This window comes from Schistocerca gregaria, chromosome 3, assembly GCF_023897955.1.
Source record: "Schistocerca gregaria isolate iqSchGreg1 chromosome 3, iqSchGreg1.2, whole genome shotgun sequence".
Taxonomy (NCBI): domain Eukaryota; kingdom Metazoa; phylum Arthropoda; class Insecta; order Orthoptera; family Acrididae; genus Schistocerca; species Schistocerca gregaria.
In genome coordinates, this window is record NC_064922.1 from 182,768,593 (window position 1) to 182,840,681 (window position 72,089).

The window sequence follows — 72,089 nt, forward strand, 5'->3', positions numbered from 1 at the left end:
TGATAGGAATGAGCCAGGATAAATTCAGTTCTGCAATAACTTTCAGGTGATAATAGCGAATACTTTTTAAGTGCATTCATCAAAATCGATGTTTTTTGAAAGCCTGCAGCTGTGTCATTCATGATTTAAATAATGAAATACTGCACCAATTACTTTTTTTTCTTCAAGCTAAGAACAGCGCGTCTCGAGGATTTATTCTCATTGTTAATTGCATTTCTTTACATAAGTAACTGTGTAAAAAATAGAAATGTTCTTTTCAATGAGAATAAGTTCTTGAAACGCGTCACCCTAAGCTTGAAAAAAAAATATTTAACTGGTAAAGTGTTTCATTATATATATACAGCCATGGCCACACCCATTGCCAATGAACACTTGTCAAGAATTTAGCGTATGATGTCAAGTCACACAATTACAACAACTTGCGAGCTCACACTCACAATGTAACATACATAAATACAACTCCTTAAACTAAATTAAACCAGTTATAAGAAAATGACAAGAAGAAAACATCCATGAATATCATATGTCCAGAGTGACCCCTTGCCTGAAGTTTAATCGCACGAGATAAGCGATCTATCAAATATAGTTTGCCTTGCATTTATTCAGTTTCCTACACCTCAGGTAAATGCAGAAATCCCGCAAACTCCGCAATTCCTATTCCACACCTCGTTACAACATTCAGCCTCTCTTTCACTCCGGCCAATTGTTCGCTAATACTGATCAAAAGTACGGTGAGCAGTGTATCCCGATAAACACATCCTCACCATTCGAAGGTCGAAAGCCGGTCGCTGTGGCCGAGCGATTCTAGGCGCTTCACTCCGAAACCGCGCTGTTGCTACGGTAACAGGTTCGAATCCTGCCTCGGGCATGGATGTCTGTGATGTCTTTAGGTTAGTTAGGTTAAAGTAGTTCTAGAGGACTGATGACCTCAGATGTTCAGTCCCATGGTGCCTAGGGCCATTTGAACAATTTGTGGAAGTCGAAACTTGCTGACCAAGAGACCTCTTCATGTTCAGCTGAGTCCCACAGCTGGCTACCGCAACGCCCTCATTCAGGCGTGGACGGTGAGGACTCGCGCAGCAGAAGCGCAATGCTGCGCAGTTGGCTACCGCGCCGGGAAATTTAACCGGTGGCACGGAAGGTGAGCTGATAACGGCACAGGTCTCACACTTCTTCATAGTTGTATTTTGTGTTGCAAGTAAAAAAAAAGAATATCGTTATTTATGTACGGAACAGGAACACATATATCTAAATAATAGAAAAAAAGCAGATTGATTTTTTCTGCAAGTCCCTTACACTATTATGTTTAAAGCAAAAACATTATGACGACTGCCCGCCGCGACGTCGGATGCCACCGGGTCGCTCTGCTATCATGTGGAGCGGTAGCAAAACTACACTACTGGCCATTAAAATTGCTACACCAATAACAAATGCAGATGATAAAAGGGTATTCATTGGACAAATATATTATACTAGAACTGCCATGTGATTACATTTTCACACAATTTGGGTACATCCTGAGAAATCAGTACCCAGAACAAACACCTCTGGCCGTAATAACGGCCTTGATACGCCTGGGCATTGAGTCAAACAGAGCTTAGATGGCGTGTATAAGTACAGCTGCCCATGCAGCACGATACCACAGTTCATCAAGAGTAGTGACTGGCGTATTGTGACGAGCCAGTTGCTCGGCCACCATTGACCAGACGTTTTCAATTGGTGACAGATCTGGAGAATGTGCTGGCCAGAGCAGCAGTCGAACATTTTCCGTATCCAGAAAGGCCCGTACAGGACCTGCAACACGCGGTCGTGCATTATCCTGCTGAAATGTAGGGTTTTGCAGGGATCGAATCAAGGGTAGAGCCACGGATCGTAACACATCTGAAATGTAAGGTATGCTGTTCAAAGTGCCGTCAATGCGAACAAGAGGTGGCACCCCATACCATCACGCCGGGTGATACGCCAGTATGGCGATGACGAATACACGGTTCAAATGTGCGTTCACCGCGATGACGCCAAACACGGATGCGACCATCGTGATGCTGTAAACAGAACCTGGATTCATCCGAAAAAATGACGCTTTGCCATTCGTGCACCCAGATTCGTCTTTGAGTACACCATCGCAGGCGCACCTGTCTGTGACGCACCGTCAAAAGTAACCGCAGCCATGGTCTCCGAGTTGATAGTCCATGCTGCTGCAAACGTCGTTGAACTGATCGTGCAGATGGTTGTCTTGCAAATGTCCCCATCTGTGACGAGACGTGGCTACACGATCCATTACAGCCATGTGGATAAGAAGCCTGTCATCTCGACTGCTAGTGATACGAGGCCGTTGGGATCCAGCACAGCGTTCCGTATTACCCTCCTGAACCCACCGACTCCATATTCTTCCAACAGTCATAGTATCTGTACCAACGCGAGCAGCAGTCACCGCAATCACTATAGGCTACAACCAGACGTCCAGGACTCTTCGCAGGACGTGGGATACAAAGGTTTGTTTGCTTTGTAAAGTACGATACATGATGATTTGTGGTATCTCTGTCGAAAGAGCACAATGTTGGGTCACACACAAGTGTTTAGGGGCACACTGCTCATCACACGTTGTTGAACATGGAGGTCCGCTGCAGACCACCCCTACGTGCTCAGATGTTGACCCAACGACATCGTCAGTTACGATTGCGATGGGCACGGGACCATCGAGAGTCGACCGTCGATCGATGGAAACATGTCGGCTCTGCGGGCGTATCACATTTTTGAAAGGATGCTCGAAATATACGAGGCACAAATTAGTTTATTTGATTTTCTCTTATCACTCTTGGCTACAAGAAATCTGTAGCTGATTTTTATACATCACATTTTAGTTTTAGGATATGATTTGTTTCTGTGTGTGCAGAGAAAGTCGGGCGCCTGCGCTTGAAGGAGCGGGACTAAACATTTCTTTCGTAATGAGAATGCTTAAGGTCCTACGTAAAGCATGCCAGAAATCTTCAGTATGATACAGTGCGAAGGTCTACACAGCTGCAGCAAGAGCCAGGTAGATTCTTTAGGGTTATGAAACGTCCCCCTTAGAAAAATTAACAATGACAGTGCTGGAAAAACTCTTACGTTATTTGATTTTCGAACAGCTGAGCAAAACTGAACATACTCAGACAGTTTTCTCTTAACTTATTCTGATCATCACTAAACTGACACACAATATTTTTTTTTTTTTAGCGCAACGCAATCTGACTTTCAATAATCCCTAAAAAAGAAAGTCCCTGACTAACAATAACCTATACCTTTCATGAATCACTTACCGCACAAAAATCTTCGTTACTCGAACTACTGCAATACAGCGAACGCCAATACTGCCAGCTAAATAAAAGATTCAAACTACTGAAGGCACTAACTACTGATAGGCATAGTTAGCAAATGAAAGATTTTGATAGAGAACAAACAATGCATTTACCTTAATAATGTTCAAAAGTCATCATATATATACAGGGTGTTACAAAAAGGTATGGCCAAACTTTCAGGAAACATTCCTCACACACAAAGAAAGAAAATATGTTATGCGGACATGTGTCCGGAAACGCTTACTTTCCATGTTAGAGCTCATTTTATTACTTCTCTTCAGATCACATTAATCATGGAATGGAAACACACAGCGACAGAACGTACCAGCGTGACTTCAAGCACTTTGTTACAGGAAATGTTCAAAATGTCCTCCGTTAGCGAGGATACATGCATCCACCCTCAGTCGCATGGAATCCCTGATGCGCTGATGCAGCCTGGAGAATGGCGTATTGTATCACAGCCGTGTACGAGCACAAAGAGTCTCTGCATTTGGTACCGGGGTTGCGTAGACAAGAGCTTTCAAATGCCCCCACAAATGAAAGTCAAGAGGCTTGAGGTCAGGAGAGCGTGGAGGGCATGGAATTGGTCCGCCTCTACCAATCCATCGCTCACCGAATCTGTTGTTGAGAAGCGTACGAACACTTCGACTGAAATGTGCAGGAGCTCCATCGTGCATGAACCACATACTGTGTCGTACTTGTAAAGGCACATGTTCTAGCAGCACAGGTAGAGTATCCAGTATGAAATCATGATAACGTGCTCACTGAGCGTAGGTGGAAGAACATGGGGCCCAATCAAGACATTACCAACAATGGCTGCCCAAACTTTCACAGAAAACCTGTGTTGATGACGTGATTTCACAACTGCGTGCAGATTCTCGTTAGTCCACACATGTTGAATGTGAAATTTTACAATTTGATCACGTTGGAATGAAGCCTCATCCGTAAAGAGAACATTTGCACTGAAATGAGGATTGACACATTGTTGGATGAACCATTCGCAGAGGTGTATCCGTGGAGGCCAATCAGCTGCTGATAGTGCCTGCACTCGCTGCACATGGTACGGAAACAGCTGGTTCTCCCGTAGCACTCTCCATACAGTGACGTGGTCAACATTACCTTGTACAGTAGCAACTTCTCTGACGCTGACATTAGAGTTATCGTCAACTGCACGAAGAAATGCCTCGTCCATTGCAGGTGTCCTCGTCGTTCTAGGTCTTCCCCAGTCGCGAGTCATAGGCTGGAATGTTCCGTGCTCCCTAACACGCCGATCAATTGCTTCGAACGTCTTCCTGTCGGGACACCTTCGTTCTGGAAATCTGTCTCGATACAAACGTACTGCGCTACGGCTATTGCCCTGTGCTAATCCATACATCAAATGGGCCTCTGCCAACTAAGCATTTGCAAACATTACACTGACTGCAAAACCACGTTCTTGATGAACACTAACTAACCTGTTGATGCTACGTACAGATGTGCTTGATGCTAGTACTGTAGAGCAATGAGTCGCGTGTCAACACAAGCACCGAAGTCAGCATTACGTCCCTTCAGTTGGGCCAACTGGCGGTGAACCGAGGAAGTACAGTACATACTGACGAAACTAAAATCAGCTGTCTAACATGGAAATTAAGCGTTTCCGGGCACATGCCCACATAACATCTTTTCTTTATTTGTGTGTGAGGAATGTTTCCTGAAAGTTTGGCCGTACCTTTTTGTAACACCCTGTATATATATATCAGTTCATGACATCCAGTCTTACAAATTTCCTTTTTCTGACGGACACATGTCCAGATCGTCTGCTCTCAAAACTCCACCATCTCTCTCCCCACATCCACCACTGCTGGCGGCTCACCTCCAACTGCCCAACGTTACGCGTTATTCACATCTAACTGCCCAACACTACACAAGCGAATATTCGAACAACGAGTCCAACCAGCTACAGACTGCACACAGCAAAGTCAGTGATTTTCATACAGAGCGCTACGTAGCGTTACCAACATAAAAACCTAAACAGCCTACTTACACGGTATATGAGTCAGAGGAATTTTGAAAAAAGACTTTTGTTTATTTAGATTCGAGTAATCAGTCATTATCAGAAGGTGAAAGTTTACCAACGAAAAACTAGCAATAACTCACTCTCAGAGTCGTGAATGTGGTCTTGCGGTTAATCTCCCGAATTTTCCAGTTCTGCTCTCCTCCTTCTCCACGAGCCCGCAAGTCAAAAAACGTCGAGTATGGAGCCACTAATGTGTCTACCCGAATTCATGCAACTTCCCTTTCACGTAGGAGAGTGCGTACATCCTTTTTGGCAGACGAGTTCTCTGCGGTTTGGAGAACATCAAATGTGTTGGAGGGTTCTCATTCTCGTTTTAAAACCCTGTTTGAATCGGCTCACCATACTACAATTTTTTGTTAGTAGCTTGAGGAAAGTACAAACAGGCTCTTGCCTTCCGCTAAATAATTTCCGCTTTTGTTCCGTACGAAAAACCGACAATAAATCCAAATAAACATAAATAGTGATCTAAAAAAAATTGTGTAGTAGCAAAATATTTACAGGGGTAGACTGCATTTGTTTCGTAACGAGTTTAAAAGTTACCGGTAACTTAAAAAATCTTCTGAATAAAACTGCTTCCAAATCATGCTCGTCTTTATACACTTAATTTTGTTTAAGCACTTTTTATTCATCGTTCTGTCAATTGCGTATTTAATATGATAACTTTTCTTCTTAAATTTTTGTAATAAAGGTGCAGTAGTACTATTTAGGTTGACATTGCTAGACTACTGAAATACAGCTTACTGGTGTGTTGCGTGGAGTGCCCAGGAGAAAGTCACAGTTATGCAACTAGATGCGGAGTTCGCGTATAGAGGTGAGGCCAGATCCGGGCAAGTTACGGAGTTTGTGTGTTGAGCAGATAAAGTTTGCGGAGCTCGTGTGAGCCTTCCGTACAAAACTACACCAGAAACAGACTTCGGCTTGGCGGCTAGTTGCAGTAAGTCAGGACTTCAGTTCGCTACTGCGTACTACGGAGTCACGATAGCTACGTTTCACTTACAGTCGACTTTTGCAGGTAACTTCAGGATTCTTTGAACGTTACACTGAGGTTTCAGACAGCAGAGAGATTATCCGAATTTGAACATAGCGTCATTATTCCAACTGAAAGTGTATTTGAAACCAAGGTCTTACATTCTCTGATCATGTATGTTGCATACAGAGGGCATCGTATCACGACGAGAACCGTAATTCCTTTTCGACAGCCACAAAAATGTTGCTGCTACGCGATACCACACAAAGGATATCAAATATACATATGCGTGTAACAAATGTTACTATCTCTAATGACATTGCCGTTTTGCACGTATATTTAACAGTATGAGAGTTTGTTTTGACTAACTGTACTAAAACACCTCTGGCTTCACGTACCGAGAGCAGGCTAATTTGTGTAAGTAGCTTAAACATTTTTGAGTTTGTATATGATTATGCCGCAAACGATTTGTGACTGCACTATGCGACTGATAATCGCTAATGGTGCTAGTAGTGGACGCCACTGATGTTCAAATAAAAACACAGGTACAGGAAGTAAAAAAATATAATTATTTATTTTTCTATGTTCCTAAATATGTATAACGTATAAAAGTTATAAAAGTAGGAACAGAAAGTAAAAAATACGGCTATTTAATATTCTATGAACATAAATACGTATAACGTAGAAAAATTATGAATGATTTTGTTGAATGTACAGGTACGTGCTACAGATGCGTGCAATATATACAAATAAACCGGGCATTTTTTGCAGCATTCCATATGTGTAAGATGACAGAGCTCTTCATTGGCATGCATCTTTTCTCGTAGAATATACGTGGAGGTTTCCACTTGTCCATCTATTTGGTCAAGAAGTTGTAAACGATGACACTTCATTTAACCTGCAACAGTGAATAAGTTATTCATAATATAAGAGTTTAAATGATCCCATCACGTAAATCGACAAATAGTTAACACAGAAAAGTTGTTTAGTTCTGAATCAATAACAAAATGTTCAAATGTGTGCGAAATCTTATGGGACTTAACTGCTAAGGTCATCGGTACCTAAGCTTACATACTACTTAACCTATATTATCCTAAGGACATACACACACACTCATGCTCGAGGGAGGACTCGAACCTCCGCCGGAATCTGAATCAATAAAAAGTAGTCTGTATCGTGTATTGACACCAATTTCTACAACGTGTATCAGATATATTAGGCAAAGAGAATCAGAGCGATGACACAGTACGTCTGCATCTACATCTACGTGATTACTCTGTTATTTTCAATAAAGTGCCTGGCAGCGGGTTCAGCCCCGCGGGGAAGACACACGGTCTTAGGCGCCTAGTCACGGTTAGTGCGGGTCCTCCGGTCTGAGGTTCGAGTCCTTGGACATGGGTGTGTGCTTTGTCCACAGGGTAAGTTCAAATTGGTCCCGTAAGACCGTGCCACAAATTTCCAGTGGGTTCAACGAAACACCTTCAAGCTGTCTCTCTGCCGTTCCACTCTCGAACGGCACACGGGAAAAACGAGCACATAAATTTTTCTGTGTGAGCCCTGATTTCTCTTATTTTATCGTGATGGTCATTTCCCCCTATGTAGGTGGGTGCCAACAGAATGTTTTCGGAATCGGAGGAACAAAATGGTGATTGAAACTTCATGACAAGATCCCATCGCGACGAAAAACGCCTCTGTTTTAATGGTTGCCACTCCAATTCAAGTATCATATCTGTGACACTGTCTCCCCTATTTAGCGATAATACAAAACGAGCTGCCTTTCTTTGAACTTTTTCGATGTCATCCGTCAGTCCCATCTGATGCGAATCCCTCACTGCACAGCAATACTCCAGAACAGGGCGGACAAGCGTGGTATAAACAGTCTCTGTAGTAGACCTGTTGCACCTTTTAAGTGTTCTGCCAATCAATCGCAGTCTTTAGTTTGCTCCACCCACAATCTTATCTATTTGATCGTTCCAATTTAGGTTATTTGTAATTATAATCCCTAAGTTTTTAGTTGAATTTACAGCCTTCAGATTTGTGTGACTTATCGCGTAATCGAAATTTAGCTGATTTCTTTTAGTACTCATGTGAATAACTTCACATTTTTCTTTATTCAGGGTCAATTGCCACTTTTCGCACCATACAGATACTTTATCTAAATCATTTTGCAAGTAGTTTTTGTCATCTGATGACTTCACAAGACGGTAAATGATAACATCATCTGCAAACAATCTAAGAGGGCTACTTAGATTACCGCCTATGTCATTCATATAAATCAGGAACAATAGAGGGTCTATAACACTTCCTTGGGGAACGCCGGATATTACTTCTGTTTTACTCGATTACTTTCCGTCTATTACTACGAACTGTGACCTTTCCGACAGGAAATCAAGTATCCAGTCGCACAACTGAGGCGTTATTCCGTAGGTATGCAGTTTGGTTAGAAGACGCTTGTGAGGAACGGCGTCCAAAGCTTTCTGGAAGTCTAAAAATATGGAATCAATTTGACATCCCCTGTTGATAGCACTCATTACTTCATGAGTATAAATAACTAGTTGTGTTTCACAAGAACGATATTTTCTGATCCGTACTGACTATGTGTTGATAAATTGTTTTCTTCGAGGTAATTCATAATGTTCAAACACAGTATATGTTCCAAAACAGTACTGAAAATCGATGTTAGTGATATGGACCCGTAATTCACCGGATTACTCCTACTTCCCTTTTTTGGTATTGGTGTGACTTGAGCAATTGTATAGTCTTTAGGTACGGATCTTCCTGTGAGCGAGTGGTTGTATGTAATTGCTAAATATGGAGCTATCGTATCAGCATAGTCTGAAAGTAACCTGACCCTGGTACACAATCTGGTTTGGAGGCCTTGCCTTTATTGAGTGATTTAAGTTTCTTTGCTACACCGTACATATCTATTTCTATGTTTCTCATCTTGGCAGTTGTTGTTGATTGGGTTTCAGGAATATTTACTTAGTCTTCTTTGGTGAAGGAGTTTCGGAAAACCGTGTTTCATAACTCTGCTTTAGTGGAACTGTCATCGGTGACTTGTTATCGCGCAGTGAAGGCATTGATTGCGTCTTGCCCCTGGTGTGCTTTATGTATCACCAGACTCTGTTTGGGTTTTCTGCCAGATTTCGAGGCCGAGTTTCGTTGTGGAAGCACCTCGAATTGAAGTATGCGCTATATTTCGAACTTCTGCAAAACTTTGGCAATCTTGGGGATTTGCGTTCTTTTAAATTTGGCATGCCTTTTTCGTTGCTTCTGCAACACCGATCTGACCCGTTTTGTGTACTTTGGGGGATCAGTACCATCACTTATTGATTTATGTGGTATATATCTCTCAATTGTCGTCGATACTAGCTCTTTGAAATCATTCCACGTCCTTTCCGTGCTTACACGATCAGGTAGGGAAGAGTGGAGACTGTCTCTTAAACAGGCGTTAAGAGCACATTTTTATCAGATTTTTTAAATAGATGTAGTTAGAGTATCTTTTTGATGGTTGTAGTTGTTACGGTATTCAGCCTAGCAGCAACTGCCTTGTGGTCTCCAATCCCTGTATTCGTCATGACACTACCTATTTGTCCAGGATTATTTGTTGCTAAGAGGTCAAGCATGCTTTCGCAACCATTCACGATCGAGTGGGCTCATGAACTAATTGTTCAAAATAATTTTCTGAGAAAACTTTCAGTACAATTTTGGATGACGTTTTATGCCTGCCGCCGCTTTAAACATATACTTTTTCCAGCATATCGAGGGTAGATTAAAATCACCACCGACTATAATTGTATGAATGGGATACCTATTTGAAATGAGACTCAAGTTTTCTTTGAAATGTTACGCAACTAAATATTTTAAGTCGGGGGTCGGTGTAACCTCTACCCATACTATTTGGCAGGAACTATCCACTTCAATTTCACTACAAGGTTAACTACTTCTGACAGCAATAAATACTTCATCAACTATCCTTTGTGAACACTGTTAGGTCGTTTGAAAAAATTTCGGCTGAAACTATTTCCGGGCGTAGAGTTTCTAGTCCAGACAAGTACTACGCAAAGTGGCGAGACTCGAGATCTGTTGTCAGAAGAGCCGCAGTTCAGATCCCCGTTCGCTCATCTAGATGTGGGGTTTTCGTGGTTTTTCCCAAATCACAAAAGGCAAATGGCAGGATGGTTCATATCAAACCGAAACGGACGAGTTCCTTTGCTTTCCTTCCCCAATCCGAGTACTTGATCCTACACTTTTACTGGTTAGCCAGTATACAGGGTGAGTCATTAACTATTGCCACCTAGAATAACTCCGAAAGTATGACAGTAGCTGAAAAGTTTGTGGGACAAAAGTTGCTTGGGACAACGGGGGCCACAATATGACACTGATTTTTTGTTGCTAGGTAGGGTCGCGTCAGAGATGTGAAAATCAACTTTGTTTTTTTTTTAAATGGGATGCTATAGTTTGGTACTTTTTTCTGATAGTGGCTATCGAGACGAATCCAATGATGTGTAACAGTAAAGTCATTGAAGGTCAGCCAAGGTCAAAAAGGCGGCATGAACGTCCATTTACAGAAGGTGTTCGAAGTGATGACCATTGGCATCAGTGCAGTGCTGCAATCTTCTTATCATGGATTGAGCGGTATTCCTTATCTCTTCGGCACTTATCGAAGTACATGGTCTGACAATTCTCTCTCGTATATCGTGAAAATAGTAAATATTCGCCGAATACAGCGTATTTATCTAATGTGCCATTGACATGGACACACCATTCGAAGGTTTGGCAATACAACACTTACTAACGGTAAGACTTCGAATGAAGCGAATGTGAATGATGTATTCCTTCGAAGAACAAGTCGATATGCTTCTCATTTACAGCGAATGCCAACGAAATTCAGTAAGGTCTAGAGACTTATACGCTGAAAGATATCCTCAACGTACTCATCCTACCCGTGGTACATTTAAATATGTGTGTGATACATTGAGAACAACTGGATCTTTAACGCATCGGAAACATATCCGGCAAAGGAAAGTTACTAACGAGATAACGGAAATTGGTACTCTTGCCACTGTGGTTTGAGATATTTGTGTTAGTTCGCGTCAAATCGCATAGGGAATCTGGCATGGACCAGAGCAGTGTTATTCGTGTTCTGCATCGCCATAAATATTATCCTTACTATATCAGGCTCCAACAAGAATTAACTGGAATACATTTTGTGCGTCGCATTGAATTCTGCCGATGGCCTGAACTTCAGATTCAGAGGGATGACGCATTTATTAATTTGATTGTATTTACTGACGAGGCTACATTCAGGAACAATGGAAATGATAATTTGCATAACATGCATTATTGGGCAACGGAAAATCCGTGTTGTCTGTGACAAGTTGCACACCAAAAACCGTGGTCGGTGAATGTATGGTGTGGGATTCTGGAGGACAGAATTATAGGCCCCTATTGCATCGAAGGAAATCTTAATGACAGGAAGTACACCATATTCCTGCAAGAAACATGATGTCAGTTATTGGAAGAAATGCCTGTAGGAGCAAGAAACAAAATGTGGTATCAACACTATGGATGTCCAGCACATTTTTCACTGATGGCTAGAAATAAGTTGCAGAGACAATTCCCAAATCGTTGGATTGGACGCGAAGGAGATGTATCATGGACGGCCCATTCTCCAGACTTGACGCCTCTGGATCTTTTCTTGTGGGGATTCGTAAAAGACATTGTTTATATAGATATTCCAACTACACCTGAAGATATGCGAGAGAAAATTGTCAGAACATGTGCTTCGATAAGTGCCGATGTGATAAGGAATACCACCCAATCCATGATAAGAAGATTGCAGCACTGCACTTATACCAATGGTCATCACTTCGAACACCTTCTGTTAATGGGAGTTCATGCCACCCTTTTGACCTTCGTTGATGTTCAACCAATGGATTCATCTCGACAGCCGCTATCAGAAAATAAGTGCCACGCTATAGCATCGCATTAAAAAAAGAAAGATGACCTTTATATCTCTGAAGCAACCCCGCCTAATAACAAAAAATCAACGTCACATTGTGGCCCCTGTTGTCCCATGCAACTTTTACCCACAAGATTTTCAGCTCCTATCATACTTTCGGAGCTATTCTTGGTGGCAATAGTTAGTGACCCACTCTGTATAACTGTTTAGTCAGAATAAAGGGTGATCAGAATGTGTCTGAAACGGTTGTCGGGATGTGGTAGGGCAAGTTGCACTGTGCTAAATGTTAATATAAATGTTAAGAAAACAATTCAATACGTGGCGCCATTTCCGAATTGAAGTTAGCCAATCAGGCCGTCGCGACACCAAATTCAAGTTTCAGCTAACCAAACAAAGCACTCGTTGGGCCACAAGGTTCTATACTTGGCCCAATCCTATTTATTATTTATATAAATGACCTTCCATGTAACATAGTTGGGCCGTCAACTAGGACTTACTTATTTGCATATGATCTTGCAGTCTGTATAACGCAGAAACAGCACAGAAGGTGAAATATGAAGGAGGCCACTGCACTGTCAAAGTTGATAATTGGTGTAAAGCTAATTCCTTTTGTGTCAACCGAAAAAAATACAAGACCTGTATGTATCGTGGAATAATAACACTGAATTTGAGCAGAGGTCAAATGCTGTTAATTTCCTTGGAATCTCAATTAATTCAAAATTATCCTGGGGCAGACATATAGAAAAAGTAAGAAGCAACAATAGCAAAGGAATATTTGCTGTAAGGAAGCTTCGTCTTTGTCTAAACGTACCAATACATAGAGTGGTTTATTTTGCTGTAATACACAGTCACATTTACTACGGTACAATACTGGGGGGACATCAAAGCAAGGCAGCTAATGTCTTCAAACTGCAAAAGAAGGCAATAAGAGTGATATGTAGCTTGGGACCCAGAGCTCACTGTAGGCAAATCTTTAAAAATTACAGATTATGGCACTACCATCAATATTTATACTACAGTGTGTAATGCATATTAAAGAAAAGTATTCCAGTTATCAACAGTATGACATGCGAGATAATTATAACACAAGGAACAAGCAGGACATAGTTTCTTTCCAATGTAACTATAAAAGTACACAAAAGTGCTTCCTATACATGTCCATAAATATTTTAATGTCATACCCCAACCTATTACGGATCTCCCAAATCGACAATTACAAAAAAAGGAAAAGAATTTATTCTTGAGCTCAGCATGTACGAAACTGATGATTTTTTAAGAGAGGCAAAGAATATGGTATGACTACACTTTATGTGATCAGTTTGTATATGCTTCTATATCTGAGTAAGTCTGTAATTGGTTAAATTTACTGTGCAACATCAATTTGTGCCAGAAGTTTCTCTGTTTTGTATTTGTCTGAAGGTACTATAATTATTTGTCTAATATTTATATTGTGTAATATTTTCCTTACTTTTGTAATTATTTGTGTAACATTTATATTGTGTAATATTGACTTTCGTAATGCCTCAGATGACCTCTAAGGTCTCTACAACAATAAAAATCAAAATCAAATCATTACTTAACGTGAGCGCGTGAGGCTCCTAGTGGCTTACTTCAGTGCTAAATAACTCGGAAACGGCGCAACTTATCGAATTTTTTTCTTAACATTTACGTCGTAGCACAACCTACCCTGCAACATTCCGACACCCTGTATATGATAATAATAGAACGAAACATCATCTGCTGCTTAAAGGTGTTTAACTCAAATACGGCAAAGTACGCGATAACAGAGTAAGAGTTAAAGTGAGGTTATCAATCTCTCTATATATCAAAGCAATTTCGCAACTAGCTGATGATTCATACACTCATTCACTGACTCATCATCGCTCAGCCCAAACCACTAAGGGCAGAAACTTGAAATCTTCAGAGGGTGTTGATCTTACACTGTACGCGTCGTTTAAGAAGGGATTTTTCGAAATTCCAACCCTACGAAAGTGAAATAAGGATGAAAGGGTTTTTGGAAGCACGTCGCTAATAAGGCAATTTTAGAGGTAAACCTAGGAAAATCGGCAGAAATAAACGAATATTGTTTTAGCATATTTGGAAATGTAATCACCATGGGGGTAAAATACTCGGTGAAAAATTTTTAGAAAATAAATCATTAGCAGAGAACTAATAAAGTATTTTTAAGGCTAGATCTACGAGAACTGGTATTTGACTTCTCAGTTAGAAATTTAAAAAAAATTATGTTTCATTGTTTAAGGGAATGTTTTATGAAATATTTTATTATGAAAACATTTTATAGCTAAATCTATAAAAATATGAATTTGGCTTCTTGCTTAGAAATAAATAGTTCGTGTTTCACTGGTTTTGGAAATTGAACCCCTATGTGAGTGAAATAGGGTATGAAAGTTTTTATGGAAATACTTCATTATACAAGCATTTTGAAGATAATTCTATGAAATTTGTATTTTCTCTTCGCTGTTGAAAATAAAATGAAAACATTTCACTGTTCTTGGACACTCAACCCACAGGGGGGTGGGGGGTGAGATGAAATGTGTTATGAAATTATTTCATTGGGAAAGCATGACAATTGGTACTTGCCTTCTCGTAAGAAATGAGAAACTACGTGTTTCACTGTTTCTACAAATTCAACCCCTGAGTGGATAGAATAGGCCAGTCTGATTCACTGACTCGTCATCGCCAAACCCAAACCGCTAAGGATAGTAACTTGAAGTTTGTGTAGCGTGTAGCGTATACTGCAGGCATCGTTTAAGAAGCGACGTCGAAATCAAACCCCAAAGATAGTGAAACAGGAGATGAAATGCTTTTTGAAAATAAGTCGCTATTAAGGCAGTTTTGAAGCTACAACCATGAAAATTGGTATTTGGTTTCCTAGTCAGAAATTCAAAAAATACATGTTTCAGCATTTTTGGAAATTCATACACTAAGGGGTTAAAAAGGGGATGAAAATTTTTTAAGAAAATGTTTCGTTAAAAAATTGAAGGTAAATCTATGAAAACTGGTGTTTTGCTTCTCGGTGTTTGGATATAACGAGGTGTGTGTTAGGGGATGAAGTTTCTATAGAAATACCATACAAGAAAGATAAAGGCACGATTAACAAAAACCTTGGACTCTAGTTACCAGAATCGCTTTTTGATCAGAAGTACATGCGGCAAAGGCATGCTTCTATGACTGTATTGAAAGTGTTGCAATTTGTGAACGACATAAAAATTCGATTAGAGGAAAACAAAAATTAAATTTGTCGAAGCGGCGTGCGCTAAGCAAATTGATAATAGGATTGGCTATCCCACAATGTCAGTATTGGCACTTGAGCAAAAAAGTTTGACGATCATTCGTTTATACATTGTTCGTAAATCAAACAAATTGGAACCACCAATTCGCTCTCATTACTGGCTAACATCGGCCAGTCCTGAAAAGGTTAGTTTCGGGTGTAGTCCCTGAGCGGACCTCACACTGTTAGATTAAGTTCCACACTGTGTGTGTTCTGTCAGGAACGTCAATTACAGGAACATTCAGCTACCTGCCACATTTAATTTTTATACCGGTGTAGACAGAAAAACAAAGTTGCTTTATACCTAGACGTAGCAGGTTTGGGAACTGAATTGTCAGCTCGAGAGTTGGGGCAGCTGGGCTCACATCAGCACGCACCGGGGGAGACTACAAGCCCGCGGTCGAGAAACTCGTTGTTTCTCGTCCTTAGCCTCCTTCCTCTCGCTTCCAACACCTGGCAGCTCTTTGTCCTTGTCTGCCATCTCCACCATTTCCACTTCTTCCTTTATTTCACACTCCTCTTCAGCTTCTTCCACAGTCTCGAGAACTCTCCGCGCTTCACGAACGACCACAGCTGATCTCTGTGGCGAAGGTCGCGTGACATCCGTACCTGAGATAGAAGAGACGTTGATCAGTCGAAAAGACGATATTTTACGTTTTGCATCAACTGAAGACAAAGTCTGTGAACGAGTCCGCGATCATGTTATGGCAGTTTCTTCGTAAAGGTCCTTATCGATCATATATCCCCGATGCTATTCAATCTGTATATTGAGCAGGCAGTAAAGGAAACAAAAGAAAAGTTCGGAGTAGGTATTAAAATCCATGGAGAAGAAATAAAAACTTTGAGGTTCACCGATGACATTGTAATTCTGTCAGAGACAACAAAGGACTTGGAGGAGCAGTTGAACGGAATGGACAGTGTCTTGTGAGGAGGGTATAAGATGAACATCAACAAAAGCAAAACTAGGATATTGGAATGTAGTCGAATTAAGTCGGGTGATGCTGAGGGAATTAGATTAGGAAATAAGAAACTTAAATTAGTAAAGGAGTTTTGCTCTTTCGGTCGCTTCCCACGCCCGGGTTCCGGGGGTCGATTCCCGGCGGGGTCAGGGATTTTCTCTGCCTCCTGATGACTGGGTGCTGTGTGATGTCCATAGGTTAGTTAGGTTTAAGTAGTTCTAAGCTCTAGGGGACTGGTGACCATAGATGTTAAGTTCCATAGTGCTCAGAGCCATTTGAACCATTTTTTGCTATTTGGGGAGCAAAATAACTGATGATGGTCGAAGTAGAGAGGATATAAAATGTAGACTGGCAATATCAAGGAAAGGGTTTCTAAAGGAGAGAAATTTGTTAACATCGAGTATTGATTTAAGTGTCAGGAAGTCATTTCTGAAAGTATTTGTATAGAGTGAAGCCATTTATGGAAGTGAAACATGGACGATAAACAGTTTAGACAAGAAGAGAACAGAAGCTTTCGACATGTGGTGCTACAGAAGAATGCTGAAGATTAGATGGGTAGATCACATAACTAATGAGGAGGTATTGAATAGAATTGGGGAGAAGAGGAGTTTGTGGCACAACTTGACAAGAAGAAGGGACCAGTTGGTAGCACATGTTCTGAGGCATCAGGGGATCACAAATTTAGCATTGGAGTGCAGCGTGGGGGAAAATATCGTAGAGGGAGACCAAGAGATGAATACACTACGCAGATTCAGAATGATGTAGGCTGCAGTAGCTACTGGGAGATGAAGAAGCTTGCACAAGATAGAGTATCACGGAGAGCTGCATCAAACCAGTCTCAGGACTGAAGACCACAACAACACCAACAACAACGTAAATTGTATATTTCACATTTACCGGTTTCGGTCATTGCCATCTTCATATTTGTTACAAATAGAAAAACAGTGATGTAACCTGCTAAGTTTACTTAGCTAAAGCGAAATCTACAACAAGCCTACTAATACATAAGAAAAATAAAAATATTAACATGATTAACAGTCATGCATACCAGCGATACGTACCATAGCAATGGTCTGACGCTAAACACTTTGTATTTAGGTACATCTTAAATGCTGGTGACGTCCTCAATGCGTCAGTATTAATACAAATGACTGTCAGTAGAGGACACTAATGCTCGGATACATGGGTAAAACAGTATCGTACATTCGACTGTTAAAATGCAGTATGCGTAGTCATTACTTAAAATTAATTCCTATGGCAAAATGAGCCTCATACAATAAAATATCATCATAAATTATGTGGGAATAAAATCCACACTTAAAATGCACACAAAACGTATAAACGGTACGAACTTCCGGCATATAGTTATCTGTATGCGCTATAACTGCTCGTTTGCACATGAATGTTGTCTTTAGCGTACGTTAGTTAGATTAAGCAGTGTGTAAGCCTACGGACCGATGACGTCTGCAATTTGGTGCCACAGGAACTTACCACAAATTTCCAAAATTTCCGGATGGCAATGGCCGTGGCGCTCAACGTTTCTGTAGGGGGAGATTCCCAAAACGACATTTGAAACAACTGGTAGTCATCTTAGGCAGACTGGGGCGTTTGAGCCTACTACACGACAACTCTAGCTTCAGAGTAATCAGTTGCTGCGACAAACAATGCTGATCATGTGACTGGAGAGAGCTACATGAGAACCTGCTGTACCCGTACTGTGCGTAATAAATGAGCTCTGTCACGGAAATAAAGTGTTTCTGGACCTATGTCCACATAACACATTTTCTTCCTCTACGTCTGAGCCATGTTCCTGAAAGGTAGCCCACAGCTTTTTTTTGCACCGTGGATTGTGTTCATAAAATTCACTTTGGATACCAGTAACTAACACTGAAGAAAAAATAGTTTCGTTCTATACACGTTTCGTCTTTATTATTTGAAAGCCATCTTCAGCTGCAAGTGCCGCAGGTGCTTCTCTACGTGCGTTCTTGTCCCGGTTTTAAGCTCTTCTTCTGCTTACAGCTATTCGACATCATCATTTGCATAATAACAGAAAATGAACACTCGTTTACTTCGTGGCGGAGATGTCCTCAGTAGGCACGGAAGAGCCAGTCTTGTTTGTGTTAACTTTTGAGTAGCCTTGTCAGCCAGCCAGACTAAGCTGGGTAGTCTTGAAGTGATAGGACAGCGAAAGGTCTTGCCATTTACGTATTGTTTTTTAACTGTACGACGAAAGATTAAAAGAGACTCGAGACGTCACAACACTGAAGTAAAGCGAGTAATTGAGTGTTGTCTGAGAAAGATTTCCTAAGTAGGGAAAATATATTCGACACTAGCTGATAAATTCAGTGTTACCTGGGTATTTATTTACAGCTCTGTTTGAGAATTCGTATGCAAGCAGTTTATTTCTGGCTTATATACCTTTTCGGTATACGACATTTGAATTAGTATGTCTGGGGTCACGTGCAAGGGACTCAGCCACGCAGCATTGTCCGTACGAAAAGCAGCTGACACTTAGGTCAATGCCTGCAACACCGCACCGACTTGTTTGTGATCACTGCGTAACAAAAGTTCACCGGTAATTGTACACGTTGAAAGCGAAATAGTTAATTGTTAGAAATAAGCGAGATACAGGGTACAAAATATCGCTCGCCTGCGCCACTTCCCGTCAAAATTTCCACTTCTGTGATGTTTCGTTCGAGAGAAGTAACTTTATGCCGCAGTGAGTGAAGGCTTCTGAAGAGCGAGATAGTGCATAATGCATAACGCTCTCGGTCAAGAGTACATCGTGCCTCGGTTCTGGAAGGAGTTTTCCAAAGACCGTTTAAATGGTTCAAATGGCTCTGAGCACTATGGGACTGAACATCTGAGGTCGTCAGTCCCCTAGAACTTAGAACTACTTAAACCTAACTAACCTAAGGACATCACACATCCAGCCCCGAGGGAGGACTCGAACCTCCGACGGGGGGAGCCGCGCGAACCATGACAAGGCGCCTAAGATCCACGGCCCATTACCATCTAAAAATCCGTACAGCAAATGGGCATCGGCCAACGCCGCATTTTAGTGCATTTCAGCTGCACTGTACCGGAAACCAAGTCCGTGATGAAGACTAAACAGCTGATGCTGCTTGCTTGGTGAAAGTGGAGCAATGACGTTAGTGGCATGTCAGCACATGCAGCGAAGTGAATGTTTTGTCCACATCTACATGATTACTCTGCGATTCACATTTAAGTGCTTGGCAGAGGGTTCATCGAACCAGTCTTAGTATCTCCCTACCATTCCACTCCCGAACAGCGCGCGGGGAAAACGCACACGTAAAATCCTTCTGTTCGAGCACTGATTTCTCTTATTTTATTTTGATGATCATTCCCACCTATGTAGGTTGGGCTCAACAAAATATTTTCGCATTCGGAAGAGAAAGTTGGTGACTGAAATTTCGTAAATAGATCTCGCCGCGACGAAAAAAGTCTTTGCTTTAATGACTTCCATCCCAACTCTCTCCTCTATTACGTGATAATACAAAACGAGCTCCCTTTTTTGCACCCGTTCGATGTCCTCCGTCAATCCCACGTGGTAAGGATCCCACACCGCACAGCAATATTCTAACAGAGGACGAACGAGTCTAGTTAAACTGTCTCTTTAGTGGACTTGTTGCATCTTCTAATTGTCCTGCCAATGAAACGCAACCTTTGGCTCGCCTTCCCCACAATATTATCTATGTGGTCTTTCCAACTGAAGTTGTTCGTAATTAATACACCCAGGTACTTAGTTGAACTGACAACCTTGAGTATTGTACTATTTATCGAGTAATCGAATTCCAACGGATTTCTTTTGGAACTCATGTGGATCACCTCACACTTTTCGTTATTTAGCGTCAACTGCCACCTGCCACACCATACAGCAATCTTTTTTAAATCGATTTGCAACTGATACTGTCTTCGGATGACCTTACTAGACGGTAAATTACAGCATCATCTGCGAACAACCTAAGACAACTGCTCAGATTGTCACCCAGGTCATTTATATAGATCAGGAACAGCAGAGGTCCCAGGACGCTTCCCTGGGGAACACCTGATATCACTTCAGTTTTACTCGATGACTTACCGTCTATTATTACGAACTGCGACCTTCCTGACAGCAAATCACGAATCCAGTCGCACAACTGAGACGATACCCCATAGGTCCGCAGCTTGATTAGAAGTCGCTTGTGAGGAACGGTGTCAAATGCTTTCCGGAAATCTAGAAATACGGAATCAACTTGAGATCCCCTGTCGATAGCGCCATTACTTCGTGCGAATAAAGAGCTAGCTGCGTTGCACAAGAGCGATGTTTTCTGAAGCCATGCTGATTACGTGTCAATAGATCGTTCCCTTCGAGGTGATTCATAATGTTTGAATCCAGTATATGCTCCAAAACCCCACTACAAACCGACGTCAATGATATAGGTCTGTAGTTAAATGGATTACTCCTACTACCCTTCTTGAACACTGGTGCGACCTGCGCAATTTTCCAATCTGTAGGTACAGATCTATCGGTGAGCGATCGGTTGTATAAGAATGCTAAGTAGGGAGTTACATTACTTTTGTTCAATTGGAACAGCAAACACTAGCAGTGAACCTAAGGATTACAACTTAGAGTACATTCTAACCAAACGTAACGAAGAGGTTATCTTGAACAGTTCACGTGAAAAAACGTTTCATGTTATGCTCGTGCGTTCTGTTTCTGTGTGTTTCCCAAGGTTAATGTGATTGTGAAGAGAAGTAGAAAATGAGCTCTAGCACGGATATAAAGCGTTTCAGGACCCATGTCGTCTATGTGTGAGGGAAGTTTCTTGAAAGTTTGGCCATACCTGTTACAGCCTCTATTACACACACCTCAGGACGACAGAAGCTAGGGGTGTTTCCGAGGTCTGACGTCTCGCCAACCGCTGCAAGCACCACGAGAAAGACAGGCGTAATTCACAGCACACGACACTGGAGGTTTACGAGTGTCAGCAGTCATCTCTGGTGGAGAGTGATCAAGCCAGCCGGAGTGGCCGTGCGGTTCTAGGCGCTACAGCCTGGGGCCGCGAGACCGCTACGGTCGCAGGTTCGAATCCTGCCTCGGGCATAGATGTGTGTGATGTCCTTCGGTTGCTTAGGTTTAAGTAGTTCTAAGTTCTAGGGGACTGATGACCTCAGAAGTTGCGTACCATAGTGCCCAGAGCCGTTTTTTGACTATTTCAAACGAGTTTAATATATCTTAACTGCGCGTTCAAATACTGGATGGTTGTAATTAAACCTTCCCTATTTAATACGTTATAACACGGAAACTAATTACCGCAGGAAGACCAAACTTGGTAGCATTAATGTTCAGAGTATGGGGTGCATAATTTACATGCGTCACAGCGCTACCGCCCAGTTCCAACTACGGCCACAGTGTGCTGTGATCAGTCATTGTCTCACACACCTGACCAGTCGCAGCGCACTTATTGACGTGACAACATGAGCTAGGACCAAAGGAGCAGGGCAGTATTGGTGAAGCTGTACTATCAAAACAACAGTAAGGCTGTTGTAGCTGCACTTCGGGAACATCGCCTGCTGAAAGGCTTACAGGCGGGTCCTCTCTCTCCACCTGCTGCGCGGAGCATGGTGAAGAAGTTCGAATCAACTGGAGAACTGGGCATATTTCCGAGAAGAGGCTGACGACTGGTTGCACCACAGGTGATTGATGGAATAGCTGTTGCTATGGCAGACAACGCTGCGCGCAATCCTCGATCGCCAGAGGCGTGCGCGTGACGTGTGACGGCAGTTGAACATCACGTGGTCCACTGTACGGAATGTGCTTCGAATCATTCTCAAATGGTATCCGTACATGGTGTTGTGGTTGGCAGGAGAGCCAACACCGTGTTACTAGAGGAGGCCGAAAGGCACGCGTTTTAGCTGACGCAGGCTGGCGTGAGGTCTGGAACACGACAAGGAAATTAGACTTCAGAAAAACGGACGTAGCTGGTGGAATACTTAACTTTAATGCATTAATGATGAACGTCGCTCGTGACAGTACATGATTCACAATATCAATGGTAACTGAATATGGCGCCTTGCTAGGTCGTAGCAAATGACGTAGCTGAAGGCTATGCTAAACTATCGTCTCGGCAAATGAGAGCGTATTTTGTCAGTGAACCATCGCTAGCAAAGTCGGTTGTACAACTGGGGCGAGTGCTAGGAAGTCTCGCTAGACCTGCCGTGTGGCAGCCAGCACCACAGGAAACACAACGACGAACGACGGGTTGATTTCGCTCTCCACTTCCTCGCAAAGACTGAAGTTGATTAGGGCTGGCCCTGAACCATCCTACGGATAGACGAAGTTCATTTTTCTCTGACGGGTGAGGTGAACTCACAGAACTGCCGTGTGGGGATCTTTACTTCCAGTCACTGTGCATGAAGTTCCTCTGTACGATGAACGTGTCCTCACGTGTACGTTCATCATTGGCCTGTTTTTTGGTGCAGTTTGGCGCTCAAGGACCAAAGACATGCTTCGCCAGCATGTCATACCCGCCCTACAGGAGAGAGACGCACTGAACTCAACAGTTTTCAAGCAATATGGGGCCCCACCGCACATCGCTCTTGAACTTCACTTGCTTCGCTTCTCCGAAACACAGTTGAAAACTAGAAATTAAAATGAAGGTCAGCGTTGGCAGTAATATTGGTGGTTTATTGATAGCAAAATCGATTTTTAATCACATAGTGGTCACCTTCAGCGCTGTGGTGTACAAGTTAAACTCATAGACACTGGTATCAATTTATTATCAGTAATCAAAGCACAATTACTGAAATCGTGATCGTTTCTTAGCTTTTATTACTGATAACAACTTGATACCAGTGCCTAAGAGTTTAACGTGTACACCACAGCACTGAAGATGCCCACTATGTGATTGAAAATCGATTTTGCTATCAATAAACCATCAATATTACGGCCAACGCTGACCTTCCTTCTAATTTCACGTATACGGTCGTTGTGTGCACAGCACTCCATGGAGTCGCCAATCAATAACATTTGAAAACGATCGAATTATCGGCCGATATTTTCCAAAAGCTTGGCCAGCACGATCACCTGATCCCACTCCCTGTGGTTTCTGGGTGTAGGACTACCTGAAGGACAGGGTTTACCAAGGGAGCATTCACAGATGTGCTGATCTGAAGCGCAGCATGTCAAGAGAGGCAGCCAGCATACCTACGGACGTGCTTCGTTCTGCTGTGCAGAAAGCAATCCTGCGCTTTCAGACTCTTCTTGACGGTGATGAGTCCCTCTTGCAGCATTAATGGTACCGGTATGTAATGGTGTGATGTACTGTATCAGCACATTAAAAGTGTCTCAAATGAATCGATTCTGTATTATTTCTCTTCCCCATGTCCTCGACATTCATGCTACCAAGTTTGGTACTTCTAGGGTAACTAGTTTCCGTGTTATAAAATTATAAATAGGAAAAGTTAAATTATAACCACTCGGTACAGGCAAACCCTGCATAACACACGACATAGTTCCGATCTGTGGTGGGTACATTGCCGTTGACATAATGATATACCGTGGGCCCTGCAGGGAGCCGGGCGTTTGCCAAATACGGCGGACAAGGACAGTACTGTGACGTCACAAGTTCGTTGCGGTGTCCATATTTCTCGTGGGCCCCGAACCACTGCTTACACGGAGCCAGCCTACCGCTCCGCTCTCTATGGCTGCAGCATACCGCTTTTAGTCTATGTGTCCTACAAAAATCACGTAAAAAACCTAAACTTTTCCTAAGGTGTAGATCTCTAGTGTAGTGTGTCTAAGAATATCAAATATATGCTCTTTAGTAGATTACTTGCACCTACTATGTGATCTGCCAATAAAGCTCAAGCTTTGGTTCGCCATCTCGACATCATTTTTTATGTGATGGATTCTATTTCTTGAAATAAGCAAGCGGCAAAAGTGGCAACACAGAAGGAGTCGACAGTGTCAGCACTCTATAGCTACGAGTGGTGTATCTCTGGCAAGTACAATCCAGCCCACTACCTGTCAGACACCAACTAATTTACATACAGGACTGAAGTCTCATGAGGCACTAATCAGTATGTGGACCAAGGACCGTTTGAGATTTAGAGAAATTAACATTCCACGTGTATGTCTCCGTAGAAGAAAGTGTGCTTAACAAGAAGCGTCGGAGAAGTTGCAGACCATGGTGGAAGAACGCTACAGTGGCAGTGAAAATTTATCCAAGTAGTAAGGTTTTATGTAATAAGGTAAACACTTTCGTGTACCTTTCTACTTGCTGCTGCCTGTCGGTCGTATAGAAAAAAAAACAGCCCACATCCACACGGCTGACACACAATACATGCAAGGGACTCGAAGAACACAAGTCATCAAAGTACGCATCTCTGTACAGAGGGTTACAACAGCGCCACCTGCGTATCTGTCAACACGACCTCTACGACTGCGGAAAATACGAGCTGACCTCTGCGGCATCTACGCTAGTTTGAGCACCTGCCAAAAAGCAAAGTAACCACCTTCTGCATTACAGGCGTGCAGGAAGATACTCAATGAGGTTCTAGAATGACCCAATAGCGATGGTGAGGTATGCCGACTCCAGAGACGTGGCCAGGAGCGCTGGGTTTCACAGTTCAGGATCCATGCCGCGAAGAGCTCGACTGAGGTGGTCCCAGGTTTAAATCTGGGCAGATTTGGTGGCCACGGGAGTATGGTAAACTCATACTGGTGCCCTTTGACCAACATACGTACACTCTGACCTGTTTGTCACGGTGTATTATTCTGCTGGTAGATACCGTTGTGGCGAGGAAAAACAAACAGCATTTAGGGGTGGACGTGGTCTCCAAGGATAGATGCATACTTGTCTTGAGCCGTTGTGCCTTCCAAAATGACGAGATCACCTAGGGAATGTCACGAAAACATTCCTCAGACCATAACGCTCCCTCCTGTGGCCTGGACCCTTCCAACTATTGTATGGCGAAGACGAACACAAGCTTCCAATGTGCGTTCACCGCGATGTCGTCAAACACGGATGCGGCCATCATGATGCTGTAAACAGAACCTGGATTCATTCAAAAAAATGACGTTATGCCATTCGTTCACCGAGGTTCGTCGTCGAGTACACCATCGCAGGCGCTCCTGTCTGTAATGCAGTGTCAAGGGTAACCGCAGCCATGGTCTCTGAGCTGCTGGTCCATGCTGCTGCAAACGTCGTCGAACTGCTCGTGCAGATGGTTGTTGTCTTGCAAACGTCCCCATCTGTTGACTCAGGGATCGAGACGTGGCTGCACGATACGGTACAGCCATGCGGATAAGATGCCTGTCATCTCGACTGCTAGTGATACGAGGCCGTTGGGATCCAGCACGGCGTTCTGTATTACCCTCCTGAACCCACCGAATCCATATTCTGCTAACAGTCATTGGATATCGACCAACTCGAGCAGCAATGTCACGATACGATAAACCGCAATCGCTATAGGCTACAATCCGACCTTTATCAAAGTCGGAAACGTGATGATACGAATTTCTCCTCCTTACACGAGGCATCACAACAACGTTTCACCGGGCAACGCCGGTCAGCTGCTGTTTGTGTATGAGAAATCGATCGGAAACTTTTTTCATGTCAACACGTTGTAGGTGTCGCCACCGGCGCCAACCTTATGTGAATGCTCTGAAAAGTGAATCATTTGCACATCACAGCATCTTCTTCCTGTCGGTTAAATTTCTCGTCTGTAGCACGTCATCTGTGTGGTGTAGCAATATAAATGGCCAGTAGTGTACTTCTTGCCGAATTTCATCATTGAAGATCAACGGGAAGAATCCTATAGGTTTGGATGAGTGAGTTTCCGAGTATCAAAATACGTAACATAAACGGCCGTATATCTTGATTGCGTTGACTTAGAAGCTTCCACTTTTTACACCGCCAAGGCCTTAATGTGTGACCCAAATTTGAACTTGATACATCTACCCGTTCCTGAGAGAAAGGTTTTTTGTCGGACAGACGTAAATCAAAGCGGCTCTATAAGAGTTTGGTTTTCACCGATTGAGGCTCGGAACTCTAAAAAATAGAATTGCATTAATTTAGGAAACTGATGACAAGCTCACAAACCGTTTGGAAGGGTCCCTAGATACCACAACCGGGCTGCACAAAGCGCGAACAAACATTGCTGACGCACTCATTACTTGAACAAGGACTCACTCAATGCATTATCTTGTTTGACTGGCTTAGGGAAATACTGATGAACGCCAGCTGCAGTCATAACTTGAATAAGCACACGAGAACACCCTAATCCTTGAGGACATACAGCATGTGGCCAAACTTTCAGAAAACATTGTTCGCACATGGATAAATAAAATGTGTTATATGGACACAGGTCCGGGAACCCTGGTTTTCCATGTCAGAGCCCATGTTCTACTTCTCTCCATAATCACACTAATCATGGAAAATGCACAGAAACAGAACATGTCAGCGTTACATGAAACCGTTTCTTAGATGATATGTTCAAAATACCCTCCTCGTTACGTTTCGTTACTTACACAGTGAGTTGTAATTCTTAGGTTCCCCGCCTGTGTTTGTTTGTTCTTGTTGAACGAAAACAATGTTGACATGTGACTCACTTCATTTTAAGTGTTGACATGTGACTAACCTCATTGCTACAATAGTACTTACTACATAACATCAGATGCTTAGTGTTCATCAAAGACTTGGTTTCCAGTACAGTGCAAAGGAAGTGTAATCAAATGCGGAGCTGGCAGGTGCCCATTTCCTGTACAGATTAGCAGATGTTAATGGCCGTGGCGCTCAATGTTTGTATCGGGAGAGAGCTGCAGAACGATGGTACCCTGACGTCTGAAGCAGTTGGTCGTCATCTTAAGGAGCTTGGATCGTTTAGCCTATTACTGCACGTGGTGAACACTAAAGACTCGATGCAACGTGCTCCGTGCTAGTAGATTAATGACACTAGTGGCATGCCAACACAAGCAATGAAGTGAGTCACATGTCAACATTACTTTCGTCCCATTAGAACAACAAACGTCAGAGGTGATCCTATGATTTACAACTTACTGTATATTGTAATCAAACGTAACCAAGGGGGTATTCTCAATATTTCATATAAGAGAACGTTTTACGTAATGCTGATACGTTCTGTTTCTTTGTGGCTCCCATAATTACTGTGATTCTGAAGAGAAATAGGAAATGAACTCGAAGATGGAAATACATTCTTTCCAGATCCATGTCAATATAGCTCGTTTTATTCCTATATGTGTAAGGAACGTTTCCTGATAGTTTGTCCATACCGTTTTGTTATACGCTGTATATCTGGTATCAGTACTGCGCATCTAAACCTCTGTAGTCATTTTGTTTCTGTGGTTTACTGGAAAGGTGCGTCATAACTCACTCTAACGTCATTTTTCGATGTTGAGTTATCACACTACGCTAGCTAAAGGGAAGAGAATAGACACTGCAGTATTTTAATTCTACCCCTTTGTGGGTCTTAGGTACATAAGTGGGTACCCAAAAAAGTGGAAGAGGAAGAAAGCCAAGTCACTATTAAGAAGGGCGTAAGGCCGGGCTGCAGCTTACATCACTGTTGTTCTACTTGTACATTGAATAAGTAAAGAAAAAAGTAAAAGTGTAGTATCGATAGCAACGGTGCCATGACGCAGGTGCAAGTTCGTAAGTTGGCACTACGAGACACCAACGATAGCACCTCTATCCGGCGCTGTAGAGCTCTGCGAGCGTCGCTCCGGATTCAGACCATTTTGATCAAGAGCAGGCGGCCGGGACTCTTCGCTTCAACTTCAGAGGGTGTTGGCTTGCTATCGAGACTTTACACTACTTACGACAGGTCTAAGGCTTGCTCATCATTGCAAAGTTATGTAACCATTTATTAACGTGTTTTTGCCTATAGCAAATATCTATAATCTGACACACAGTACCGACGTGTTTTACCTTTTCCTGCTCCTACTCACTTCCTACATTCGGCCTACGCTTCATTTACAGGAGGAGACCCAGGCGCCGCCTTCCAGGCGGGATACAAAAGCTGGCGACGAGGATTCCCCTTTCCTCTCCTATCATTTCCTTTTTTGCCTTAGTTTTTTTTGTGATATCCCCGTGTGACCGTGTGGGTATATGACTGCTTTCCCCAGTTGCTATAAGACTTTCATTTGTGTAAACCATGGCTTCGCCACAGGAAAAGGCCTCGCACCTCAGTGCAAAGTTATGTATTCATCTTCTTGCTAAAGTAAATGTAATTTTAATTCACACTGCAGGACCGAGAGGTTTTCGCCTTTCCTGCTCCTACTCGCTATCGTCATTCAGCCCACCTTTCGGTTTTTAGGAACAGACCCACGCGCCGCCTTCCAGGTGGGACACAAATGAAAGGAATGTTTGACGTGAAATAAGGGAGCATGAAGGAACACAGTACAGTGCTAAGGTACACTGACGAGGTACTGCCCGCGCCGTCCAAGTTGACACACGGCGCATTGACTAATGGGAGCCTTTGACGTCGGTCTCATCAGCCATCGCGCCGACTGTCAATTTGGTCTGGGCGGACAGTCGCCCTTATCACCGAATGTAAAGACTAGTTTATACTACGACTGGATTTCGAAACTGCACTACTGCGCGTGTGCGGCGTGAGGTCGCGCTAGCCGCTGGAGAAACTGCACAGTCTCGGCTTGGACCAATACGAAACTAGCACTTGCGCGTGCTTCGCGGTAAGCAGTCGTGTCGGTAGCACGTTAGCGAACTTAAATACGAAGTGGGGAACGGAGCATACTTTTCACTTCTTCAACGTGTATACTACACCTAGACGTTTGTGGGATTTCAATTATGGTGAACACAAAAATAAACAGCGGCATTTTGCTGCGCTCAAGGCCATCCTAACGACCTGAACTTGAATGGACTGACGATGTCTGAGGTGCAGAGCAAAATTCATTCCACTAGAAACACAAAACACTTGTTCGACCTATACTTCAGTATTGCTTATCAGTATGGGATCCGTACCAGGTCGGGTTGACAGAGGAGATAGAGAAGATCCAAAGAAGAGCGGCGAGTTTCGTCACAGGGTTATTTGGTAAGCGTGATAGGATTTCGGAGATGTTTAGCAAACTCAAGTGGCACACTCTGCAGGAGAGGCGCTCTGCATCGCGGTGTAGCTTGCTGTCCAGGTCTCGAGAGGGTGCGTTTCTGATTGAGGTATTGAATATATTACTTCCCCCTACTTATACCTCCCGAGGAGATCACGAATGTAAAATTAGAGAGATTCGAGCGCGCACGGAGGCTTTCCGTCAGTCTTTCTTCCCGCGTACGATACGCGACTGGAACAGGAAAGGGAGGTAATGACAGTGGCACGTAAAGTGCCCTCCGTCACGCACCATTATGTGGCTTACGGAGTAGAAATTTACATGCAGATGTAGAATTACGAAAAAGACAAGAAAGTAAAACATCTGCCTGTGGAAGAGACAACATCTACTGTGGAGATGAATACGAATCTTCACTTGCCAAAACCTAAAGTGTGATCTCTAGCCTCACTTCTGGCAACAATGCTTCAGGCATCACCCTATCTCTGTTCCTTATCACATCATTAACTCAAATAAGAACAAACGCGAACTGTTCTGGCGATATCCCCAGGTGGATAAAGAACTTCTTGGGTCTTGCATTATAATTTCTTGCAACGAGATAGGTGACAAAGGAGCTGACGACTATTTTTATTCAATCACGAATCGAAACACGTCTCCTGTTTATTTTCATTTGCAGCGATTTCATGCAGACATGCATTGACTCCTCCACTATCAGTACAGCTGCCAAAACTTTCATTTCAGACTCGACTCGGGCACGCACGAAAGAACAAACTGAATTGTACACTGGTGTGGCAGTGTATGCTGTCATACACGAACAGTTGCGCGAAACTGATTTCACGAAACAAGTTATGCAATCTAATGCCGTCGTGTAAATTAGTCCTGAGGAAGACTCGGAAGACCAGTTGAAATGAATGGGCAGGGAGACGACAAGAGATGTGGCGTAAGAATAAGAAAAGGAAATACAAAGTTGATGAATAGCAGTAGAAAGGAGAATAACGGCTTCCTCAACGTCAAAATTCGCAACTACACAGTAGTGGAAGAAAGGAAAGATTTCTCCCATCCATAAAGCAAGATTTCAGATGATGGCTGAGGCGAGGAAGATAACAGAAAGAGAGTGGCGCAGGCGAAGAGAACTCTCTTCCCTGAGTGAGTTCTGCTGGTATCGGGAACTGATATGGAGAATTGGAACAAGTCTCTGAAAGAGTACGTCGGCAGCACAGCACTGAATAAAAGTGAAACGCGGACCATCGGAAATCCATCGAAGAACAAATAGGAAACGTCTGAAGTGTAGTACTATTGAACGGTAGTTATTTACTCTCGGGCATGCAACAGTGTATAGCTTATAATACCGAAGAAATATTGAGGATTGCGACTCGTTACCAACTTCAGGTGGCTGCTGAGGATTTGTCGGTTTGCTCCGAATACGGCACCAAGTCACGATGTCGAGCCGCGCGGGATTAGCCGAGCGGTCTCAGGCGCTGCAGTCACGGACTGTGCGGCTGGTCCCGGCGGAGGTTCGAGTCATCCCTCGGGCATGGGTGTGTGTGTTTGTCCTTGGGATAATTTAGGTTAAGTAGTGTGTAACTTAGGGACTGATGACCTTAGCAGTTAAGTCCCATAAGATTTCACACACATTTGAACATTTTGAACACGATGTCGAAATATCGTGCAGTATCAACGAATATATCCGAATCAACATCCGAGAAGAAATTAATTTACATACACTCATGAAGAAAATGAAAAGGGGAATCAGCGTACTGTGAAACGATTCTAATTGGTATACAGTTTGGCAGGTCTTCCGGTTAAGATTGTATACACATAGATTCCTTTCGGAGTATGCTGATACAGAAGTAGGGAAAAGAGTGTCTCGGATATGGTAAGCGAGTTGGAGTGGTAATCATTAAAACAAAGGCGTTTATCGCTGCGTCGAGATCTTTCCACGAAATTTCAATCTCCAACTTTGTCCTTTGAACGCGAAAGTATCTTGTTGACACCCACCTACACAAGGAGAAATGATCGCCGTAATACAATAAGAAAAATCAGAGCTTGCACGTAGAGATTGAAGCGTTAGTTTTCCCCACGCGTTGTTTCAGAGTAGAACAGTATACAAATAGTCTGCCAGTGGTTCTACGAACGCTTTGTCAGACACGTAAGTATGAACTGGAAAAAATGGCTCTAAGCACTATGGGACTTAACATCTGAGGTCATCAGTTCCCTAGACTTAGAACTACTTAAAACTAACTAACCTAAGAACATCACACACATCCATGCCCGAAGCAGAATTCGAACCTGCGAGCGCAGCAGCAGCGCGGTTCCGGACTGAAGCGTCTACAACCCCTCGGGTACAGCGGCCGGCTATGAATTGCAGAGTAGTAGTAGACATAGATGAAGATGTAGATGTAAAGGCAGATCCTGATGATATCCCTGTTGAAGTCTGAAAGTGTCGCTATGAAGAAGAGTTGGATATGCTCTGGGACTGGATGCACCTGATATGTCAGGAAGAAAGAATTACGGATGACTGGAGAGACACTACAGTAATCACCTTATTCAAGGAGAAGTGTAACATTCAGCACTGTAGTATCTCACTGCAGAAGAATAAAACTAATGGCACATACTACGAAAATATGAGAGAAAATAATGGAGAAGTAGCGATAAGGATTGGATATCTCGGATTCATGCCGGGGAAAGGAACAATGGATGTAGTCTATGCGCTTCGGCAGCTTGTAGAGAAAGACAGCGAGAAGAAGAAGAATCTAGCTTTTATAGACCTAGGAAACACTTAGGTCGGAGCGCCATGGCAAGTAATCTGGAGGTGTGTGTGTGTGTGTGTGTGTGTGTGTGTGTGTGTGTGTGTGTGTGTGAGAGTGTGTGAGAGAGAGAGAGATAGAGAGAGAGAGAGAGAGAGAGAGAGAGAGAGAGGGAGGGAGAGAGAGAGAGAGAGAGAGAAAGAGAGAAAATGGTAGGAAATACGTACGTTTTATTTAGGACATTTATAAAGGTGCAAGAACTCGAGTAAGAAGCAGTGTAGAGCTAACAGACTTCACACCATCTACAGTAGGGTTGCATCAAGGGTGTGCATTGAGCCCATGTATTTCCAGTATGACCGTCGATGTATTATCAGAAAATACAATAGAGCAAGGCCTTGGTGTAAGATGTTCGCAGATGATATAGGGTTATGTAGCACCAATAAGGATGAGCGGAAAATGACAATGGAACGGAGGAAAGCTGTGGAAGACACATGGGTGAAAATCAATAAGAGGACAAGAGAAAGGGACAGTCCAGTTAGGTGGACAAAACTTCAAGAAAGTCGATAGCTTTAACTATCTAGCATCAACAGTATCTGACGATCGCAGTGCAGTAATTGCAATAGTCCTTAGAGTGCAGATAGGCTGGATGAACTGGAGAGGATCGTCAGGTGTATTGTGCTACAGAAGAAGAAATCTGAAGGCTAAAGGACAGGTATACAAGTCACCAGTGAAATCTGGAATTGTATGTGGGGCAGAGACGGGCACCAGCTAAGACTCACTGCAAGGCAGTGGATGTGGCTGAAATGAGCAAGTTAAGAAAAATTTGTGGTATCGCCAGAGCCGATAGATTCAGAAGTGAGAGAACAAGAAACAACGTTAAATTGACAGCCAAAGAAATTTCAAGAGAGAAGACTGGTACGGTACGAATACGTCATGAAAAGCGACGACAACTATGTTGGTACGAGAATGATATAAATGATAGTGGAATGTGACAGTTGAAAAAGATGGATGGACAGCATATGCGAGAGGACGAGAGATGGTCGAGCAGTTCTAGGCGCTTCAGTCCGGAACCGCGCGACCGCTACGGTCGCAGGTTCGAATCCTGCCTCGCGCATGGATGTGTGTGATGTCCTTAGGTTAGTTAGGTTTAAGTAGTTCTAAGTTTTAGGGGACTGATGTCCTCAGATGGTCAGTGCATTAGTGGTCAGAGCAATTTGAACCATTTGAACTTGAGGAAGAAACATTTTAGGAAAAGGAACCGAGGAAAATGGAGAAGACTTGTCAGGAACATGGACTCCAGGTGAGTGGAAAAAGACGAGGGAAAAGAAGACGATTTGTTGGGCATGGATGTGTGTGATGTCCTTAGGTTACTTAGGTTTCAGTAATCATAAGTTCTAGGGGACAGATGACCTCCGATGTTAAGTCCCATAGTGTTCAGAGCCATTTGTTGGGAAATTTTTCGATTGCGTACTACTGAAGAATGTTAAGAAATAAGTAGACAGATAAAACATGAAATGAACTAGTACTACAAAGAACAGATGATGAGAAGGAGTCTATGAAACATGCTTACAGAAAAGGGGGCAGGTCAATTAGTGGAACATCCGCTACAGCATCCAGAAATGGTTAACGTGGCGCTGGAAGGAAAAGTAGTAGCGAGAAAACAGCAGTGGTAGACCAATGCAAAAACAGATTATTGGGGATTCTTTACTTAGGGATGAGTAGATTAGCGTAAGATAGGACAATATGGAGGAAAACATCAGACCTGTCGAAGGATTGCAATGTCGTAAGCTTTCCGGGCGGATTAACTTGCGATACTCTTCCTGGCTTTGTACCAGAATCTACGAGCCAAGTTGACGATATTTCGACGGCCCACGTGGCCGTCATCTTCAGGCAAGACGCCACTGTTGCTCAGTCTCGTCGAACTGGGGCGCCATTATAGAATGTGTGTGTGTGTGTGTGTGTATATGTTGGTTGTTTATGGACGCTCAACGGCGAGGATATCAACGCCCTTACAAATATTAAAATAAACGGATGTGGGTAAAAGTGCTAAAAATGTTCTCACGCCGTGAGGAGTAAGCCTACAAAATAACACTCACTCACTCACCCCCACCTCATTCACGGCGACCTCCCCAATCACTCCGTCTCACAAGCATTAAGACAACGGAGAAAGGGTAAAAGGTGCCACACCTGAATTAAAACACAAAGAAAATGATGCAGATGCTGAAATAACTGCAGAAGGAAATGTGGTTGGCTGACCACTTTCAAAAAACGAGTGTGAGCCAGTCACCCTGTTAACACATTAAGAACATCTCCCTAACATTTTTGTAAAGAAGTTAGAGAAGTCGCAAAACTTTACAACTCTAATCACATTTGTTGGAATATCACAGAGGGCAGATCTGTCGACAAGTCTGTCGTCCGGTCTGAAAATAAAACACAATCTAGTAAAATGTAGGGCACAGTGATCTGTAACACGCATTGGAAGGTCCTCTCACCGGTATAAGAAGCCATGCGTCATAGGGCTGGGACCAACGCGAAGATGAGTAAGGAGAATGTCATCTCCCCTGCGTGGCTGGAAGAAGGCACGCCACTGTCGCATTGGGACTTTACTAGGTGCAGTTTAGTGTCTGGCACTTCCAGCCATCTTTCTTTCCAGCGAAGCATGACTCTGCACCTCAACAGCGAGAAGGTAGCATACAGGGGGATGCCACACTTAACTGAGAATCACGAAGCGCCTCCTTGGCTGCGCCCTTTCGTTCCCCGCAATACCCATGTGCCCTGGCATCCGGCAGAAAGACGACGCCTTCCCCGGCCTTTGAAGTTGGAGAAGGGCATCTTGGATTTTCTAGACTACTTTACCGGTTGAATAGAAGCATTGCAGAGGGTGAAGGGCATTCGGAGAGTCGGAACAGACGAGCAATCTAGCAGGCATCGCACACCTCATCTGCTCACCAAGATTGCGGATAATTCGGCACCGAATACAGTGAAGTCTGTAGACAACCGAATCCTGAGGGCACTATCAGGGGAAACAACAGAGCAGCAAACGGAATCCCTCCATTTAGACCCGTTCGTGAAGACAGCTACGTAGTTGCCGTGCTCGTCTAAAATGTGGGAAAGCAACATATGAAAAGCAGAAGCAGGAGAGCAGTCTCTGCTATTTTACACTAAATCTAAAATTACTCTGGGCCGGACTCTGCAGTAACCAGGCTGACAGATTTGAGCCTGTATGTGCCACACACCAAGAGACTCTAGCACACACTTCAAACGACCTCGTTGCCCTTGAACGTTTGACAAAGAGGCGTTACATAGGTGGACGAGCAACTGTACGGTACGCTGCTGAATTAAAAGTAGCAACGAACAAACACCCCTGACGCACTATGTGAAGTTACCGTCGGATGGTAATTGGCAGTTCACCAGCCGCAGCACAGAGAATGAGTATGGAGGTAGTCCTATAAGCTCTCGTGGACAGCCCGTTGCCCTCATGTGTGCTTCGGCTATTATACAGCATGCTGATGGTACAGTCTCTCATGGAAGATTGAGATAAGAGACCCAAGTACGATAATGGCCAAGTCGAAAGTTACAAGCGAAAATCGTTCTAACACCACTGACAGTGAAATACATATACAAGTCCTGCTGATGCTGGGATTATAGGGTACGCAACATTCAGAGGTAGTTGGTAGTATGGACTAAAACAAGTAAGACATTTCTAGGAAACATGGGTTGTAATATGCATTCCTTAAGAGCTATGAGCAGTTGTCTTCGCTACTGCGAAGCACATCTTTTCGAGTGAGCAAGTGCCCATAGCTCTTCAGGTATGCATTTTAGAGCCCATATTTACTACATTTGTTTCTTGCTTTGGTCCGTACTACCTCCTCCAAAAATATGGAAAGCAAAGTGCGTGGAGTACAAGAGATTTGGATCACAGTACCGATAAGTGCTCATAGCTATTAAGGTATGTAGCTTAGAGCCCGTGGTTACTTGACATTTCTTTCGTGTTTTGGTCAATACTACCTCCTCCAAAAATATGGGAAGCAGCACGAGGGTTGCCCAGAAAGTAATCCACCGCATTTTTTTCTTGAACAATTCTTCTGAACATAATAATAATTACACACAGAGAAGAATAGTGTTTTATCTACAGATCCTATTTTTCCACATAAACTCCATATCGTTCTATGGCGCTGTCGTGTTGCAGCAAAACGTCTCCCGGTTGACGGAAGCGCGTCTTGAGTATTGTGAATGTGTTGACATATGCTTCTGAATTAATGGTATCGCCTTTTGGCATCACATGAATGAGAATCACAACTTCACAGTCCCAGAAGACAGTGATCATGACCTTACGAGTGGAAGCAATTGCTTTGTATTTTTTCTTCTATAGAGAGTGGCAATGGCATCATTCGATAGACTGTCGTTTCGTTTCGGGATCAAAACGGTGAACCCAGGTTTCATCACCTGTCACAATCCGGGACAAGAAGGCCACCCCCTCAGCTTGAAAACGCTGCAAAAAAGTCAAGACAAACGTTTTTCCTGTGCGATTTGTGATCCACCGTTAGAGACCGCAGGACCAATCTTGCACATACTTTTAAACTTCCAAGAATGCGGATAATTGCACCAACGCTTCCTTTGCTAATTGACAGATGCAGCGCCAAATGCCGAATCGTAATGCGTCTGTCCTCGTGAATGAAAACATCAGCTCGCAACATGCCTTCTGATGACCTCACTCTGCGTGCCCAGCGACTAACTGTACCTCTGTCGACATCAGATGCTCCATGGACCTTGTACAAGTGTTTGTGAATATTCCCCAAAGTTTCTTTCTCTGCAGTGTGAAATTCAATGACGACACGTTTCCTGTAACGTACGTCACCTACTAACGTCATTTTGAAACTGCCCTGCAGCTACGCTATCTGTCGGAAATGACAGAAATATTGCGAGCTCGCTCAGGAGACTTCAGATAAAACATGCGTAACGTTTCGCATTCGTACCATTGTTTTAGGCTGAGAAAAAACCCTGGGCAACCCTCGTAACAGTAGAAGAGATTTGGATCACAGTATCGATAAGTGCTCATAGCTCTTTGGATCCCACGTTTATTAGATATTTTTATCTTATTTTGGTCCGTACTACCACCTCTGAAAGTTGCCTACCCTGCATTCTTAGAAAGCCGTTGTGGCCGAGCGGTTCTAAGCGCTTCAGTCCGGAACCATGCGGCTGCTACGGTCGCAGGTTCGAATCTTGCCTCGAGCATGGATGTGTGTGATGTCCTTAGGTTAGTTAGGTTTAAGTAGTTCTAAGTCTAGGGGACTGATGACTTAAGATGTAAAGTCCCATAGTACTCAGTGTCATTTGAACTATTTGAACCTGCAATCTTAGCAACAACACTATCGTTACAAATCTAACTTTCGACTCGGTCGTTTCCGGAACATGGTCCCTTACCTCAAACTGATTTACCCTTCTCCGCCATCCCTGCAAGCTCGTAACGTCAACATGAAACCACGGTGTAGGTACACTACTGGCCATTAAAATTGCTACACCACGAAGATGACGCGAAATTTAACCGACAGGAAAAAGATGCTGTGATATGCAAATGATTAGCTTTTCAGAGCATTCACACGAGCTTGGCGCCGGTGGCAACACCTGCAACGTGCTGACATGAGGAAAGTTTCCAACTGATTTCTCATACACAAATTGCAGTTAACCGACGTTGCCTGGTGAAATGTTGTTGTGACGCTTCGTGTAAGGAGGGAAAATGCGTTCCATCACGTTTCCGACTTTGATAAAGGTCGGATTGTAGCCTATCGCGATTGCGGTTTATCGTATCGCTAGATTGCTGCTCGCGATGGTCGAGATCCAATGACTGTTAGAATAATATGGAATCGGTGGGTTCAGGAGGGTAATACGGAACGGCATGCTGGATCACAACGGCCTCGTATCAGTAGCCGTCGAGATGACAGGCATGTTATCCGCATGGCTGTAACGGATCGTGCAGCTACGTATCGATCCCTGAGTCAACAGATGACGTCGTTTGCAAGACGACAACCATCTGCACGAACAGTTCGACGACGTTTGTAGGAGCATGGACTATCAGCTCGGAGACCACGGCTGCGGTTACCCTTGACGCTGCATCACAGACAGCAGCGCCTGCGATGGTGTACTCAACGACGAACCTAGGTGCACGAATGGCAAAACGTCATTTTTTCGGATAAATCCAGGTTCTGTTTACAGCATCATGATGGTCGCATCCGTGTTTGGCGACATCTCGGTGAACGCACATTGGAAGCGTGTATTCGTCATCGCCATACTGGCGTATCACCCGGCCTGATGGTATGGGGTGCCATTGATTACACGCCTCGGTCACCTCTTGTTCGCATTGACGGCACTTTGAACAGTGGACGTTACATTTCAGATGTGTTACGACCCGTGGCTTTACCCTTCATTCGATCCCTTCGAAACCTTACATTTCAGCAGGATAATGCACGACCGCATGTTGCAGGTCCTGTACGGACCTTTCTGGATACAGAAAATGTTCGACTGCTGCCCCGGCCAGCACATTCTGCAGATCCCTCACCAACTGAAAACGTCTGGTTAATGGTGGCCGAGCAAGTGGCTCGTCACAATACGCCAGACACTACTCTTGATGAACTGTGGAATCGTGTTGAAACTGCATGGGCAGCTGTTCCTGTAGACACCATCCTAGTTCTGTTTGACTCAATGCCCAGGCGTATCATGGCCGTTATTACGGCGAGAGGAGGTTGTTCTGGGTACTGATTTCTCAGGATCTATGCGCCCAAATTGCATGAAAACGTAATCACATGTCAGTTCTAGTATAATATATTTGTCCAGTGAATATCTGTTTATCATCTGCATTTCTTCTTGGTGTAGCAATTTTAATCGCTAGTAGTGTACAGACGAAAGGGGCCAATATGGACAGTGAGACAAGTAAACAATCGTAAAAAGAGTAGGTCTGGAAATCGGTGTTCCACACACCCTTCATCCGAAAGGGCACTGACCCTGGCAGGCGGACGAACAAAGTTTTTATGTTAAAATTTCTCAAAATTCTCCCTGTTTTATGTGACAGGCTGTCGGCATGCAGTGGAAGAGGGAGTGATGCAGCAGTGGACGGCTGTACGGGAGGAGAGGCACTCACTGTAGTTGGGCAGGCCCGCCCAGTCGTCGCCATCGCCGTTGCCGTTGCCGTTGCCGTTGTCCTCCAGCCGCCTGCGGGCGCGCAGCCGCACGTAGTCGCAGCGGTAGTGCACCGACCGCAGGAAGTACTCCAGGTCCTCCCTGGACACGGACTGCGCGCGCGGGAACGCCCTGCACTCCTCCACCACGCTCCTCCCCTGCGTAGGAAATAAACACAAACGTGGCAGAGGGAACCGATATATTCTATTCCTACTATACTCTGTTCATCATAAGAATAAACTTGGTGTCTAAAACTCGAAGATATAAACAACAGGGAAGCCTTGTATCCCGGAACTTGCCCTGAGTGATTACCACTTTTCTCCCGAACTGAAAGATATTTTTGGACGGAAAGCACTACGAAAATGACAACGAACTGAAAGAGGACGTGAGGTACTGGTTCGACAACTTGGTGGCACGTCAGTGTGCAGCGTGCGACGTAGCAAATTATTAAGAGTTGTCATCTCGCACTGAAAGCAGAGCTTGCCATGGAGCCAGGAAAAGAGCAGATATCGGTTCTCACGCTCTGACGCTGGCTACTGGGCCTGCGAACCGTGTAGTTGCCTAACGGTGCGTGCTGTAAGTTACGTATACTCTCTATGAAATTGAAGAAGTACTATTAAATATTAATCGATCTCTTTCACACTCAGTATACCAAATTCTATTGATATCACAACCATACAGTTAAAATTCCAAATCAATAGCTTCAATACTTCCGAAGATATAAGCTTTCACCTGAAACACATAATAACCGTGCTGGAATTGTGAAACTGAGTTAGGGGTTGAAAAAATGGTTCCATTGACTCTGAGCACTATGGGACTCAACTTCTGAGGTCATCAGTCCCCTAGAAATTAGAACTATTTAAACCTAACTTAAGGACATCACACATATCCATGCCCGAGGCAGGATTCGAGACTGCGACCGTAGAGGTCGCGCGGTTCCAGACTGAAGCGCCTAGAACCGCTCGGCCACCGCGGCCGGCCGAACATTATGAGTTAGAGGCCGTATTATATTCATCTATAGTATCACCTGATACTACAACCAAGGGGATTGGTTCATATTATACAATTTTCTGGAATTTTATTTAATTTCATTACCACATATTTTTGAGGTAATAAAAAGTACTTTGGGAAGTTATTGATTCATATTCTTTTGGTAGTGTGAGTGTTTTGGAGAGACGGAGAGAGTGAATGGAGGACATACGTAAAGTAAGAATGTAAGATTTTGTTAATACTATGTAAATGTTTGGCCAGCCGGAGTTGCCGAGCGGTTCTAGGTGCTACAGTCTGGAACCATGCGACCGCTGCAGTCGCAGGTTCGAATCCTGCCTCGGGCATGGATGTGTCTGCTGTCCTTAGGTTAGTTAGGTTTAAGTAGGTCTAAGTTCTACGGGACTGATGACCTCCGAAGTTAAGTCACATAGTGCTCAGAGCCATTTGATACATTTGTTCGTCAACGCTGCTTTTGTCTGTTAAACCAGTATCTACAGTCGCCGAGTGACATGGCAGACAACCTGAAACCTACCCAGGTAGGGGGAATGATATTTAGAGGATAGTGAGAGACCAACCAGCCCCGCCACAAGCGCAACGACAAATGTTTAAATTCTAACGGTGACTACATACAAAACAAAAAAAGTGTGAAAATATGTTGTAAACTAAGTTTTCATTCGCACCTAGAATAGATATGTCTGGAGAAACAAACGGTCTTCAACATTAAAATGACTCTCGTATTAACATACATCGTCACAGCGAAAACACAAGCGTCTTCTCACGCAGAACGACGCAGCTAATGTTGACGTGGATGCGGAAGGGGTCATCCGACTTCACGAGAGGCAGCGCTCTCCACCGGCCGTTGTCGGCGTTATTTGTCTCGCAAACCATGCAGTTCCTTTAAGAAAATGCGCGCTCGTAAAACAGCTGCGTTAAATCTGTTAGTGATTGTTGAAGAAGAACGGAGAAAAAAGCGAAGAATATTCTGGACCCTTCGATGGTTTCATTAGCGAATTGCATGTAGAGATACAATACATAATGCTGTACAAGGATCTGAGATACGTACTATGTTCAGCGAAAGAATAAACCTAATGTAAACATTACGCCATGTATTCTTCCACGTTTGGTTGAGTCTCATTGGATTTCGCTTCACATGGAGCGAAAGCCAAGCTGCGACCAGTACAGTCAAGTACGAACATAAGGATACGTTTTATTCTGTGTTACACGCACATAGACTCAGCGATAATGGGGGACAACAGTTTTACTGGTGCATTAAACTTGGACAGCACTGGCCATCCAGCGGTACAACTAACCTGCAATGATGCGAGCAGTTGCAGTTCAGGCGTAAAAAGAGACAGGAAAAGAAACAATATAGCTTCGAATGTCATTTAATTTTTAAAGAGAATGAAATAATATTGGGAGAAACTCCAGCACGGCCGCGCGCTTCTTACGTGAACACGCGGGTTCTCATATGACTTAGTATTCTAATTACAAACAAGAGAATAATTTTTCTGAGTGAGCTAAATGTGACGCAAAAGCATACTGCAGTGATTTCACCGCACTGTTGAATACTGAAGCCACTGAAAGTATTGGGTTCAAATGGCTCTAAGCGCTATGGGACTTAACATCTATGGTCATCATTCCCCTAGAACTTAAACCTAACTAACCTAAGGACATCACACAACACCCAGTCATCACGAGGCAGAGAAAATCCCTGACCCCGCCAGGAATCGAACCCGGGAACCCGGGCGTGGGAAACGAGAACACTGAAAGTATTAATTGCAGCCAGTTGTCTGGTAATCTCTTAACTACTTCCTTATCCGAATCCAAGAAATTCGTTTCAGTTCTTGAAGCGTCACCTGCTACGCTGATAACGAGCCTATCAACAATAGAGTCCACGAAACCAACCAGGCGCCGCATTTGATCTTCCTTTATGACGAGCCGTTCCATATCCCGCCAGCGTTCGGCAGTGACATGTGAAAAACCTGCAGTTTAACAGTCTTTTTACTTCTCGGGCCAAATGCCGCAGCTTGGCTCCAGATCAGTTCTGTTGGGTTCATATTGTAATGTACGGTAGAAATGTAAAAATGCAGCATTTGTATGATGTGTTCGATGCTGTGAAAATGATTGTTCCTCATGTTTATACGATACTTATCTACCTCTGAGGTATAAAACGATAGACATGGTCCAAATAAAGAGGCTTTGGCTTTTCATTTTTGCTTTAAAAAAAATAAGCGTATGTTTTCTTAATTCAAGCAACTTTTATGAACAGCTTTCATAAAACATCGATAGTTAAGAATTTGTATTTGAAATGAAAACAGGAATTTCGTGTCCAATATATAATCAGAAACAAAAAACATGCATTATTCATAAAAAATGATGACGAGTTATATAATTACGAGATATAGGTATTTCAAATTCAAGGATAAAAAAATGATATTGCGGAGATTTGAACCATCGAGTCACGAATTGTGGTAGATTTTCATTCCTTCACGCTACCGATTGCACTACACGTAAGATTAGGGTAAATATATCGACTGTATTACATAAAGTGGCTCGGAAAACTTCGAAGCCGATTATCTTCGTAAATTTATGAAAAACGTTAAGAACAGCCTATTTCTCGGCACTCTTGAACCGTATTCCACGCGCCTGTTTCACTACGAAACCGAAAGCAACCTCAGCCATTTTCACACTGCGCATTAACATTGCGACAACCAGAGCACAACATTGTAGAGGGTGTGACTGTACACGATTTCTGAAATAAAAACTATGTAGCTAAAGCGTGATTAAGAAAAACGTTGATGGCTGTTAACAGACTTGAATATCTTAAAGTTTCATTTAACGTAACTTAGTAATACTATATCTAGTACATAAGTAGCATAACAACACCAGTGTACGTGTGCTACGGCTTCTGACCAATCATCGCGTTTGTTTTTGTTTACATCAGGTTATTGTTATGATAAACGGATTATAGTAGAAGTTATTCGGTACCTCAACTGAATTTGCATCCCACTTCCGGTTTTAAATTGAATATGGTTAAGGTATAGTGTCTAATGTCAGTTTGCGGATGCATAATATCCCATGTTGTATTGACTACCAGCACACTGAAATAACATATTTTCTCTCATATGTTTCAAGATCGAGATCATTTCGTAATTTCATTTGAATGGAAGAGGAGATTTTTTCGAAGCTGCTCACCATCATTGGAAAAGATAATTACCGGCAAGATACAAACATAAACTAGTCCATAAACCCTAAGATGGGTATACATACTTCACTGAAAGTTTCATAATAGCAAAAACTTCCAGTGTGTAACATTCGTTTACTTTCAGATGTAGACTGGCAGTTACGTTAAGTTTTGTGGCAACTGGGGAAACATTCCAGTCGTTGGCCTTTGCAACAAGAATTGCATCAAATTCATTATTTATAATAAATAACATCGAATTTGATATAATACTTATATTAATAAGAATAAGAAAGATCGAAAGCCTTATAGAAAACGAAATGTTAAAAAATAACTGTCACTTCTGTTGTCACAACACATAAGCTCACAATGCTACATCTTCCACATAGCTACGGTTTTTCGGTATATGGTACATATCGTCTAAACACTGCATCTGCAAGATGCTTTTCTCATAGAGCGTCAATGTGCCGTAACATTCAGACGATATACATTCGTAGTACATAAGTTATAACAATAAAAACATCAACTACACGAAATCTTTACCAACCGATATGTAGTTTCCTATCATTTTATTAGAACAAATTATAGTTAAAACGACGCAGTTTCAAGAGACCTTTAATTTGCTGATGCTTCGAAACAACTTATATTTACAACACGTGCTCTGCGAGAGACAAAATCCACCAAATACGTTGTTTGACGCCTTACAGTATGGCAGCTGCTATCTTCTGCTCGTGACGTGAAGTCCCATCTGATTGCCAAGCTTCTCTCCATGAAGTAAAAATCTGCCATGCCAGATTCTGTATTTCAGTCTCTGCAGTGTAGTGGAAACTGGAATTCCAGGCTGTGTCGAGCACGTGCGTTTTCACGTCCACTGGGAAGACGGCTTAACATCGCTAACAACGTCCATGTCTGCTTCTGCGTATCAAAAAAAGAGTAACGAAGGGAGGAAGATTAGAGTTTGACGTCCTATCGACGAGGAGGTGATTAGAGACGGGTCAAAAACTCGGTTTGGGAAGATGCGGAAGGAAATCGGACGTCTCCTTTCAAAGCAGCGATCTCGGCATTCGTATTAAGCATTTACAGAGTTCGCTGAAAACTCGAATCTGGCTGGCCGGAATGCCACTAGAACCACCGTCCTCCCGAATACGGTGAGGAAACAGACTTACAGGGAAAAACTCGAACAAAAGTGATTTCAAATTAGAGAAATGCGTATCTCCTTGCCATTCGTCAAGGTCAGTTGTTCGCAAGTTTTGAATTTTTTGCAATGGATGCTTGAAGATTTATGAGTCTTAAGAACAAAGAACTACAATTCCCTGAAGAAACGACACCGTTCAAGAAACTGATGCATCCAGCAAGCTCACAAGACTCGTGCTCGTAAACAATGCATTATCTGACAAGAAGCTAAAAGATTGCTTCAAACAGCTGACGCTACAAGCATTGATGAGGAGGACTTTTTGCGTAAAGTATTGTCGAAAGGCTTTGATTTCTCCAAATATCGTTTTGGTGAAGAAAAGTTTGCTGAAGGTGCACCTAATCAGATGCATGGATGCTGCTAGGTTTCTACTAACTCGTGCCTACAAGGAGAGGTTTCCAAGGGTGGGACCAACTTTTTTTGGAAAACATCTGTACGGTGATGTAGGTTAAGATGCGGAAATTCACCCTGCTGGGCCCTTGTTTCCGAGTATTCGGAATTTCATGTGGTGCTCTATAGCTTTAGAAATAGTACCAATTTACAGATTGGTAGCATACAAAAGGTTTTCGGTTTGAATCTTATCAGGTACATTTATTTCTTTTAACATTTAAATCCTTATCGTTATCACTGATCATTATTTTTGTTCAATTAATTAACTTACGTACAGTTTCTCTTATTTGTATTCCTCTGTCGCATCAGTTTAATCAGCGTTTTAACCTCTTCAATTGTTCTTATTCTTTCTTCCTATTATTCTTTATCCACTCGTGAATTTAATTATTTTTATTTGGCTGTGATAATGTTAAAACATTTGAAAATGCCGAGGTCAGTTAAAAAGCAAAAGATGAAACAATTTATTTATATTGATTGTGCGATGTTGCGAAAAATTTATTTTTCTTTTCAAGATGTACATATTTTTGGACGGCAATCGTTACCCATTTAAAACATAAATCATTATTGCGCTATGGGCAAAATAACGTGGTGATGATTTAAACAAAATCTGGGATTATAAGTCAAACATAAAACTAATCAAAAACACATGAACAAGGATTCCAAGTGAAAAAAGACTGACAGGAAGAAAAATGAGAGCAAATGACGTATTTCGTACGACTGCTAATATACCGTGACAAATGAACATAAAAAAATACATTTGAACCAGTTAATTGAATAAAAATAATGATCAAAGTAATTTCCGTAAAGATTTTTTTAAAAATCAGTATACCTGATAAAATTCAAATAGACTATCTCTTGGATGCGTGGTCAGTACATCAACCATTACACTATACAACCAGCCTGTAAATTGCTACTATTTCTATAGCTACAGAGCTTCATGCGAAATTCCGATTTTTTTACTGTCTATTACCCGCAAATGAGAACTCACCATGGTGTATAGCTGCAGGGTGTGAATCCCTGGGCCTTAAACTGCAGCAGCGTACAGGGTGTTTCAAAAAGTCGATCCCACCGCTGGGGATCTCTCCTCGTTAGACGATGTACGACGGAAATGCAGACACACAATACTAGACTGGCAGGGGCGCATCTTTTACTGAAGTCTATGTTTGGTGAAGTAACATGGAGGCTGCAAGAAGCTTGTGTATGTTATTACTACGATATTCTGAAACTAAATGACGTTATAATCTTTACTTGGTGGTCTAAGCAAGTTCTGCAGTTCAGCAAACATTTGCGCACGTGTTGAGCTTTAACACATACATTGTAGAGTCGTGTTACGAGAAGAACATCAAGTTCCATATACATTCGTTTAAAACAGACTGTAGTTTATGTAAGAACACTCAAATGAACAAAAACACTTAATATCAAAAACAAATAGTATGTACTCGTACTCCTTATAGGAGTACTTTCAAAGCGAGCAGACTATTCGAAGGAAAGCTGCAGTTGATCAAATTTTGTTAAAAACACATCATTAAGTACTTTTGTTGATACTCGATGTATTCATCCCTCCTAAAATACACGTAAACTGATTAAACACTGCCGAATTTCAGAAAATATAAACTGTAATGTAATTATTTAGGCTTACATACAGTACAAAGAAAAAATAAGCGAAATGTTTCTAGTCAACGCTTGCATCGAGACATGTTCGTTTACTTGTATCGTGCATCTGCTGTACGAAAAATTTCAGCCAAACATGGCTCTTTCATTGACCATTATGTCAAAATTGCAGCTTTGCTGTATGATTAAATGATGATGGCGTCCTCTTGGGTAAAATATTCCTGAGTTAAAATAGATCTCCGGGCGGGGACTACTCAAGAGGACGGCATTATCAGGAGAAAGAAAACTGGCGTTCTACGGATCGGAGCGTGGAATGTCAGATCCCTTAATCGGGCAGGTAGGTTAGAAAATTTAAAAAGGGAAATGGATACGTTAAAGAGGGAATTAGTGAAGTTCGGTGGCAGGAGGAACAAGACTTTTGGTCAGGTGAATACAGGGTTATAAATACAAAAGCAAATAGGGGTACTGCAGGTGTAGGTTTAATAATGAATAAAAAATAGGAGTGCGAGTAAGCTACTACAAACAGCATAGTGAACGCATTATTGTGGCCAAGAGAGACACAAAGCCCATGCCTACTACAGTAGTTCAAGTTTATATGCCAACTGGCACTGGAGATGACGAAGAAACTGATGAAATATATGATGAGATAAAAGCAATTATTGAGGTAGTGAAGGGAGACGAAAATTTAATGGTCGTGGGTGATTGGAATTCGTCAGTAGGAAAAGGGAGAGAAGGAAACATAGTAGGTTAATATGGATTGGGGCTAAGAAATGAAAGAAGAAGCCGTCTGGCAGAATTTTGACAGAGCATAACTTAATCATAGCTAACACTTGGTTCAAGAATCATGAAAGAAGCTTGTATACATGGAAGAATCCTGGAGATACTAGAAGGTATCAGATAGATTATGTAATGGTAAGACAGAGATTTAGGAATCAGGTTTTAAATTGTAACACACTTCCAGGGGCAGATGTGGACTCTGACCACAATCTATTGGTCATGAACTGTAGTTTAAAACTGAAGAAACTGCAAATAGGTGGGAATTTAAGGAGATGGGACCTGGATAAACTGAAAGAAATACAGTAGAAGAAGAATGGGTAGCTTTGAGGGATAAAATAGTGAAGGCAGCAGAGGATCAAGTAGGTAAAAAGACGAGGGCTAGTAGAAACCCTTGGGTAGCAGAACAAATATTGAATTTCATTGATGAAAGGAGAAAATATAAAAATGCAGTAAATGAAGCAGGCAAAAAGGAATACAAACGTCTCAAAAATGAGACTGACAGGAAGTGCAAAATGGCTAATCAGGGATGGCTAGATGACAAACGTAAGGATGTAGAGGCTTATCTCACAAGGGGTAAAATAGATACTGTTTGCAGGAAAATTAAAGAGACCTTTGGAGAAGAGAGAACCACATGCATGAATATCAAGAACTCAGATGGAAACCCAGTTCTAAGCAAAGAAGGGAAGGCAGAAAGGTGGAAGGAGTATATAGAGGGTCTATACAGGGGCAATGTTCTTGCGGACAATATTATGGAAATGGAAGAGGATGTAGATGAAAATGAAATGGGAGATAAGATACTGCGTAAAGAGTTTGACAGAGCACTGAAAGACATTAGTCGAAACAAGGCCCCTGGAGTAGACAACATTCCATTAGAACTACTGACAGCCTTGGGAGAGCCAGTCCTGACAAAACTCTACCATCTGGTGAGCAAAATGTATGAGACAGGCGAAATACCCTCAGTCTTGAAGAAGAATATAATAATTCCACCCCCAAAGAAAGCAGGTGTTGACAGGTGTGAAAATTACAGAACTATCCGTTTAATAAATCACAGCTGCAAAATACTAACGCGAATTGTTTAGAGACGAATGGAAAAACTGCTAGAAGCCAACCTCGGGGAAGATCAGTTTGGATTCCGTAAAAATGTTTGAACACGTGAGGCAATACTGACGCTACGACTTACCTTAGAAGAAAGATTAAGGAAAGGCAAACCTACGTTTCTAGCTTTTGTAGACTTAGAGAAAGCTTTTGACAATGTTGATTGGAATACTCTCTTTCAAATTCTGAAGGTGGCAGGGGTAAAATACAGGGAGCGAAAGGCTATTTATAATTTGTACAGAAATCAGATGGCAGTTATAAGAGTCGAGGGGCATGAAGGAGAAGCGGTGGTTGGGAAGGGAGTGAGACAGGGTTGTAGCCTATCCCCAATGTTATTCAATCTGTATATTGAGCAAGCAATAAATGAAACAAAAGAAAAGTTTGGAGCAGGTATTAAAATCCATGGAGAAGAAATAAAAACTTTGAGGTTCGCCGATGACATTGTAACTCTGTCAGAAACAGCAAAGGACTTGGAAGAGCATCTGAACGGAATGTACAGTGTCTTGAAAGGAGGGTATAAGATGAACATCAACAAAAGCAAAACGAGGATAATGGAATGTAGTCGAAGTAAGTCGGGTGATGCTGAAGGAATTAGATTAGGAAATGAGACACTTAAAGCAGTAAAGGAGTTTTGCTATTTGGGGAGCAAAATAACTGACGATGTTCGAAGTAGAAGGTATAAAATGTAGACTGGCAATGGCAAGGAAAGCGTTTCTGAAGAAGAAAAATTTGTTAACATCGAGTATAGATTTAAGTGTCAGGAAGTCATTTCTGAAAGTATTTGTATGGAGTGTAGCCATGTATGGATGTGAAACGTGGACGATAAATAGTTTGGACAAGAAGAGAATAGAAGCTTTCGAAATGTGGTGCTACAGAAGAATGCTGAAGATTAGATGGGTAGATCACATAACTAATGAGGAGGTATTGAATAGAAATGGGGAGAAGAGAAGCTTGTGGCACAACTTCACTAGAAGAAGGGATCGGTTGGTAGGACATGTTCTGAGACATCGAGGGATCACCAAGTTAGTATTGGAGGGCAGCGTGGAAGGTAAAAATCGTAGAAGGAGACCAAGAGATGAATACACTAAGCAGATTCAGAAGGATGTAGGCTGCAGTAGGTACTGGGAGATGAAGAAGCTTGCACAGGATAGAGTAGCATGGAGAGTTGCATCAAACCAGTCTCAGGACTGAAGAACACAACAACAACATGTCAAAACTATAAAGGTAACACAGTTATATCATTTCATCCTCATTTCTTACGACTTTTGTGTCAGTGAATAAACATCTGTTTACTTGTATTTTGCGCTCGCCTCCATGTTGTGACACCAACGATATTGTATACGCTATTTGCCAGTCTAGTAGTATAGGTCTGTGGACGGAAGTTCTATTGGTTGTTCGATGATATAACAGGCGTTTACGATTTTCAACCAAGCAAATCACGTAGTAACGTACACTTCAAAAACAATCCAGAATCAGTTACTAATTGTAATGAAAACTAATTGTCATTTATTATTCTTTTATCCAGGTGACCTTATAGGACTAAAGAAATTGATCGCAAGGATTCTTGACAGTCAACGACTGAAACCACGTCCGTTTTATTGAAAAGCATTTTTAATCGTACCAGCATCGTGTACAGAGAGCGGTAACTCTGCTGATGTGTGACGTCTGTTATTGTAGTTGGGAGCAAGTAGTTGTTGAATGGTACAACGCCATATTTCATCCTTCTCAGGTAAGAAAATTGCGATTATATTTATACTGAAATCCTAATACAGTAAAATCTCGCTTATTCAAGCCATGGCCACCGTTTAAGCCGAGGTGGATGACGGCCGACAGCTACATTAAAAAAATCAAAACAATATCCCAGGTAAAATCGAAAATACACAAGGAGTAGGTGTGATCAGTGGGCTAGACGCGACATTTCGAACAATCGTGCCCGTCTTAACCACTGTTGTTTCAATCGTCGCATGTCGGGCAGTGTCTGCTAACTTTAAATGAGAAAAGAATAGGGAACCTCGTTGTTTGTGGTTTAGCAACAGCGAACTAAAGGAAGTCGAATCTGTGGTACGATGATACAGGAGAAGGCACTTTTGTTTCTAAAAGAATCAGAAGAAAGTTCTAATGCTCGTTTTGGCTGGTTGTATGGGTGGAAGAGAAGATATAGTGTGCGCTAGATTGAAATCTAAGGTGAAAAATTATGCACTGACAGAGGAGTGGTCGTAGTGATCCAAGAAAAAATGATAAAATACGTAGTAAATTACGAAAATCTGTCAGTGCATCAAGTTTATAATTGTCATGGAACGGAAATAAATTACAAAATGCTTCTGATTAAAGCACTAGTAGCTAGACATGAAGCTTCCGTTCCAGGTCATAAAAAATCAAGATAAAGTAACAATCAGCTTGCAACAATGCCTCTAGAGATCATAATTTGCGTCCTTTGTTAATTGATAAGTCTGCCAAACCAAGAGCATTCAAAAAACTTACTAGTTTTCTATAAAACTCAGGTAAGTACCAGGATGGATATCTCAATCTATTAGGAGTGGTTTCTTGACGCGTTTGAGCTAGAAACAAAACAATACTTAACTAACAAAAGATTACCACTCAAGGGTAATCCTTGCTATAGTCTAGAATATAGACAATCCAGGATGTCTCCCCGAAGCTGAAGAGCTTCGTGGTGGAGACATTTACGCAAATTTTTACATCTCAATCCCGCTAGTCTTGTCCAGCCGATGCACCAATGAATTCTGTCGTGTTCGGTAAAAATGTATCAACTAAAGGTGTTGCAATCACTTCTGCACTCTATAGAAAATGACGCCAATCAATAGAAGCTGCCCTGAAAATTTAATTTGCAGGATGTTGTCTACCGGATTGCAGAAGCTTGGAACACTAAAAACGCCTTGGGTAATTCTCTAAGAGAAACATAATGAAAACGAAAGAAAATAAAGCAACACATACACTCTGTCAGAAGAAAACGAAAGTGAGCAGTTGTTACGTCTAGTTCGACATCTTCCTGGGTGTGAAAACGCAGGCGACAATGAAGTTCAAGTGTGACTGAACCAAAACGATCAGTATAAAGTGAACGACAGTGCTATTCTGGAAATAGTAAATAAAGGAAAGAGATTCTAGTGATGATGACGAAAAGGAGGATGTTGATGCCAACGAGATGAGTCGTAGTGATGGAACGGTGACATCAGTATTAGCAATACTTAAATAATAAGGAGAATGGAAATAAAAGAAAGAATAATTACGTAATGGATAGGAAGAAATTACAGTGGTACGGGCATGTACGACGAATGGAGAAAACGAGAATACCAAAATTGATACTGGAGTGGGAACCGGAGGGGAGAAGAAGAAGAGGACGACCTATGACCACCTGGCTCCAAAATGTACAACACACAATGAGGAGAATGGGCGCAGAGGAAGAGGACACACAAGATTGAAACAACTGGAGGAATATTTTGGAAATTTAGTTTAAGAACGTTTATTGTTTGTATTGTAATTTCCAAGTAAATTATTATGTTGGAGATAAGTCTCTGTAATGAGGAAAAGCTCAAAATAATAATAAAAAAGAATATTCAGTAGGAACTTATAAAAAAACTTATAAAAAGTAAAGGTGCCTTCATTCCGAAGGTTGTTTTGAAAAATTCAGTGCTTTTTTAGGCATGGTCAAATAGTCAAATTGAAGATGATATGCCGTTGGTTCCTTCACCCCCCTCCTCCCCCCGACCGTAAAATGGGGTGAAGAGAAACGATGGTGTGAAAAGAAACTAAACGTTCAGTAAAGTTATATGCTGTCGTGATGGAAGACAAATGGCAATATAATCCAAAGATTTGTTTGTCTAAATTGATTGTGAGGAAATAACGAATTTCAAAGTTGAAGACACTGTTAGCTGATGTTTTGTTCACTTTACGACAAACATCACGTGTGGTTCTGAATTTACCTACTTCGAGCTTTATTTGTAAGTTTGTATTAATTTAATTAAATGCTAAGAAAATTTTCAATTCTTTTTCACTAATCAAAAGTTCAGTTCAAAGTACACTGTAATCTGACTTGTGTCTCGGGTAATTGAAAACATAGGGCTATGTTCTTTTCAGAAGACCAATAATCTGACGTTAAAGAAGATCTATTTAGCACGGTTCTCAATCCAGCGGATAATGCTGTGAATAAAGTACGTGGAAAAACCAAGCAGTCATTTTTATTGTATACACGTGAGATTTGTTATTAACGCTTGTGGATTCATTTTTAACGTGATGTGAATGATATGACATATTAATAAACATACCAAGTTCATCAGTTTAATGTTACTACAAAGCCAGTTAGCGGTACAAAAGTTTTTGTTTGACGACCAGAACACAAAACAAGTTCTGAAAGATTTCTTGTTATTGTATCGAATATTTTTTTTTAAAAGGATAATTTTTGTTTCCTATGATGCTAGATCCTAGATAGATTTTAAAGTATCCCTATTCACCCCGAAGACCAATAAATAAAAAATAATAATAAGATTAACACCGCTGTTTCTATTCACCCCTCCCTGCAGGGTGAACATAAGCACGAAGTTTGTAATTATTTTAGTTTGGACAAGTATGAACTAGTTCCCTAATCACGATTATAAGTTTAAAATTAAGCAGAAGACCTATAATCCTACACAAATTTGATTTTCATATTTCTTTTTGGAATTATCAATTTTTTTCATTTAAAGCTGAAAACTGTGTCTATTCACCACATTTTACGGTAGTGAAAATAGTATTGGGTTCAGGACAGAGATACCAAGACAACAGTCTAGAATGGTAGAATCAGGAGAAACTAAGGGACGGACCACTGAAGTAAGGTTTCATACTAGCTACTTACACAGTAGCGAGAAATGAGGATAATGCATGGTGACTACTCTGGAAGATTGACTTATATAACCATCATTCAGCAACAATTTATCACAAAAAGAGTAAGGTATTCAGCCATAAAAATTTTTGAGCAGCTATCCAGGCATGTGCTGAATGCCGTATATCAGGGGCCCCCAAACAACGGCCACGGGTCGCATCTGGCCCGCGAAGGGATTTAATGCGACCCGCACACGAGCGGAAATTTTTGAAAGCAGCGCACGATTCATTCTGCTCGTGTAACTCTTAAAAGAGGCAGCTAGTTACATTGCTTTCACGTCCTCATACTGTAAATAGCACTACGACAGAGATGCCACCAAGACGCTCAGCCTGCAGCTGATCGTCACTTCCTGGCTGTTGTTTTCTTTCTTGCATATGAATGTGCAACACATCCGATTAAACAAAAACGAGAAAAGTTTATGCCGTGTATCGTAGCTTTAACATTACGCGGGCCGTGAAATATGTGGTTATAGACAAAGATAACAAACCACAGCGTTTTTAATTTGGCATGGAGCTACAATCATATAAAACTTTTTGAACGCTATAGCCGGCATTTGAATGAACAACAGGTTTTATTCCACGATCTGGATTTCGGCCTTAGGCCATTTGCAAGTGCTACAATTACGTATCGGAAATCATTAGACTTGAGCAGAACCAAAGAATGCTTAAATGTGTGTGAAATCTTACGGGACTTAACTGCTAAGGCCATCAGTCCTTAAGCTTACACACTACTTAACCTAAATTATCCTAAGGACAAACACACACACCCATGCCCGAGGGAGGACTCGAACCTCCGCCGGGACCATCCAGCTGCACAGTCCACGACTGCAGCGCCTAAGACCGCTCGACTTAACTGCTAAGGCCATCAGTCCCTAAGCTTACACACTACTTAACCTAAATTATCCTAAGGACAAACACACACACCAATGCCCGAGGGAGGACTCGAACCTCCGCCGGGACCAGCTGCACAGTCCGTGACTGCAGCACCTGAGACCGCTCGGCTAATCCCGCGCGGGGCTGAGCAGAACATGACTCATCGTCAAAATTTGTTTCTTCCGTTATGTAAACCAATTTCGTCTAAAGTAAATCCGAGAATCTTTGTGTAATAGGCTAATTTACTTGACAATCAATTGGCAAAGTTGGGTTGTATAACCGAAGATACATTTTTTGACGAATACTTGTGTTCTACTCAAGTCCAATGATTTTTGATATATAATTGTAACACTTGAAAATGGCCCAAGGGCGAAATATAGATCGTGGAATAAAATCTGTTGTACAGTCAACAGGCGGTTATATCTTTTTTTTATCAAAAAGAGTGTGTTATCTGGAACGAAGTGCTTGCTGTTCGCGAGGAAAAACAGAAAACAGTACGAAGAAACATGTTGCACAGCTTTATAAATTCAAGGAAGTGAACATAAACTCGAAACATAAAACGTGGAGTTGATTTTTAGTAAAATATTTTTGGGGAACATGTTCAGGAAAGTAAAGTCATTACGAAAGTAACTTTAGGAATTGCAAGTGAAACTGCCGATCAAGGCAAGTCATTCACGGAATATGATTACTGATTACATAAAGAGATGCATTTTCATTACACCAGAAGAATTACTCCTGTCGAAATCGAACAATGTAAAGCAGTTACTCTTTCAACAAACACAGCGGCGCGTCGAGTTTAAGCTTAGTGCTGTGAAAATGCATAAAGCAGAAGAACAACTGTCAAACCAGAAAAGGAACACATGTAGACCAGCATCTACAAAATTTGTCCCTGAGAATGCCTTACAAATAATAAAGGCGAAACGCAATGCTATGCTAAGAAAAATTTGTTTTATTCCGTTATAATTAGACACATCTAAGCAGTAATAATTATCAGCATAATATTTATATTATCAGCTACTGAGACCGGCAGGACAAAAGATAGTTAACGGTTCAGTTGTTTGTAATTTATCAAATCAGTTAAAAAAGAGACATCTTTGTTAGCTTGATACTCAATAGATAAGTCGTGTTACATTTTATAGGTGAAGTGGAAGGTGTTCACGCACTGCAAACTGAAACCATTGATCTGCAAGCTGCTGACACCATGAAGGACATCTGTACAGAAGGAAGCCTTGTCCAGGTTTTACAAGTTTTTTTTTCTAGAAGGAAACCATCTCGACATCAAAGAATTTTCAAACAGGTTTGTTATTTGCGTTTGGGACTACCTACAGGTGTGAACAAACATTTTCTTTGCTGAATCTAAATGCTGAAGTGATGTCGGTGACGAACATTTGCGAGATATTTTACTCATACAGTTGACAGAGATACAGACTGAAATAACTTTAGATTAGCAAGACAAACCTCTCGCTAAGTGTACTAAAGAATAAGAAGGCGTACATGAGGTTTCATTGAATAGTGCATTTGTATAAAACATTAAATTTCGTTATAATTTTATTCCTTAATTCCAGATAAAATGTGTTATTGGTCGCCAATGAGATTCAACACTTGAAACGTGGCCCTCGTGGTCCAGCGATTTGGAGACCCCTCCAATAGATCAAATTAATTTCATGGACAAACTGAAATCACCGTTTTCTTGACAACTTCTTCTACTCAGTAGAAAAAAGTTTGAATGAGTAATACTGCAATGTATTTGTCCCTGAGTGTCAAAGAGGGCGCGGTTGAGTGTGTGTGTGTGTGTGTGAGAGAGAGAGAGATAGAGAGAGAGAGAGAGAGAGAATTTAAAAAATCTAAATGCAGAGGTAAACTACCTTCTTTGTTGATGGACTGCGCTTCCTGAAGATGCATCTCAGTGTGGCATATGGCTTAACTGCGCGCGCGCACACACACACACACACACACACACACACACACAAACACACACACATTCCACGGAGCCTAACAACCCAAAATGTTTTACCTTCAGTGACGACGGCCACGAAAGCCCCAAGAGTTACATAATCATGCAAATATTCTGTATGTTTGCTACGTTCAGAAAGTGTATTACATTTGTAAACAAACTGACACGTTCTCGTAATAGCGATAATGGCAATTATGATCCATAGCATACGCAAATAACTACTAGTAAGGATGTACATTTTCGGTGGAAGGGAATCTCCAATTGTTTTTCTGAGATCTGTATCTTTTATCTTGACAATAACTTTAGTGGCGCATTGGAACAAAGGATAATAATGTAGTATATTCGCTTATGATTTTAAATTTTGTAAATACTGACTGAGTAGCTACAGTGTCAAGATGAGCAGGGAGTGGAAACTATGCACAAGTGAGTCTCGAATAGTTCCTTGTTGCTAAACGCGAGAGCGACGCATGTACACCCTTGTTTGTGGCTTTGACCGGTCATCACTTCTCTGATGACTCACGGATTCCACTTATCGCTCGCGATCCTGTTTAGCAACACCCCTTGCCTGGGGTCGTCTTCAAAGTGCTAATGAGGGGTAGCTACCAGGTGTTCAAAAAGTTTCACAGCCTTAAGCAAGAATGTTTCCTTTTCTGTTGCACGTAACGAATGATCCTTATTTATTGAGGGATAAAGAGGTTACACATTGCATGACAGAGAAAAAGGTGCCATTTTTTCACTTCTCCCGTATTTATTTTATTGGTACACGAGCAGTTTCCGCCTTTCAGGGCATTTTCAAGTTTTTTTTCAGTAGAAAAGGCGGCATATGCGTAAAAATAGCAGTATCTTTAAATCTACGTGTTCTACTCATTTTGTTTCACACAAATGCTACTTTGACAGCTTCACGCTCTAATAAAACGCGAAATTTACAACTATATTACATATCGCTGTAATTTTGCGCTTTTACGCATAGATATTACACATCTTCGTAAATTTCGCAGTTTATTAAACTGTCATGCTCTTCAAACTAACATGATAGCATATGCGTGAACCACAGAGAATAGAAAATGTCAATTTAATGCACGTGGCACATTTTCCTGCCGCAGAAAAAACTTGAAAACTAGTCATATATCACTAAAATAAATACAGCAAAAAGGTGACGATACATTTCTTGCTATGGTACTCACTATGAAGAGAAAAACAAAACAGCAGAGTATACATCGTCACTCAGTACATTATGTGTGTCTCAGACAGCGTTCACAGAAAAGTGTGTTAAAGGTCCAGTAATACAACTATCAAGCGGCTGTACAAAACGTTACAGAAGACGGGAAATGTGTCAGATGTAGCCAAACTACAATGTCAAACAGTAATCGGCAATAATTTGCATCAGCTCTACCGAACCGACTCCACGCGACGTAAATTTATAAAAGCACAACATTTCTCATGCAACCACTTATCCGAATGCTTGAAGTACTGCGGAACTACAGTACCACAACTGTCTTTAATAACACATGTGCTTTGACGACCATTCCTCGATTCTGCTATGAGAGCAGCCTTAAATAGCTACTGTAAAACAATAAGAAAAAAAGCTTTTTGGGTAGAAATTATTTCTCATAACATTTTGCTTATAATTCAAATACTTTTACATACAGTCTAACCAATTCCGGAAATAACTATTTACTCTGATGAACTTCGGTTCGGGAAGGATTTGACAGCATCTTCAGACGACGAAATTCGTTCCCTCGCATTTTGTGTTTGACATAAGCGGCTTAACGTTAGGTAATAAATCAGACTAATAGGGGGGATGAGACATTAATTCCATATTTTTATCCGTGAAATATTCAACTGCATGACCCTATGGTGACAACTGATATTTTCGTTATGAGGAATGAGACTGCGTTTCAGACTTTTTTTCCTGGGCTCATCGATGAGCTGTGACCAGCAAATCGTTGTACACCATTTAGCATCAAATATTTCTTCGATCGCCTAAGGCAATGGTCGCGACATATTGAGTGTAACACAACCTCTGGCCGCGACGTAACACTTTCGTATAGTTTCCAGTGTTTTGCGTAACCTTACCATAGTATTTTATTTTTCTTGTCAGCTGTCCTCTATCATTGAGTAGTCGTTTAGATGAGCAGTTTTATCTCTGCTGCCATCTCATTTTCATTTGTCCTGCGCGCTCACGGTTATGCAACATTTTGCTAAAATAAAGGGCAAGTCTCAAAATACGTTGGCGTGGACTACAATAAAAATTGTTCATATTTAACTATTATACATTATTCTTGAAAAAAGCGAACATCAAGCAGAAAATATTGACTAAATCAGCTAAAAGATTTCTGCCACCAGTTTCAATCTCAGTCGCAGAAGCACAAAGTTATACGACAGTAAACAAAGGAAAAAGCCGTCATTTTCTTGGATGCTTTTCACTAACGAACCACTTTTCTTTGACTGATTCATCTTGGGACACTCAAACAGTTAAGTTATTGCCAAGTTTTCGGGTCTTACGTATCTACACAAGTTTCATCTCCCGTCAGAATGTTTTATATGGGTCCGCCCTCTCATAGTGAACTCTTTCTTTTTTTTACCATTATGTTACACAAATTATCACGAGAGTGTTACTGACTTCCGTCAAATTATGACGAATCTATCGTAAAACAGATCTTTGCTATGCCTAAGGATCCTTTCTACGCCAATTCTCTCCACTTGTGTTCGGCGCAGCATCGATATTTTAGAAACACCAATCGAGTTTACTCAGAGTTCACGAAATTCGTTGCTGAAGTAACTGCGACCACTATGAAATCCTCCAGGCCAGTTTATAAACAGTCTTTTCTGAATATGATTGAGAACGAAAATCTGAATGAAGCGATTCGGCCGGCCGGTATTGGCCGAGTGGTTCTAGGCGCGTCAGTCTGGACCCGCGCGCCTGCTACGGACGCAGATTCGAACCCTGCCTCGGGCATGGATGTATGTGATGTCCTTAGGTTAGTTAGGTTTAAGTAGCTCTAAGTTCTAGGGGACTGATGACCTCAGTCCCATAGTGCTCAGAGCCATTTGAAGCGATTGGACGCATTTCACGAGAATCGTAAAAAAAAAAACTTCCCTTGAAATCAACGCTTTTCCACAGCACACTTTCTTTAAACGCTCACTGTAAGCAAACAATTCTGCCATTGCACGAGCCGTCATCGTTTATACGACAGGAAATGACAAATTTTAAAACAATAGTAATGTCACATCTCAGTACGCCATGTACAGTTGATTGCAAAATCGACCGTAATAAAAAAATAATATCGTTAAATAAAAGGTGTAAGACTAACAGCATCATACCTCGACTCTTTACCAGTGTTAGAAACTACCGAATGCGTCCTCTAAACGTTGCTGTAGGTGAGCGATTTTCCCGTAAGATGTATTTCCATAGCAGCAGATTTAGTCACGTCGAATTGTTACGCGCATGGCTTTCTGGTAAAGTTTAGCACACTCGGCTTACCTTGGAAAACTGCCTCCAAGGGACGAAGTACTCTTCCCCCCTCCTCGCCGGGATCGGAATCGGATCGCTCCGTGGCACATTGGACATCGTGAACCAACTGGCAAGCGGGGGTTGCAGCCACTGGAGGAGCCTTATCGCTCCTCAGCTGTCTCCCATCGATGCCTGCGGTTGGCTGGCAGTGGGTCCAAAGTACCACCGGCTGTAGCGGTACCACAAATACGCAGAAACCTGGTTTTCCCTACCTGAATGCTCTGACAGGGGTTCAAAGCCACTTCCAAATCCTCGTGAGGATACGCTATTGTGAAGATCCTTCAGATACCGATGATTTCTTTTCATGACATTTCCTCGTCCATTTTGAGAAACGTTGCTCAAATAAAATCCCTACCACAGCCAGTGTTACAGTTCAATACTTTTACTCCCTTGATCACATATCCTGACTCCTTTAGCTGACACTGTAGTTCTGTCAGAGACATCTACGGATTCAGATCTGTTGAAATTAACTGCTAGTGTGTTTAAAAAAATTAAAAATTTCTAAAATGAAATGAACCAACAGTGTATTTAAAAGATATTATAAGACGAAATGGTTCAAATGGCTGTGAACTTCTGAGGTCATCAGTCCCCTAGAACTTAGAACTACTTAAACCTAACTAACCTAAGGACATCACACACATCCATGCCCGAAGCAGGATTCGAACCTGCGACCGTAGCGGTCGCGCGGTTCCAGACTGTAGCGCGTAGAACCGCTAGGCCACTCCGGCCGGCTGTAAGACGAACATCAATAAATATTAAAAAAAAAAAAAAAAAAAACAGAAATTGAGTGTAATCGATCAGGCGAAGATGAGCAGTTAGGTTAAGAAATGAGACAGTCAATGTAGAACCAGATCTTGCTATTTAAACAACAAAGTAACAGACGATAGTAGAAATACAGATAGCGTAAAATGTGGACCGGCTATTGTAAAATGTAAACTTTCACGGCCCAGACGTTACACTTCATAAAATATTGTGTACTCCCATGCCGTGGTCAGGTGAATTTCTTATTAAAGCCCAGCTTTTTCAAAGGTTCGATAGACACGCTGGCTGGCCAGGGTGTCCATTGGATCATCGGAAAAGCTACAACCCGCCCTGAAGATGTCCTTCGAAGACGGAGACGAAACATTTCGTTTCAATAGGAAATTCTCTCGACCATGGAATAATAGCCCGGAATATTTTAATAAGAAATATGCTCGTACCTAAATTTCAGTTTCGGGAAGTGTTTTCTGAAACTATTTGGCTGGAGTGTAGCTTATGTGGAAGTGAAAGGTGGAAACAACCACTATAGGCAAGAAGCCTTTGCAATGCGCTGTTGCTGAAGAATGTTGAAGATCAGAAGCGTAGACATGGTAACGAATGAAGAAGTACTGAATCGAATTGAGAAAAAAGAACGTTTTGTGATACAATCTGAGTAAAAGAGGGCATAGTTTGATAGTACACAGCTTGCGACATCAAAGAATTATTATTTCGGAAATGGAGGAATGGTGAGTAGTGTCGGGCTCAGAGTTGTGGATAAGAAGGCTTGAACACATTAGTTTCAAACAGATGTAGGCTGCGGAATTTATATTCAGTCTTACACAATGTAGACTTATATGGAGAGATACATCAAACCAGTCCTTGAACTGAAGACCACAACAACATCTCTGAAACCTAGGTTCGCCAAAGCTATTCATACCTTCCTGCAGGTAGTGTGGATGAGTCCAAACTGCCAGAATACATTCAATAAACCAATTACTTCGTCATTCAAACACTAATTTTTCTCCCTCATACGGAAGTTCCGAAGGAAGATACAAATTAGGGTTTAACGTCCCGTCATCGACGAGATAAGTAGACACATGAGAGAATAGGAAAGAATGTCAGTCAACCCATTTTAGAAGGAACTATCCTGGCATTTGCCTCAAGTGATTTGGAGAAACCACGGAAAATCAAAATCTGGGTGGGCTGACAGACGCGGATTTGAACCCCCATCCTCCCGGAAGCGAGGCAAATATCTCTTGGATCTGTAGCTCAAGACGAAGCTCCTAACAGAGTAAAACGGTGCAAGATATCCTACATTCTCAAACAAATGGATGTAAGTTATACGAAAAGCCGGGGAATATATAATTTGCATAAGAACAAGCAAGAAACAATACGAAATCCAAAAGATTATCACAAATGCCATTTTTCTTACAAACACAAGGTAAAAAATAACATAAATAACTAATTAAACATGTTATAAAATGAATAAAGATAACAGTTCAAATTAAAATATAAAATAAAGAGAGTATACACACAGAGTCACGAAACTGAATGCAACACAGATACCGCCAAATTAAAAACAATATAAAGCAAAAACTGAGAAGGCTGGCAACGATTAAAAAAACGAACGACGCTCTAGACACAGAAAATGGCAGTTACACTAGTATGTATCAAAAACAGAGCGATCACGAGAAAAACCGCACGTTTTCAACCAGTTTCCCGCTTAAGAGAAAGCTCTCTGGCTTACAAATAATGAATTAGACGTTGATCTGTAACTGACTCTCCATTTTGTTATAAAAGCTTCCATGAAATGTTTTAAACCTAGGAAGGGCCTAAATGTACAAAAGAAAAAAATCATGTAATATCTTAGGATACCCACAGAAGATACATTGTAAATAAGGCGAAACGCGTCTGGGTGTGCAAGTAAAATTAAAAAAAAATATATAATGTGCAGATGCGAAAGTCGACTGTCTTTTAAACTACTGCAGTTTGTATACAGCTGCTACCAAAATGACCGCCATAAGAAACATGGAACACTAAGACTGGAAGACAGAACAGGCGGTTCTAGTCGCTACAGTTTGGAAGCACGCGACCGCTACGGTCACAGTTTCGAATCCTGCCTCGGGCAAGGATGTGTGTGATGTCCTTAGGTTAGTTAGGTTTAAGTAGTTCTGAGTTTTAGGGGACTGATAACCTCAGAAGTTAAGTCCCATAGTGCTAAGAGCCAAGACAGAGAACAAACTGCCTTTTCCCCCTACTGTTCAATCTATACATCGAAGTTCCAATGACGGCGAAAGAAGGAAAGATCAGAAGTAGCATTAAAATTCAGGTAAAATGATGTTGACGATAAAATTCACTGCCGGCATAGCTATCGTCAATGGAAGCGAGAAGGAACAACAGGACATACTGAATTAAATCAAAAGTAGGCTCAACGCAGAATACGAACTGAGAGCAAACTGAAGACAGACGAAAGTGATGGCGAGTAGCAGAAATGAAATTAACATCAAAATTGGGGACCACGAAGTAGGAATGAAATAATTCTGCTACCTAAGAATCAAAATAAATATAACGGACGGACGCAGCAAGGACGGCACAGAAATCAGACCGTAACAGACAAAGAGGGCCTTCCTGGGCAAAATAAGTCTACTAGTCCCAAACATGGATCTTAATTTGACGAATAAATTTCTGAGAAGACAAGTCTGGAGCACAGCATCGTATGAAAATGAATCACAGACTATGGAGGAATGGTTCAAATGGCTGTATCACTATGGGACATAACATCTGAGGTCATCAGTCCCCTAGACTTAGAACTACTTAAACCTAACTAACCTAAGGACATCAGACACAACCATGCCCGAGGCAGGACTCGAACCAGCGATGGCAGCGGTCGCGCGGTTCCAGACTGAAGCGCCTAGAACCGCTTGGCCACAACGGCCAGCGATGCCCGTATGAAAATCAGTTCGTGGCCAGTTTGGGTAACTCCTTCGTGGTGCTTCTGTTTTGTCTTAGAGCGTACTTAGCTTTTTACCAATTAAGAAATTTATGAGTGACATTGTCTGTTGGCTTCTGTCTCGGTTTCTTCGGCCGACGTTTCACGAACGATTGTCCTGAACTTTCGCGTGGGCTAGCGGCTGCCATCGTCATAGCTTCACCCTCCGTTGCTCGTGGCAGACTGAAGTCGAGACACTTTTTTGAAGAAGGGGAGCCCCCCACGCTCTCTCTAGCATGGTGACTCACGCAAAATGTTCTACTGTCACCTCTGCAAAATGTTTAGTATTCGAATCTAAGAGTGATGGGATGCGGGTCTGTGACGTTGACCGTACGCATGAGAGCGTCACCCGCAAATACGGGCCCTTCGGGGAGACGGCAGACAGAAAGCCATTGAAGGCGTAACCCATCGTTACATTTTTTAAGCTAAATTTTATTCGAACTGGTCAGGAACAGGCCGGCCGGAGTGGCCGTGCGTTTCTAGGCGCTACAGGCTGGAGTCGAACGACCGCTACGGTCGCAGGTTAGAATCCTGCCTCGGGCATGGATGTGTGTGATGTCCTTAGATTAGTTAGGTTTAATTAGTTCTAAGTTGTAGGCGACTTATGACCTCAGAAGTTAAGTCGCATAGTACTCAGAGTCATTTGAATCATTTTTTTGTCACGAACAATTGCCATACTTCATATAAAATCACGAATTCCCGTTTTAAAGTAGGGGAAATTAAATAAAAAAATAAGAGCCAGTGGAAAAGAGTGTTATATGCACAGTAGCAAGGGGCTTTATTCAAAGAGTTTCTAACGAACGTCCCTTTTGTTTCACAACTACCATATAAATCCAACGCACGTATTGTTAACGTCTGGGAGTCTTTAGCGTCTGGGATTTTCTAGCATCTGAGAGTCTTTGTGTGCGAGATTTTAGTGTCCGAGGTTTTAGCGTTTCAGTCCTGAGTATTCGCGTCTCTTAAGTTCATGCGCCACTGCGTGTAATAGTTAACTTCATTCGAAGCCGGGCTAGTTAAAAGTAAATTTCTTTTCGTTTAATTTATGTCGAAGCGCAACTTTTGGTTATAGACGCGGTATGGACATTTACTATGGGGCTAAAGTGGGACCACTCATAATAGTGAATCATATTAAAGAAACTGTGTTAATAAAAACTGAGCTAAGGAAAAACTATAGTGTCTTACGATTTCGAACAGAGAATAACGAGAAGTGAACCGTGTATTGGAATAATCTCTGGACAACAATAATAGTTTATTCCACATTAATATTAAAGGGAATAATTTTCAATGGACAAAACGTCGTGCTGTGTTACATGAACCCTGTCACTTTTGAAGGGATTAATTATGTGTACATATACTACACAAATCACAGATATCAATTCATTTTGAAACGCGATTCGGTTGCTTGGAAAACTGTTAATGAGCATCTTTGACGTCAATTACTAAACAACGCAGTTAGCCGATAGTAATAATTGAAATCTAAACTTATTAACGAAAGAGTCTGACTCATATTAGTGCAAAGAGCGGACGTAATCAACCAATGCTGACTGCAATAACAGGTAACGTAGTGTCGCCTCGCTTTCACATATCTCGACGAGGTGGAAAGTACTGGCTGGGCGTAAAAAAAAAGACATTGCACTTTCACTGATCATGGAAGTGCCAGTAGGCGGCAATAGGAGGCTCACAAACGGCAGCGGTTTCAAAGACAGAGGAAAAAAGTGCCACGACTATTGGCGGATTTTTGCCACAGCTATGTTTGGATGCTGGGAAATGTTAGTGGAGAGGAGTTACCTTCGTAGCTAGTTTCCGGCGATATTTCGGCTCTGCTGTCGCGTCAGAGTATCTCTAACGTAAAAAGTCGTCATCTGAGTGGTCGATTTCATTATAAAATTGGATTCGTGTGCGGTTTGTTTGTGTGTTGCTTACGCAAATGAGTAGACTGTATGAGTACAGCTGCTGGTGCCGCCAGGTTTGCTCTAATGCAGGAGTTCAACGGTGTATCTTTATTTGTGTGCTTATTTCAAGCCTTCGATATGTGGTTAATTTTTCGGCGGTTATGCTTCCACCTACATTTACGATCGTAGTTCCCCAGATACAGAATGAACGGGCTGTTACAGTGTCTGGAATATTGCACAGTCGTGTGGCGAATTTTTTTAATACATTCATTAGAATATCGAGGTGGAATACATTATGTAAATCCACGGTGCGTGTGTCTCTTGGAGCATTGCTTGTGATTAGTAACACCTTGTTCCTTACGACCCGCGGGCGGCGCAGAGGTGTTGGAGATGCGTAACCCCAAACTGGATCGGCATATGTCATTAGAGATCCGATAAATATCATGCATATGGACTTTGACACCCTCATGTCAAGTGTGCTTTGCCTGTTAAGCTTATGACACAGTAATCTGAGCCTCGCGTTTGCTTTGTTGGCGACGTGTTGTGTGTGGAACCCAATGCCAGTTTACCATCAATCTAGACACCGAGGTCTGACTTTGTCATAGAAACGTATTAGTCCTGTGTGTTTTGTTCTTTACCTACAGTGTCGATGTTCGTGCAGTTGTCTTGATACGCCATTTCTCCAACCAAGGTTCGACAGTTGCGAGTTAATGTTCAGTGGTTTCCAGTCTTGCACTAGTATGTCAATGTCATCTGCGTAGATGGCAACCATTGTCTTATTGGGATATTAATGAAGACGTTAAACAAGAGGGGCCCATGACGCTGCCTTCGGGTACTCCGGCTGCAGAACCATGTTGTGTTGATTATTTCCTTCGAATCTCAGCGACGAAATTTTAGTTAGTGAGATATGTGAGTATGGGACACGTGAGTCCGTCGGGGAAACCGGCGTCGCTGAGGTTGCAGATGAGGCCGTTGAGACAGAGCCGATGCAAGACTTTTTCGATGTGTAGAAAGACAGCCTCCGTTGTTTTGCTAGTGTTGTAGCAGACTGTTATTTGTTCTGCTCCGCAGAGGAGTTGTTGCGTTGTGAAATGGGGATCCCTGAAGCCGAATCGCTCAGGTCTCTGGATGTCGTTGTTGATGCAGCACTTAGTGAGCTGTTTTAATTTCCTGAACATCAGGACCTTCGCCGAATTGCTAAAACCAGGGAGGTGTTGGTGTTATAGAATGGCATTCGCGATGTGTCTCAAGCATTCAATGACTTTATCAGTGAACACCTTTATACGATTTTGAATGGCATAGGGGCCACGAAATTTCCTTACTGATGAATGCTTAACAGCATTTCATGTGTGCTAGCACCTCTGATTTCGTCACACCCGGAGTCGGCGGCTACAAATCGTGTAACCTCCCGGTCTGTTTCAAGTTGAGTGCTGGATCTCCGAGAGCCAGATTCGGTGACAAAGACACCATTAGTGTTCTGGATACCAGCTGTGTCTTCTCCTCCGCAGAGCAGGCAGCTCTGTCTGGTTCTTGTAGAGGCCCGCGGCCGGAGATTACGTTAAGTCGCGCCAACGTCTGAGGGGTCTTCGCAATTCATTACCTTTCGCTACCTGCAAAGGGCGTTCGCTGCAACACGGGAATCCCCAGTCCGTTTACCTTGAAGCTTTCGTCTTTGTTGCTGAAACTGTTGTCATGTTCGTAGATTGCTATGGCTTCCTAGAACCAGTGTGTGTGGGTAGCTCTTCTCGACAGTAAGAATTTCCGTGCCGTGGGGTTGGCCTCACACTGCGCAGCAGTTTGTCGTAGAACACTCGAGCGAAGAAGGTTACCTAGCGACTGGGAAAAAAATGCAGGACATTCCCGGTTTGAAGAAGGGTCGTATGACAGATGCACATAATTAAAGGGCTCTATCGTTGAAGGAGAGGAAGGAATATTGGGTTTAACGTCCCGTCGACATCGAGGTCATCAGGGACAAAGCACAAGCTCGGATTGTGTGAAGGATGGGGAAAGAAATCGGCCGTGCCCTTCCAAAGGAACCACCTCAGCATCTGCCTGGAACGATTTAGGAAAATCACGGGAAACCTAAATCTGGATGGCCGGACGGGGGTTTGAACAGTCGTCCTCCCGGTCGCGAGTCCATTGCGTTAACCACTACGCCACCTCGCTCGCTCCTGTATCCTTGACGTCAGTCTGTTGTAGAAATATGGAACATGTTATATGCTCATGTATTATGACGGTATTTTGAGAACGGACATCTCCTCTATAAAAATCATCATGGATTCTGCAAACAAAAATCTTGCGAACCTCAGCTCGCTGTATTCCTCCAAACGCCATTCAGGTAGATGCCGTATTCCTTGACTTCATGAACGTATTTGACACCGTCTCATATTACCATTTAGTGAAAAACGAGTGAGTTACTATCGGACAGATTTGCAACTGGATTCAAGACTTCCTTGCAGACGGAACTCAACACATAACTCTTAATGGAACAGAATAGACAGATCTAAGCCTAATTTCCGGAGTACATTAAGGAAGTGTGATAGAATCATTACTGTTTACAATGCATACAGGATGTTACAAAAAGGTATGGTCAAACTTTCAGGAAACATTCCTCACACACAACTAAAGAAACGCTTAATTTCCATGATAGAGCTATTTTAGTTTCGTCGTCCATCTAAGCTCAATGGAGCACGTTATCATGATTTCATACGGGATACTCTACCTGTGCTGCTAGAACATGTGCATTTACGACACAACATGTGGTTCATGCACGAAGGAGCTCCTGCACATTTCAGTCGAAGTGTTCGTACGCTTCTCAGCAACAGATTCGGTGACCGATGGATTGGTAGAGGCGGACCAATTCCATGGCCTCCACGCTGTGCTGACATCAACCCTCTTGACTTTCATTTATGGGGGCATTTGAAAGCTCTTGTCTACGCAACCCCGGTACCAAATGTAGAGACTCTTCGTGCTCGTATTGTGGACGGCTGTGATACAATACGCCATTCTCCAGTGCTGCATCAGCGCATCAGGGATTCCACGCAACGGAGGGTGGATGCATGCATCCTCGCTAACGGAGGACATTTTGAACATTTCCTGTAACAAAGTGTTTGAAGTCACGCTGGTACGTTCTGTTGCTGTGTGTTTCCATTCCACGATTAATGTGATTTGAAGAGAAGTAATAAAATGAGCTCTAACATGGAAAGTAAGCGTTTGCGGACACATGTCCACATAACATATTTTCTTTCTTTGTGTGTGAGGAATGTTTCCTGGAAGTTTGGACGTAACTTTTGTAACACCCTGTATAAATGACCTAGTAGGAAGTGTCGGAAGTTCCTTAAGTCTGTTTGCAGGTGATGCGGTTGCCTATAAGATATAGGGTGAACAATTATTGAGCTATGTAAAATAAAATCGTCATAACTTCTGAACGATTTGCGTTAGGACGTTCTAACTGCACGGTTGGCCGCAGGGCATGATGGGAATTGGTACGGTTTGATTTAGCGACGAAGCTCACTTTCATTGGGATGGGTTCGTCAATAAGCAAAAATGGTGCATTTGAGGGACTGAGAATCCGCATTTTGCGATCGAAAAGTCTCTTCACCCTCAACGGGTAACATTGTGTGCGCTATGTCCAGCCACGGAATAATCGGTGCGATATTCCTTGATGGAACGGTGACTACCGCACGGCACGTGAAGGTTTTGAATGATGATTTCACCCCCATTGTCCAAAGTGATCCTCGTTTCGACAAGAAGCAAGAGAGTGTTTGATGTGCTGGAGGAGCACTTTGGGGACCGCATTCTGACTCTAGGTTACCCAGAGGCCACTGACATGGCCTCGATTAGCCACTATATTCTTCGGATTTGAACACATGCGACTCCTTTTTGTGGGGCTACATTGAAGACAAGATGTACAGCAATAACCCCAAAACATTGCTGAGCTGAAAACAGCCATTCAGGAGGTCATCGACAGTATCGATGATCCGATACTTCAGCGGACTATGCAGAATTTCGCTATTCGTATGCGCCACGTCATTGTCGATGATGGCAGGCATATCGATCATGTCATAACCTAAATCTGAATATCTGTAGTGACTTTTACATGTTGAATAAAGTGTGTGCAAGCGGTAGTTTGCAATTAATTTACGTTTTTTTTTCATACAGTGTCACCATGCAGTTGTATCACCAGGACATATCACCAGGAGACAGTATTGATTTGGAGAATGACCTGGAGAGGATTGATGAATGGTGCAGGCTCTGGCAGTTGACAATGAACGTGAATAAATGTAACAAACTGCGCTTACATGCGAAACGAAATCGACTGCTGTACCACTACACTATCGATGACAAATTGCTGGAAACAGAATCTACCGTAACATATCTATGACTAACTATACAGAACAGCCCTAATTGGAATGACTACGTAAAACAAATAGTAGAGGAAGCAGGTTCCTGATGGAAAAATCTTAAGGAAATGTTACTCATCCACGACAGAAGTGGCATACAGATCTTCGACAGATTTTTGAGTATTTTTTATCCACCAGGGACATTATGAAGAAGGACCGACGGAAGAGATAGACAAGATTCAACGTAGAGCGGAATGTTTCGCCACTGCAACGTTCAGTGGGTGCGCGAGGGCTGCAGATATGCTCAACAAACTCTAGTGGCAGGTGTTACAAGAGAGGCATTGTGCACCAGCGAGAAATTTACTATTGAAATTTCGAGAGCGAATTTTCCGGGAAGTGTAAATGTGTGTGAAATCTTATGGGACTTAACTGCTAAGGTCATCGGTCCATAAGCTTACACACTACTTAACGTAAATCATCCTAAGGACAAACACACACACACACACCCATGCCCGAGGGAGGACTCGAACCTCCGCCGGAACCAGCCGCACAGTCTATGACAGCAGCGCCCCAGACCGCTCGGCTAACCCCGCGCGGCTCCGGGAAGTGTCAGACAACATACTACATTCTCCCACACACATCTAGCGAAATCACCAGGACGAGAAAATTCGAGCTAATACGGAGGATTACCGTAATCATTCTTTCTACGCCTCATTCGCGAGTAGAACAGGGAAGTGGGGATTCGTAAATGGTACCAGAAGTACCCTCCACCACACACCGTTAGGAGGCTTGCCGATTATGATGTGGATGTAGATGCTCCGCCACCACCGATTTCTCCACCTGGCCCAATCAGCAATATTGTTTATGTTTTGCAATCCTGGTGTTATTGGATTGTTTAGTCATTCCAAAAAAAATGGCTCTGAACACTATGGGACTTAACATCTATGGTCATCAGTCGCCTAGAACTTAGAACTACTTAAACCTAACTAACCTAAGGACAGCACACAACACCCAGTCATCACGAGGCAGAGAAAATCCCTGACCCCGCCCGGAATCGAACCCGGAAACCAGGGCGTGGGAAGCGAGAACGCTAAGTCATTCCTATACAGACTTTCCGCACGTACAGGTTTGGGGTAAATTTATCACGTCGTAACTGGGTCTAGTGGTTTTGTACTTTGTCGATCTGAGACACTAATTGATTTTCTTGGTCTCCCTGTAAATATCCTTTACGCCATGTTTGCGCAATATAGGTCGATTCTATCCGTCACCCGGGGATTTATGACAGAAAGGCCGCACCCGACGTTTCTTCGTCCGACGTTTTACTTCACCGAGTGTAGATTTCGTGACAGTTCTTATGTAAGTGATTGAGTGGAAAAGTCTACGTTGGAACAATTGGACGATCCATAAACACCAGGATCATCGAACGTAAACGGTACCGCAGACCGGGGCGGGTGGAGAAATCGGCCGTGGCGGAGCACGTGCAATGTGAGGCCGAATTTCAAAATATAGATGTACGTATGTATGTATGTATGTATCAACCATGTCTCCTCCTAAACCACTGGACTCATTTCAACCAAACTTGCTTCACATATCATTTACTGTCTGAAAAGAATCACAGTGGAGCTAAGAATATTCAAGAAAGGTAGTAGGAGTAATCCACTAAATTACAGGCCCATATCGTTAACGTCGTAATGCAGCAGGATTTTCGAACATACATTGTGTTCGAACATTATGAATTACCTCGAACGAAACGGTCCATTGACACACAGTCAACATCGGTAGAGATAACATCGCCCCTGTGAAACACAACTAGCTCTTTATTCACATGAAGTGCTGAGTGCTATTGACAAGGGATTTCAGATCGATTCCGTATTCCTTTATTTCCGGAAGGCTTTGGACACTGTACCACACAGGCGGCTCGTAGTAAAATTGCGTGCTTATGGAATATCGTGTCAGTTCTGTGACAGGATTTGCGATTTCCTGTCAGAGAAGTCACAGTTCGTAGTAACTGACGGAAAGACATCGAGTGAAACAGAAGCGATTTCAGGCGTTCCCCAAGGTAGTGTTATAGGCCCTTTGCTGTTCCTTATCTATATAAAC

General features: G+C 42.3%; 1 protein-coding gene across 2 annotated transcripts; it reads right to left on the reverse strand.

Annotated features, from left to right (window-relative positions):
• Positions 1-6,986: 6,986 nt before the first annotated feature.
• LOC126355783 (uncharacterized) lies at positions 6,987-60,093 on the reverse strand. Of its 2 annotated transcripts, XM_050006192.1 has the most exons (4): positions 59,998-60,093; positions 39,541-39,736; positions 15,920-16,224; positions 6,987-7,256 (listed from the first exon to the last, which is right to left on the reverse strand). In XM_050006192.1, exons 1-3 carry the CDS (start codon positions 60,082-60,084, stop codon positions 15,977-15,979), a joined length of 531 nt encoding a protein of 176 aa, XP_049862149.1. In that variant the 5' UTR covers positions 60,085-60,093; the 3' UTR covers positions 6,987-7,256; positions 15,920-15,976. The 2 variants fall into 2 exon arrangements, with proteins under 2 accessions (XP_049862149.1, XP_049862150.1); XM_050006193.1 differs by lacking the exon at positions 15,920-16,224.
• Between the last annotated feature and the right edge of the window lie 11,996 nt (positions 60,094-72,089).

Coding starts and splice junctions, on each gene's coding strand:
- LOC126355783 (XM_050006192.1), bottom strand. CDS start 60,084: ATGTCCAATGTGCCACGGAGCGATCCGATTCCGATCCCGGCGAGGAGG. Junction 39,737..59,997: donor CTTGGAGGCAGTTTTCCAAG/GTAAGCCGAGTG, acceptor TTTCCTACGCAG/GGGAGGAGCGTGGTGGAGGA. Junction 16,225..39,540: donor GGCGGGCCTGCCCAACTACA/GTGAGTGCCTCT, acceptor CTTCTATCTCAG/GTACGGATGTCACGCGACCT.